At 44.9% G+C, this 72,089-nt stretch overlaps 2 protein-coding genes across 2 annotated transcripts; one reads left to right on the top strand and one right to left on the bottom strand.

Annotated features, from left to right (window-relative positions):
- Nucleotides 1-35,159: 35,159 nt before the first annotated feature.
- LOC148781301 (uncharacterized) lies at nt 35,160-35,510 on the bottom strand. The gene has a single exon (XM_088871039.1). The coding sequence runs from the start codon at nt 35,508-35,510 to the stop codon at nt 35,160-35,162; it is 351 nt and encodes a 116-aa protein (XP_088727165.1).
- Nucleotides 35,511-51,717: 16,207 nt separating this feature from the next.
- On the top strand, nt 51,718-52,422 carry LOC148781300 (uncharacterized). The gene has a single exon (XM_088871038.1). It carries the CDS (start codon nt 51,718-51,720, stop codon nt 52,420-52,422), a length of 705 nt encoding a protein of 234 aa, XP_088727164.1.
- Nucleotides 52,423-72,089: the final 19,667 nt, after the last annotated feature.

The following is a 72,089-nucleotide window of genomic DNA, read 5'->3' as shown; positions in this document are numbered from 1 at the left end:
GCCACTATGGAATGGGTCCTCCATTGGTAGTGGATACTGTGATTCTAGTATACGAAACTGATATATGTGATATCTGGCCACTATGCAATGGGTCCTCCATTGGTAGTGGATACAGTGTATCTGTTATATGGAACTGATACATGCGAATTCTGACCGCTACGCAAAGGGTCCTCCATTGGTAGTGGATACTGTACTGCCGACATGTTTTGACTTTGCCCCCACTCTAATGGCAGGAGTGGAGTCGGGAGGTAACTCTAAATAACAAGGTGGGTAGGGCCCAACAATTTGTTATAGGCACTACGCATTGGGTCCTCCTATGGTGCTGTAACGTCTTCTCGCCTAAAGGCACTAGGAGAGGGTCGTGTCTTGTAAGGGCTCAACTTATCCAAAAACCCCAAAGCACACTGGGGATTGTGTGTGTGAGTAAGGACATTACAAAATGGGACCTCCATTTGTCATTGTCCTCTCTCCTGAATGAGGGTAGAAGCCTCAAGTTACAAGACTGGCTTAACCTGATCGATGGGTTTCTACTTCAGGAGTAGGCACCGCTAGCTTCTGTCTGTATGAACTGTATGACTTAGCTGAGTTTCAGACTGTGTGATTTTTAGAAATGTTAGTGTAATTATTAACTCGTGTAAATGTGCGAAGTTTAAATACTTGAACTTTACTCTGTTTATTCTGCCAGTATATTCTGATGCATGACCTTGTTCTTTGACACCGCGTGAACTGTAATAATCTGTGGGCCTATTATCCCTTATGTGTGCATTTAGGCAGGAATGTAAGGGTAATAACTTACTTACTGGGCTTTTAGGTCATATCTCTTTGTATCCCTTCTATGTGGAGTGAGCACTGGTAACTCGGGTATGGACAGCTGGATGGTGGTAACAGTCTTTTGAAGCTTGAGTTTTGTCTAGGAATATTTTGATTGTACATGTCTAGTGGTGGTGCCATAATGTCTTTCTGATGAATATTGTAATTTTGTGGACAAGCCAGTAGCACCTTGAACATTATTCTAATTGAATTTTTGGAGACTGGATATATATATTAAATGGTTTTAGTTTTCTCAGTATGTGGCCTTTTTTTTTATGAGTTTATTTATTTATACGCGTTGAGCCACACCCACCTGAGTGTCAGGCGCGACCTACGGTCATGATCTCGCACCCTGTCGCCATCTGGCTAGATATGGTACGGGCTAGGAGGAGGGGCCGTGATAGTCATAGATGCTTAGGAGTGCGGGGAGCTTCCTCAAGTGTCTGATGACATCATATTTAACTTCATCAAGATCAAGCAAGGCAGTTTTAGGGTGTCCCATCGACTTAGGGGGAGGAGGTGCCACCAGGACGTTTCCTGGTTGAGGGGTTCTTGTCCTAAACATCAAAGGGGCAACGAATCTCTTAGCGGCCTCGGGTGGGGGAATTCGACTGCTCTGCATGATTGAATAAGGTGTAGTGGAAGTAGGGGGACACTGAGGCCCTACTGGTTAAGTGCCTCGATCTCCCCCTCCGGATCGAGATGATTTTGCGGCACGTATCTCGGGTTTCTGTTGAACCCAAGATTAAATCACTCTCTCGGAGCCTTGCTTAGGAGTAAGAGCAGGTATACCATCCGATGAGAATGGAATTTAGGTTGGGTTTGGGACTTAGTCGGACTACTTTAGCTGGTTTGAAATCGCCTCCCTTGACCCACAATCCTCTTGTTTTTGCACAACACTTCTATGGTTAATTTGTAAGACAAGTGGGTCGAAAGGACCCACCCTTGTCTTAGGAAATTGTACGTTCATGTGAGAGAATGATGAACTCGAAAGTCCAAACAAGGATAGAGAAGGGAACATGATGAGGAGCGAGACTAGCATGACAGTTGGAAATTGACCTACTCGAAGTAATAGCAAGACGGGCATGGTTGTCAAGACTACCACGATAGCAATACTACTTGAAATTGAGGCCAATATGGTGGTGCTAGGCTAAGTCTACCCTCAGTCAAGTGAGAGGAGAAAAGAATGAAGAGACGGCAGAGGGGGAAGAACCCAGAAGACAATGGGCATCACCGTTGGCATCATGAGAAGACACTGCCTCCATTACGGGCGGCGATGGCTTCTGGTTAGGCTCACGTCGATAGCCCCCCATGAGACACACGGTGCTAGATAGAGAATACGAGAGAAGCCCGGGGACAACAATAAGCATAGCCATTGGCAACGCGAGGAGGCAACACGTCACTTGTGGACGGTGAAAACTCCTGACAAGGCGCACGACGTTGGGCACAGAGAGGCGCGGAAGGAGCCTGTACATGACAATGGGTATTGTCGTGACCTTTTATGTACGGCGATGGACATCACTACGTGCAACAGTCACGCGATAGGGTGAAGCCCCTGTGGACGGTAATAGGTTTCACTACCCGTGTTCCTCGTCAAGGATACGTCTGTGGACGACGATGAGCAGCATCGTCTGCAAGCCTCACCGGGATCTGGAGAATGAAACAGAGGGAGAAGGAAGCTCACGCATGGCACTGTCATCGCCATGCGCAACCTGTGAGGCTAGGGGAGAGGCATGCATGGCACTGCCACTATCGTGCATGGCCTCTGAGAGGAGCTCAGACGGAGAAGAAGAAGAAGAAAGAGTGGAAGACAGAGATAAAAAGAAAAAGAAAAGAGAGAAGATTTACCATGATCCTAAGGATATTGGTCCAAAATTTTCTCTCACCTTTTTCTCCAAACGTGACACAACAATAAGAAGAAAGAAAAACTTTATTAATTAATAACTCTCTCCTTGTGTATTCTGTGTGTGTCTATTGCCTCCTACATACAATGATGGTACGTGGTATATAAAGAATTTGCCCCAAACATGGGTGGATGATCAAAAGTAACCCTAATTACGTAAAATTAAGATTAAATTGAATTAAAAGAAATTATAAAACAGGGTGCAAAATGACAGATTTACCGCTTCCTAACAATTTATGGAATTTCAGAATAGTGCCTATGTTGCTCTAGAACGTGCATGATTTTTCATGGATGATCTGGGGTCATTCTGATGACTGGTTGATCGAAAGATGATTGTTTTCTTATAAGGATGGGCATGACGATCGTTTTGATACCAACTTCAAGCCATGGATCGGGTTTTTAGCGCACGATCATGTGACTTGAAATGTGAATGGATCTTGAAATTTCGGATCGATAGTGTGCTCATTCCTTGATGTTTTTTGGTGATTTCTTCACTAGATCACACTGTGCATGCTGTTTCGATCATAGGGCAATAAACCCAGCTCGATTTCATGCCCAAATGAAGATTTTTGCAACTTTGGAATTTTGGTCGAAATCTGGAATTCTGGCGACGAAATTTGCAGTGACTTCATCGTCTTCTTGTGCAGAATCCGACCGTTCATCATAAATGGGGTTCAAGTTAAAGATAACCCGAGACTTTACGCATTTGATAGAATTAGTTTCACATCGATCGGGCTCACGAGCTGCATGATTTGGTTGCTTGAACGAGGCACGATGCTGTCGAATTTCCTGCACTTTCCTACACTCTCTTTAGCTTTTCTTCTCGCTCAGGTGTCGTCGCGGGGCGTGCCACATATCGAAACGCTCGTCTTGACAAGAAGAACACGCTCACAAGTATGATCCAACTTGAGATGGGTGAGATATGAGTGTCTAAAGTCACTATTCGTGACTATCCCTTCAATGGTGTGGAGTTGCAGGGTGGCCGCATGGGAATAGCATGTGGCTCCTCTTATTTCACTCTTTTGCCTATAACGTCTTCTTGGAGTGTCTGTTTAAGCTAAAACATGGACCTTAGAGGGTTTCAACTATGTTGGATCCAATGGAAGTGGTCCCACATCAAATTGAGACACCAAAACTGTAGCTCTAGTTATAGGGTCCTTTTTAGGGTTCTAGAGGAGGCCGATTTTGTCGAAACTGTTTCTCAGTATGCACTGCCTTAGACACATCAAAATATAACAAAACTTGGCAGGAGACTCTTGAGAGTCTGCATGAAGATCTTGACCAGTTCTAGGGTTATTCTGAGGCTATCGAAATTTGCACTGCTTGTTAGGCGTTTATTGAGCAGGAGCCTCATGATGAGGAAAAATATCTTCCAACTCCATGCCCCATTGAATATTGTGCTTTGATAGAATCGAGAAATGCAATCATTCAGGAAATGTTCTCCTGGGCTAGCCAAGGACTACGAGAACGCTGAGGAGGTCCACGCAATGTCGTGACCAAGATGCTCGGACGATTGGACGCAATGTACGGGTCCATCCGTTGGAGACTTATAGGAGGAGAAAAAATTTTGAGGGATCCTTCGAAGTCCTTACCCTCAAGGGACTATTTGTGATTCTGATGTGTGAAGCTTTTGTCGGGACCTCCTCGAACAGAATCAGGCCTATCTGGAGGCCAAATGCTATGAACGTTTGGTCGGCATTATTGACTGCTACACCAGGTTTGCTTTTTATGTTTAGGGTATCTTTGTAGGTCCCATATAGCGGGGTCTAGTCGGGAGGTTCTGACCTGCCCAAAAGTCCTCTCGATTAGGGGGATTTTGACGAGGCGACCTCGTGGGCCCAATCCTGCCGAGTCTAGAAGGTCTGGGCCTGTCGGCCAAGGATGGTTTTGGGTGAGGTGATCTCATGGCAAGGAATACCCTAAAGTCTCTGACCGGTTAGACCCTATCTTTGTCAGTTTCTTACCTTCGTGTTGGTTTTTAGCATTCCATAGGGATCTTTTGGTCATCGTCCTCACCCTCAAGGACTCTTGTTGTTGTTGATGTTGAAATGTGGGAGATCTTATGCGAATCTCACTCCCTGATGACCAATTTGTGTTCTTGATGTTTGGGAGATCTTCTGTGGCTCTCACTCCCTGAAGAGCCAATTTGTGTTGTGATGAGATGCTGAAATTTTAGGATTTTAGGTAGACCTCATTAGTCAGGCTTCTGATTGTTTGGAAATTGAGTGTCGGCTGAGGCGGCGGTAGTGCATCAATCTGTTTTGTCGGTCCAAGCGCCCTTTCATGGGTTTTCACTTGAACAAGGGAAGTGGCACCATAAAGACGGTTTTCACTAACTTCTGTTATTTCTGGGCTCTTTTACCTATGACCTCGCTGTCATGTCCACCCTTTTCATCCATTTTTGCTCACGGTGCCCTTTTGGGGTTTTCACCGTGCCTGGGTTTTTATTTTCGCGGAACTCTTTTCTCATGGTTTTGTGACCATGCCCGTCCATCATTTTTTCTCACGTTCCCTTGTACAGGTGTATATCATGCTTGTTTTTCGTGTGGAGGTGTGTTTAGGGTCATGCTTTCAAGACTTGTGCAAAGCCTTTCAACGTCATGCGGCCAGGACATGCACTATAGTTTAGGGTCAAACAACTGGATCGTGATGGTGATGAATGGTAATCTTTAGAGGCCAGTGAGTGAGTATGGTAGTAGCTACGACTCACTTTGGGAAGATTGCATGAGGGTACCTATGAAGGGAGAACGGTGGGTGAAGAATGGTGACCCACTAGTTGATGGGAAATATGGATTGTGAAATGGTTCGGCGTTTCGTGAGCATGGGTAAGACTCACTAGGGAATGATGGATGGTGTGCGCACACGAACGGGTTGGTTAGGAAAGGAGTGCGTGAAGATGCACGTAAAGGGCGTCTGTGCGTATGTGGACTCACTGGGAAGGTAATCAAGGTGGTGTGCTTACGCGAATGGTTTAGTTAAGGAAAACATGTGTGAAGATGCACGTAAAGGGGGTGTGCACGTATGTGGACGCATTGGGGAGGTAATGAAGGTAGCTTGTGCACACGAGCGAGTCAGTTAGGGAAGGCGTGCGTGAAGATGCACATAAAGGGGGGGTGTGCGTAAGTGAGGGAACATTCAAGGTCATGCCTCCTGGACCTGGGCAAAGCAGTAACGTCATGAGATCAGGACGTGCACTATGATTTATGGTCATATAGCTCGGACCGTAGTCATGCAGTTTAAAGTCATGCAACCAAGACAGTGCAATTTAAGGTTGTGCGATTAGACCTCTGTTATAGTTTAAGGTCAGATAGTTTGGACCATGGATTGTATAGTGTAAAGGTCATGCAACACAGACCAGAACTGTGCAGTTTGAGGTCATGCGCACGGACCAGTAAGTGGTTGCCATGAAGGTAAAGCTGCATGGGGGATAGGACTGTGGATAACTATCTGACTCCCTGGGGATAGAGATAGTTAAGGATATAAACATGCATATAGATTTAGATGAAGATGGTGGCCCTACGAGGACTGGCAGGCAGAAGAAACTTCATTGGAGATTAAGAGGGCTAGTGTGACTCCACGGGGACAATGATTAATGGTACGCATGTAACTCTACTGAGAATGACAGCGCATCGATGAACCTCACTTAGGGTTGAAGGGATAAGATTAACCTTGACTCCTTGGGGATAGTGGGTCGCAGTAAAATGTGACTCTCACTGGCATTTCCTTATGATAAGGTGTGCTGAAGCGCACGATGTTTCCTTCTGATAAGGTGTGCGGCACTGGCTTCTTGGTGAGGTGTGCAGCGATAACCCCTTAGGTGAAGCCCGTGGCGATAACCTTTGGGTGGAGCCTGCGGTGATGGCTCCTTGACGAATCGCATGATGATAGCCATCGAGTCTCAGGCTTGACTTGACCCGGCCTGGTCTTATTGTGGTCTGTAATTGAGGACTGGAGCGTCATTTTATCTTTATCGAGGGTAGTTTGCAACACTGCTGAGTATAAAAGGGGGAAAACCCCAATATATTATTTTACCGAAGGGTAAAACAGTTGAAGAGTTTTTGAGAGAGAGAGAGAGCTAGAGCTTCTGCCAACATATTTTCAGCAAGAACTTCCCAGCCAAAATTTGCAGAGGTCTTCAGGAGATTTTCTTATGAGCTTCAGGAGGTTGCAAAGCTTCGTACTGTGATTGCAGATATTTTTGGGGAGTGTTGAGGCTCTCTGTGGGGGACATAGGGCTTCTCAGAGCCTTAGTGGGTTTTGCAGAGGTGCTTTGCCGGAGCTTGAGTGTTTCTCCGATAGTTTCACGACTGTTGGCGAGGTTGCAAAAGGTTCTGAGGGCTCTGTCGGTCCTCTGGTTATTGGAGGAGAAGAAGGAGAAGCAGCAGTGAGCTCACCGTGAACTCGGTGGAATTCCGGTGGGTTTGTGGTGAACGGCTAAAGTGGGAAAACCAGGGAGAAGGGAAAAACCCTCAAAGGTCTGGGAAGCTTTCTGGGGATTTATGATGGTTTTTCTCCATATTCTCGACTATCAGTAAAGGGAAAGAATAAGGTCAGGCAAGGATTCCCCGCAAGCCAAAAAGTGTTTCTGACGGAGAGTGGTTCCGACGGCAAGGGAAATAGTAGGGCTAGGAGAGGATTCCCGGCTGTTGGAGGAGTGTTTTCGGTGAAACCCAAAGGATTGTGAGGGAGGCAAAGGGCCATGAGGAGGTGGACCATCTGCGAAGGACGATGGTTGGGGGAACCGAAGAGCATGGGAGTCAATGCCCTCTGGAATTTGGGAATAGTGCGAGCAGGGATACTTTAAGGACATGCATGTCATTAAGTCGTCCCTAGGCTATGCACGATGATAGCCATGCTAGGGAACATGCTGCTAGGGGCAATGGTCTCGCGTGGCGTTGGCCTGCCTGTGGTGATGGTTGCATGTGCCATTGTGTTTCACACGACGATGACCATAGACGACGATGTCTTGCAGAGGTTAAGAGTGATGGAAAATGAAGAGGCCTTGCTGCTGCGGTCTGTTGGAAGCGAAGTCCTCTAGCACAACAATGAAGTCCATGTTGTTCTGTGGAAGGGCATCCACTGTGAACAGGGTATGCTCTCCATCATAGGCCAGTTCCTTAAAAGAGAAGTCTGCCTCGTATGTTTGATATACACGCCAGATGATTTGGAGCTGACTTGGAAATGGTTGGCCTCTCCTTTTGGCTTGTAACCATCCTCTTTGATGGAACTTTTCAGATGAACTGAAGCTAACATCTCCAAGTGGTTTTGCTTCTTCTTCATGAGGAGAGCATTTCTTTAGCCTGTAACCGTCTTCTTATCCTCAGATGCAAGAGCAACACTTTTGGTGTCAACTGTTTTTCTTTCCCTCAGATATAAGAGAATTGTAATCTCCCTAATAATGGGCTTCTTGGCTTGTATCTTGTAACTCATTTTTACTGCAATAAAAGGAGTTAGAATTTTTTCGGACTGCCTTGCTTGCTTTGTGTTGAGTCTCTTTTCTTGAGTATGCATCGCAGGTAGTACTTCTTTAGGTATCGCCCATTGATAGGGGGCATTGCCTACTCTCCATCTGAGTTCGCTAGTATATAGGCCCCACATGGTGTGACCTTCTTGACTATGAATGGGCCTTCCCACTTAGGTCCAAATTTCCCTTGTGGCGCCCGTGCATGACAATCGATCTCTTGACTACTACGACTAGTTCCCCACAAGCGAATAAGCGAACCCTGACAGATTTTTCAAAGGCTCTTTTCAATCTTCCTTGATTGAGCTCGAGGTTCTGCTGAGCTTCGGTCTCTCTTCGTCAAGGTCCTGGTAATGAAGCTTAACCCCCTCGTCCTCGGTTAGTCCCTAATGTATAGCAACACAAAGTCAGGGTATTTTAACCTCGAGGGGTAAGACTACCTCACCTCCATAGACCAGGGAATAAGGAGTACAGTTTGTAGCATTGCGAGTGGTGGTACGATAATCCCACAGAGCCTCAGGCAGCTTCTGATGCCAGTTTCTCTTTGACTTTGAAATTGACTTCCGAAGCACCCCGCATAGAGTTTTGTTGAATGACTCAGCTAACCGTTGGCTCGAGGGTAGTACATGGTCGAGTACTTCCACTCGAAACCGAACTAGTTGGCTAGGCGATCAACGTGATGGCTTCTGAATTGAGGGCCATTATCAGAGATTATTTGATCCGGAACCTCGAACCGGTATATGATGTGGTGATGTACGAAGTTATCCACAGTGGTCCCTAGAACCTGTTTGAGAAGGACTACCTCAGCCCACATGGAGAAGTAATCTGTCGCTGCCAGAATGAAGGCATGATCCAAGGCGAAAGGTGGGTCGATGGGTCCTACAATGTCCATACCCCACTAAGAAAAGGGCCATGACATCATTGTAGGATGGAGAGGCTTCGGGGGCTGATGATTGAGGCTTGAATGAATTTGGCACACTTGACATCTCTTGGCGTAGTTTTGGGCGCCAACCATCATTTGAAGGACAATAATAGCCGAGCCTGCGTATGTGCTCGTAGAGCTTAAGGCCAGACTGATGTAGCCCACAGATACCAGAATGCACTTCTTCAAGTACTTTCCTTGCCTCTTGTGCATCGATGCATCTGAGGAGAATTTTATCAAATAACCGACGAAAGAGAACTTCCCCAGCGAGAAGGGTGTACTTAGTAGACATTCGCTGTTGCCGTTGCATTCGCCTAATCCTGAGGTAGCCTTTCACGCTTTATGAAGTCCATGATAGGCTCCCTCTAGTCTTCCCCTTGTTCGACCACCGCTCACATCAGGTCAAAGAATTTAGGCTCTTGCTTCTCGACCTTGGATTCTTTACCTCAAGATATTTCCTGTTCTGCCTTAATGACATTCATGGCCATGAGGAGAGCTTCGAATGAAAAAGGCGAGCATTCAAGGAAGACATCCCTCTCATCATCTGCGTCAACTTCGGTTCTCCAATCGACATGTCTCCATTCGGTTACCCAAACTGAGGTGGGTCGAGATGAAAATAGCTTAATGGTGGCCCCGAGCATCGAAAGCACATCGGCCTGCGAGTTCATCCTTCTAGGGATATGACTCCAGGAGAAATCATCAAACTGGGCCATAGAGGATTTGGCCATGTTATGATGAGGTTTGAGAGTACCCTTCCTTACATCATAAACCCCCTTAAGCTGCCGGATGACCAGCTCAGAGTCGCCGAAGATGTTTAGCCGCCCTAGATCTAGCTCTTGGCCATCTCCAAGCCAATTATGAGGGCTTGATATTTAGCTTCATTATGAGAAAATGCCTTTGCCAGTGAGAAGGATAGAGGAATCATTCTACCGTTGGGAGTCAAGAACACAACTCCGGTGCTCCCTCTATCAGACTGGAATGCATCATCGAAGTACATCTCCCATGACCTAGTTAGCGACGTACATAAAACTTCTTCATCCTGGAGATTGCTTGATACGGGAGAATGTGACAGGACTGGATGAGCCGCGAGGAGGTCTGCTAGGGCTTGACCTTTGACTTCCTTCTGTGGTACACACATAATGTCAAACTCCATCAACAATAATGCCCACTTGGCCAAACATCCTGACAAGCATGCTCGAGTCATGAGGACCTTTATCGGGTCCGCCTTGGAGATTTACTTAACCTCCTGACCGAGCAAGTAATGACGGAGCTTCTGTACCGTAAAGATCAAGGTTAGGCACATCTTTTTGATGGGAGGGTAATTCTTCTCGGTCCCTTGCATTCTGCAGCTACAATAATAGAGTGTTGTCTCTTTCCCATCATCATTGCGCTGTGCTAGGAGTGCCCCAAGTGACTCATCAAGGGTGGTCACGTATAGGACGAGAGGCCTTCCTAACAATGGTGTAGAGAGTACTAGTGGATTCAAGAAGTAGTGCTTGATGTCATCGAGCGCAGCTTGGCTCACTTCGTCCCATATGAACGGGGTGTCCTTCTTCAGGAGGTGTGAAAAGGGTCTACATTGTCCTGAACTGTTTGAGATGAACCTTTGAATGTACGCTAGCTGTCCTTGGAGAGACAACAGTTCATGCGGGTTGTTGCGGTGGCAAGTCTTGAATTGCCTTGATCTTGATCGGCTCGATCTCCAGTCCTCGCTACCTCACGATGAACCCTAAGAATTTTTCTGAGCATATACTAAAGGCTCATTTCAAGGGGTTCGTCTTGAATTGGAGATGTAGCCGTTCAAATACCTTTTTAAGGTCTTGTATGTGAGCATCTTTTGTTTCAGATTTTACCACCAGGTCGTCCACATAGCACTCGACCTCCATGTCAATCATGTCCTTGAAAATGGGAGTCATGGCTTGCTGGTATGTGGCATCAGCGTTCTTTACTTAGAAAGGCAACATAGTGTAGTCAAAGACACATTTTGGGGTCAAGAATGCGGTCGCCTCCTCATTTTCTAGCACCATCCTGATTTGATTATAACCAGAATACCCATCAATAAAGGAGAAGATGTGGCAATGAGACAAGCATCTCGCTGAACGACAGGGGAAAGTCATCCTTGGGGAAGGCGATTTTCAAGTCACGAAAATCAATACAAACCATGATTTGGCCCTTGTTCTACTTGATTGGGACAAAAGTTGCCAGCCATTTTTGGTATTTGACTTCACGTATGAATCCAGCTTGCTTGAGCTTATTCACCTCAGCATCAATCTGCATCTCGAGGTCAGGTCTAAACCTTCTTGATTTTTGCTTCATGGGTTTGATGGTTGGATCAATACCTAGGTGATGAACATCAATCTGGGGCTCTAAACTGGGCATCTCATGATAATGCCAGTCGAAGATGACTTGATTTCCTTGGAGGAGGGAAATATAACTTTCTTTCTCCTCTAGGGACATTTTTGCTGAGATGAAAGTTGGCCTCAGGTCGGCCTCATCCCCCAGGTTGATCTCCTCAAGCTCATCAGCAATGGCCAGACCGCCTTCTTCCCACTATTCTAGAGCTTCCTAGAGTTCCTCGCCAGGGGACTCACAAGGATTCTCATTGACCTTGAATGCAGAAACCCATAATCCCAACATCTCGGCATCTAGTAGGGGCACAGTGTGGGAGAGGACCGGTCTCTGACTGGTCCAGGCGATGGAAGGGTCTGAGTCAATGATCTCGTGATTGAGATCACTTGGTGCTTGCCCCGAGATAGGTGATTCATGCACTTGGATCATGTGGCAGGCCTCGTGGGAGCAAGAGCCTGAAGATGATTTGGTTTTGGCTCCTACTGCCGGGGCATCAGTAACTATCGAAAATCCAGCCGCTTAGGCCAGCATTTCTCTGAGACGCTTTTGCTGCGACTCATTGAGGCTGGTACCTCCAAGCTCTTTGTTTAGAGTGTTGAAGTCTAAGCATTATCGAGCTGCACCTGTGGAAGCAATAGAAGAGGAGGGAGGAGAAGAAGAGTTCGAACGTTCCAGGCAGTTTTTTACGTCGTCGCTGAAGTTGGACATTTGCAGGGGGTAATTAAGGTCTTGCCCCCCTTTGACAGTTGTGGGTTGCTTTTAGTGTCGTCACCCATATTGGAGGAATCCCGAGCTGCTGGTGAATCAGGGATGTCCGCCTGATCGAACGAAAGGACAAGGCGAGTTACGCCTAGGAAGAAGTCCTGCAAGGTCGACAGTGGGAGGAGAGGCCTGAGAAATTCTTCTTCGATTGGTGGCTGAGGAAGAAAATTTCTTCAGCAAGCTAACATAAGTGCTCGTCATATTCTTCTAGGTCCTTAAGGAGGTGTCTGGACTGCCGTAATAGGCTGGTGAGTAGTCCTAGCTTGGGGGACTTGAGCCTGCCTCATGTTTCAAGGACTTGAGCCTGCTTCATCCCTGGTAAACTTCTCAAGGTTGAGAAGTCGAGGGCTGAAGGGTCCGGTGTATTCTCATGAGGGGCTTGTAGTGTGGCTTCCCCTTAAACGAGAGCGACAACCTAAAAGCGTTCTTGGGGGACAGCACAAACAATGTGGCCTTCTCAGACTTTCTCTGTGACTATAGCTTCGAACCCAGAACATTCCTTTAGTTTGTGGCCCCATACTTAGTGATATGGGCATCAGAGGTTTTCCGTACCCTGGGCAAGGCGCTTAGGCTACCTGACATGGCCCTGCTGGAGCATTGCCTAGAAGAGAGCCTGCAGAGTCTTGCTCTGTGTTTCCCTGGGCATATGTCGGGGGGGTCTTGTTGCACTTGCACAAGAGGGACTTGAGGGTGTCCTCCTGGGTTACCATGAGCTTCTTAGCATTGCTGCATCTTCTATGTGAAGATCTTATGGAAACAGATGCATTCATTGATGTCATGGCCTCGTATCTGGTGATACACGCACTAGAGGTTTTCAGTTCCAGGAGGTAGGAATTTGGGTCGCCTTGTCGGCTTGGGTGTGATAAGTCCTTCTTCGACCATTATGGAGAAAAATGCACAGAGGATAGCAAGTGTGTTGTCACCCTCTTGGATTGTCACTATATGAGAAGCCTAGGTTGCCCCGAACGCCTTCTTTAACTCTTTGAGCTTTATTTGACCCTTGTTAGTAAGGGTTTCCATAGTGTTGTTGCGCTTATAATAGTCATGAATAGGGTGGCCTACTCTTCTGTTAGGAGCAGTACCTCTCATTCGTCTCCTGCCTAGCTGGCTCTGGGGTATTGACCTCTAGCAGCTGGATGATATTCTGTTCTAGTAGCAGTCGGAGAAATGCAGGAGTGCACTCCTCATCGAAGGGGTAAACTTTATTCATGTCTTAGATCCATAAGTCATTTTGCTCAGAAAGTTTTCGAGGGGGGACCTCATTGTAGGACTACTGCTTGCCCCGAGCCTGAAGCGTCTGTGCCTTAGAAAGGTCCAAGTTTTCAGGAGCCACACTCTTAGTGCCAGTCACGGTGACGGCCGCGCTGATCACTACCTTTTGGTTCCCCCGACTGTTGGAGCGAGAATTTGAGTCATAGGGTTGGTGTCGAGAGATGTCATGGTGCTTGAACAATCCCTTAATACGAACTGCCTTAAAGATGAGCTCTAACATATAGGGTGGATTGGATGCCTCGGCTTGCAAACAGATCTCGAGTAGCATGTTCTGTATGCTGGTCTTAACCGCTTCCTTCTTAGTCATGGGAGTGGCATGAAAGGTTGCCAACTCTCTTCATCGGGCGATGAACGTGTCCACTGGCTCACCAGGGTCTTGCATCAGCGTGAGGAGCTTGATGGTTTCCACATTCCTTTGGACTTTGTAGAAGCATTGGTAAAACAACAACCATTTCATGCCACGTGTACACCGAGTGTGGAGACAGGCGGGCATACCACTGGAAGACTGGCCCTTCGAGAGTCTCGACGAACTGATGAAGGAGGAGTCGTCCATCAGTCTTCGTCTCCCGACATGTTGCTCGGAAGTGGGCGTTATGCTTGTGACGGGACATAGTACCGTTGAATAGGGGGAGTTTCCCTTTTTTGTAGTTTGGGGGAAACGACACCTAGTCATTGTATGAAGGGTAGAGCTTCTAGTAGAGCGACGTCTCTTGCATGAGACAATGGGTGATCATGCCATCTATATCAGTCTGGGAGACTCCTCGAGAGCTAGAGCTGTCTTGAGAGACTGGTGGGGGAGTTTGCTTAGGAACCGTGTCCTCACTTGGGGAATTGGTTGAAGAAGGAGCCCAAGAGGCTTCTAGGCGTTCCATATTTTCAAGGATGGATTGCATCATTACCTCAAACTTGTTCATCTGCTCTTCTAGAGAGTCATTCGGATCTTCTGTCACCATGAAATTGACCGTCTCTTTTGGAGGATCAGAGCCTACTAACACAGTGGACTGCCGTGGTTGACGAGTCGTGGGTGGCAAGTTAGTCTTGAGGGGCTCAGCTGGCCCTGACTGCACTCGAGCCTTGTATGCTGATCTTGTGAGGACCGGTTCTTGACGGTCTTAAGACAGTAGTTTCTAGGCAGTGACGACCGAGCAATACTCTTGGACTTGCTCAGGCTTTGGAGTTTGGAGAGGGAAGAAAGGATTATGAGGCAGGAGGTTACCGTGGGTGGTGACCTCAACTGCCTTGGAGATTCCTTTGGTGAGGGTCAATAGGCCCTTCTTCTGCTTAATCCTGAGGCAGTTGTGGAGCGATCTAGAATCGATCTGAGACCTGGACTGCCCCGGTGTCCTTGAGCATGCGAGGGTCGTGTCCATGAGTTGGAGTAGGGAGTGGGTCCATGAACAGAAGGAAGCCTGGGTTTCTACCTTGGAGGTTGAAGGCATTTGTCTGAGATCAGGTTGTTGCCCTGAATTCCTTTGTAAGTCCCTGGTGCACGAGGTGCTTGCCTGGTGTCAGCAGACCTTGGAGTCCCAACGCTCAAGGTGCTTGCCTGGTGTCAGGAGAGCGACAGAGAAAGTAGCTGGTTCATGACTCTGCTTAAGTCTAGACCGAGGAGGAACCTGTAGAGTTGATGCGTGTGCACCTTTTGGGTTAGCCGTCCGAGTGACTTGGGAGTTAGCCCAGGCTCGGTCGACAGGTTCGACTTAAGGAGGCCGAGACCTACGAGCTTGTGTCTGTGAGGGACTGGGCAGGATCCCATCTCCAACAGAATGAAGCTCTGTGTGTTGGGAGGGAGGACGGAGTGATCAACCCACATGTGCACATGGTGGCGTAGAGCTAACGCTACCCCGAGCTATGGAAAGCGAATGCATGACAGATGCAGAGTTCAAACCTAGAAAGCTTAGCCCTGGATGCGAGTTTAAGGCAACATGAACGTTGCCCCGAGGTGCTGCTGGAGTGAATGGACCATGAGCTAGTAGGTTTGTGCGAGAGGTAGAGGCCATAGAGTCTCCTCCTTAGTGTATCGATCGTCTAAATGTAGGGGTACGAAGTAGTGAAGGAGTATGGGGGGTTGCCTTGCGGCGAACCTCAAGAACGACGACAACCCGCTTGCTTTTCGCGAAAGTGGTGGGGGCAGCCTTTTCACATGCCTTAGCAATATGACAAACATGAGACTTGCCAGTAGCAGGGTGCATGCTGTGTGCGGTAGATGTGCTATTAATGCGAGGGGCCTTGGTGGAGGGTTCACCATGGAAAGAAAGCGGGGAGTTAGGGACCTTTATGTCCCCTCTCGCACCAACCCAAGAAAGAACCTGGAGCTAGACAGTGACTCACGACTCAGCAAGAGAGTAAGGAAGGAAGCTTGAGCAGTTCGCTTCCTTGAGACAGTCATGAGTGCGGGGATAAGGAAGTCCCCGACTCGGATGAATGGGTTGAACAACCTAGATGCCACATAAATAAATGCAAAAAGTAAAAGAGGATACTGGTCAAACAAGAGGGAACCGAGTGGAGTCGCCAAGCTAGTTAGACGCCTCTATCTCACCCTTCGGATCTAGATGATCTGACGGCATGTATCTGGGGTTTCTGGTGAACTCGGGATTTGAGATTGCACTCTCTGAACCTTGCTCAGGAGCAAGGGTAGGTATACCAAACGATGAGAGAGGAATTTAAGGTGGGTTCGAGACTTACTTGGGCTGGCTTGCATGGGCGCTCTCGAAGAAAGCCCTTAGCCACTTTAGCTGGTTCAGAATCCCCTCCCTTGACTTACAATCCTCTTATTTTCTGCACCACACTTATATGTTTAATTTACAAGACAAGTGGGTCGAAATGACCTACCCTTATCTTAAAGAGTTGTACGGTCATGTGAGAGAATGATGAACCGGAAAGTTCAAATAAGGATAGAAAACAGAAGGGAACTTGATAAGGGGCAAGACTAGCATGACAGGTAGAAAGTGACCGACTCGGAGTGGTAGCAAGATGGGCATAGTTCTCAAGACCAGCACAATAACAATACTACTCGAATGCGAGGCCGATATGGAGGTGCTAGGCTAAGTCTACCCTCAGTCAAGTGAGAAGAGAAAAGCATGTAGAGACGGCAGAGGGGGAAGAACCCAGATGGTAATAGGCATCGCCATCGGCATCAAGAGAAGACACCTCTTCCATTACGGGCGGCGATGCCTTTGGGTGAGGCACACAACGATAGCGCCCCCACGAGACATACGATACTAGATGGAGAATACGAGAGAAGCTCGTAAATGGCAATAAGCATCACCATTGGAAATGTGAGGCAACAGGTTCCTTGCAGATTGTGATAACTCCTGACGAGGCACACGTCGATAGGCACAGAGAGGCACGGAAGGAGCCTGCTAGCGGCGACGGTTATTGCCATGACCCTTTGCGAACGACGATTGACATCGCCGCCTGCAACAATCACGTAACAGGGTGAAGCCCCTGCAAACCACAATAGGCTTCGCTACTCACGTTCCTCGTTGAGATGTCGAGGATACGTCTGCGGATGACGATGAGCAGCGCCTTCTGCAACCCTCGCTGAGAGATGGAGAATGAAACAGAGGGAGAAGGAAGCTCACGCATAGCGCTGCCATCTCCATGCGTGACCTATGAGGCTATAGGAGAGGCATGCATGACACTACCACTGCCACTGCTATGCATTGCCTCTGAGATGAGCTCAGATGGAGAAGAAAAGAAAAAGAAGAGAGAGAAGATTTACCTCGAGCCTAAGGGTTTCTCACACCTTACTCTCTCTGTTTCCAATTGTGACACAACAATGATAAGAAATAGAAACTTTATTAAGTAAAAACTCTCTTTCTGTATTTTGTGTGTCAGTTGCCTCCTGCGTACAATGATGGAACGTGGTATAAATAAAATTTGCCCCAAACATGGGTGGATGATCAAAAGTAACCCTAATTGCTAGAAATTAATATTAAATTGAATTAAAAGAAATTAGAAAATAGGGTGTAAAATGACAGATTTGCCCCTTCTTAACAATTTGTGAAATTCCAAAACAGTCCCTGTGTTGCCTTGGAACGTGCATGATGTTTCATGGATGATCCGAGGTTTTTCAGATACCTGGTTGATTGAAAAATGATTATTTTCTTATAGGGCTAGGCATGGCGATCGTTTTGATACCAACTTCGAGCCATGGATCGTGCTTTTAGCATACGATCATGTGACTTGAAATTTGAATGGATCTTGAAACTTCCGATCGATAGTGTGCTTGTTCCTTGATGTTTTTCGGTGATTTCTTCACTGGATCACACTGAGCATACCGTTACAATCGTGGGGCAACAAACGCAGCTCGATTTTGAGCTTGAAAGATGATTTTGCAACTTTGGAATTTTGGTAGGGAATATGGAATTCTGGCGATGGAATTTACAGTCACTTCAACGGCTTCATGTGTAGAATCCGACCATTCATCATGTACGAGGATCAGATCAGAGATAGGCTGAGACCTTATGCACGCGATGGAATTGGTCTCACTTCGATCGGGCTCTCAAGCGGCATGATTTTGTCGCTCGAGGGAGGCATGACGTTGCTGAGTTTCTTGCACTTTCTTCACGGATCAACAACTTCTCTCTAACTTATCTTTAAGCTTGGATGTCATCACGCAGCGTGCCACATATTGAAACGCTCGTCTTGATGAGACAAACATGCTAACCAAATTTGAACGTGATCTAACTTGGAACGGATGAGTTATGAGCATCGAAAGTCATTGTTCGTGATTGTCCCTTCAATGGTGTGGAGTTGTAGGTTGGCAACATGAGAACAACATGTGGCTGCTCTTGTTTAACTCTTTTGCCTATAACGTCTTCCTAAAGTGTCTATTTAAGCGAAAATTTGACCACTAGGGGTTTTTAATCGTGCCAGACCCAATGACGGTGGTCCCACGTAAATTGAGACACCGAAAATGTAGCTTTAGTTATAAGATTTGTTTAAGGGTGCTAGAGGCTAATTTTTCTAGAACTGTTTCTCAATCTGTACTGCCTTAAACATGTTGGAATATAAAAAAACTTGGCAGGAGAATCTTGAGAGTCTGCATGAAGATCTTGACTAGTTCTAAGGCTATTTTGAGGCTGTCAAAATTTCCACTGTTTTTTGGGCCTTTATTGAGCGGGGGCCCCATGATGATGAAAAATATCTTCCAACATCTATATGCATGGTTGTCGGAAAGGGGATGGTCTGCGTGGCAGGTTGAGGAGTTAAGGACTCTTGAAACTGCTTTAGAGATGAAGCAGGCTCCACATGGGTGTGGGATGACTTGCAGGAAGGGGTTGACTGTGGTGCGGGGAACCTTAAACTCCATGACGGAGGGGGTCTTCGGTCAAACATCAGTCTCCTCCCCGATCGTAGATGCATCCTGTTGGTTAGTTTCCTTGATCTTGCCCTCCTAGTCGGGTTGACCTGGTGGCACATGTCTGGGGTTTCGAAGAAAACTCGAGACTTGAGATCGCTCTCTCGGGAACCTTGTTAGGAAACAAGGGAAGAAATACCAACTGATGAGAGAGGAATTTAAGGTGGGTGAGGGACTTACTCGGACTGGCTTGCGTGGGCGCCCTCTTAGATCACAAAGAAAGCCCCCCAGTCCTTCAACTAGTTCGAAATAACCTCCCTTGGCCTATACTCTCCTGTTTCTGCAATCACACACACCTGGTTAATTTTACAAGACAAGTGGGCCAAAGGGACCCCACATTGTCTTTGAGGGAATGTACACGGGCGTGCACATTTAAAAGAAGAAAGGGTAAATGGATAGATGAAAGAAGAAGAAAACGATGGAATAGAGGAATGAGGAAGATACGAATTTGACGAGGTGACTAGAGTAACACAGTAGTTAAACCAAGAACTGATTGACCTGACGTGGTAGTAAGACGAGCACAATAACTAGACTGACACAACGATAATACTACTAGACGACAGAACGAACACTAACCAGCCTGACACGATGGCTAGCATATCGTGGCAATAAGGCGGGCACGATAACTAAGATTGACACAACGACAATAGTGCTAGACGACGAGACTATCATGGCAGTGTTTGACTTAGCCCTTGGTCAAACGAGAGGGATAGAAGAAAGAAGAAAGAAGAAAGAAAAAGAGGCATGCACAGTACTACCGACGTCGTACATGTGAAAGGAAGAAAGGAAAGAGAGAGAGGAAAAGGAGAGAGGAGTAATGAGAGAAGAGAAAAGGGGGAAGAAGAAAGAAGGGAGAAAAGGAAGAAAGAGAAAGAGATAGAGAGGAAAAGGGGAACATGAACGACGATGAGGTTCCATCGTCCATGATAGAGGAGAGAGAAAACATGGACGACGATGACTTTCTATCATTCATAATAGAGGATAGAGAAAACATGAGCTACGATGAGCTTCTGATGTCCATGACAGAGGAGAGAGAAAACATGAATGGCGATGAGCTTCTACCGTCCATGACAGAGGTGAGAGAAAACATGGACGACAATGAGCTTCGTCATCCATGATAAAAGAGAGAGAAAACATAGATAGTGATGAGTTTCTACCATCCATGTTAGAGGAGAGAGAAAACATAGACGGCGATGAGCTTTTACCGTCCATCACATAGTAGTAACAAGAGAGAGAAAATATGGAAGACGATGAGCTTCTGCCGTCCATGACAGAGGAATAAGAAGAAAGTTAAAACATGAATGGTGATGAGCTTCCGCCATCCATGACAGAAGAGTGAGAAAAGAGAGAAAACATGGAGGGCAATGGGCTTTACCATCCATGACATGGGAGTAAAAAGAGAGAGAAAACATGGATGGCGATGAGCTTCCGCCGTTCATGAAATGAGGAATGAGAAGAGAGAGTAAACATGAAGGGGGATGAGCTTTCGTCACCCATGACAGAGGTGGGAGACAGGGGACCTTTGACATAAGCCCAACCCGTCACTCGAGTTAAAGCCTAACTCACTGTTTATTTCCCAAGAGTAGGAAGACATCACACCCGGTGATAGGCTCCGCCATGCATGAACAGAGAAGAGAGAGAGAATAAGGCGAGAGAAGGAAAGAGAGGAAAAAGAAGGAAAGACATAAGAGAGAGAATGAAAGTGAATAAAGACGATAAGGAAAAAGTAGAAAGAAAGAAAGACATAGACAAGAGGAGAGAGAAAGAGAGATGAGAGGAGGAGAGATAAAGAGATAAACGAGAGGATAGAGAAAGAGAGAGAAGGGAGGAGGAGAGAGAAAGAGATAGATGAGAGGAGAGAAAGAGAGATAAGAGGAGAGAGAAAATTACCTTCATTGAAGGGTAAGGGTACCAAACCTTTTCTTCTCTCTCCTCTCTCTCTCTCCAAGACGTGCCCAAAATTTCAATGGGAAAAATCCCAAATTTTATTCATAAGATTGAAAAATTAGGGGTGTCTTTGACAATTATGTTTAACTTGTACTTATAGAATTGGGCCCAAACATGGGTGTTCGCCCAAAAACTATCTAAATTGATAATAATTACAATTTAATTGAATAAAAAGAAATTCTAAAAATTGGTGCAAAAGGATTGTTTTGCCCCTGCCCAACAATGTGTGAAATTCTAAAATAGTCTCTACTACTGCCCTAGAACTTGCGTGATCTTCCATGAATGATTAGGGGTTGCTCCGACATTTGTTTGGCCGAAAGATGATTGCTTTCTTGTCGGGCTCGGCATGACGATCGATTTAATACCAACTTCGAGCCATGAATCACGTTTTTTGCGATGATCATGCTACTCGAAATTAGTATAGATCTTGAAAATTCTGATTGATAATGTGCTCGTTCCTTGATATTTTCCTTTAGTTTCTTCATTGAATTACAATGAGCATGCTGTCACAATCACGTTGAGACAAACGCTACTCGATTTCATGTATGAACGAAGATTTCATCGTCGTAGGTTTTTTGCCAGAATCTGAAAATTCGCCAGTCAGAATTTGTAGCATATTTGATGCCTTCGTGTGCCGATTCAACCGTTCATCATACGCGGGGTTCGGAATAGACATAGCCTCAGACCTTACACACATAATGCAATTGGTTTTGCATCGATCGATACGCGAGCGCCATGATATGCCACTCGAGCGAGGTGTATCGCAGCTGAATTTTTTGCAATTATCTTCACAAATTGTCAACTTCTCTCTAGTTTTTTTCCCTGCTCGGGCATCGTCACAGGACATGCCACATATCAAAACGCTCATCTTGACGAGACGAATAAGCTTACCAAATTTGAGCATGATCCAACTCAAGACGAGTGAGATACTAGTCGTCAAAATTTGCTACTCGTGACCGTAAAAACAGTCACCATTCATGGTGATTTGGTGCAAGGAGGGCACACGGGAATAGTGTACGGCCTACCCCTTTTGGTCTTTTACCCATAACTTTGTCCTGGAGTAACTGATTAAGTCGAAACTTGAGCCGTAGGGGTGTTCAACCGTGTCAGATCGAATGGTGGTGGTCCCATAGCGATTTGACAGGAGTTCAAGTTATGGGGTCCGTTTCAGAGTGCTAGAGGTAAATTTTTTCGAGATTGTTTCTTTGTCTATACTGCCTTAGCTATGTTGGATTACAACAAAACTTAGCATGTGGACTTTTGGAGTTCTTAGGAAGATTTTGACCCGTTCCAGGGTAATTTTGAGACTCTCAAGAATTCCACTTTTTGGAGAAGCTTTATTGACTAGCTTCTCTTTTTATTTCGCATCGGGGACCCAAGGTGCTGAAAAATGTGTTCAAACAGCTTGCCCCGTCAAATGTTGTGCTTCGAGAGTAGTGAGAAGGACAACATTAAAAAAATTTCATTCAGCTTTATTACTTTTATCTTAGCCACAGGACCACATGATCGTCGAGGAGATTCACACAACGTTGTAACTAGGATGCTCAGACGTTTGGATGCAATGTACAGGTCCATCCATGGAGACTTTAGGGGGAGAAGAGACGTTTGTTAAAGATCTTATCAAAGTCTGCACCCTCACATGGACTATTATGATAGCTGAGGATTTTGTAGGGACCTCGTTGGTTAGAATCAGGCCCGTCTGGCTGTCGAGTGCCATGTTGAAGGGCATTTTTCCCATTTAGTTTGGGTTTGTTTGTTTTGTTATTTGGTTCTAGATGGTTTGTTGGAGGGCCATTGGTTGGTGTCTATCTGCGTGGTGCAGCAGAATGTTTTGACGGCCAGGGTACCTCAGTTTATCGAGGTGACCGGCTTTCGGTAAAACCCATACCCACTGCTAGCAGTTTGAACAAGCAGTATACCTCTCTTTTTTTTATCCAAGGCGTCCCCTGAGTGCTTAATCCTATTTCTTTATAGCAAGTCCAAGGTCTGTCTGACTTGACCTTCTTGGGGTGTCTTCAGCAACTTTGAAGTGTGTTTGCGACCTTGTGGGAATGGTGCTCTTCTTCATGAGACTTGTGTTGTCTTCTTGGCGAATCTTCTATCCTTCGAGTCCTTTATACGAATGGACTCATGTTGCTGGAATCTTGCTGTAAGCTTGTATTTTTGGGTCCTAGTATTGTGACACCAAGGATTTTTCACTTTGAGTATGGGTTGAAGCCCCCTATAGAGGCGAACACTGCATCAACCTGTTTATTAGTCCAAGCACCCTTTGCGGGTTTTCACTTGGACATGGAAGCGGCACCGTAGAGACGGTTTTTATCAACTTGCTTTTATTCGAGGCTCTTTTACCCAAGGCCATTCGGCCGTGTCCACCCTTATTCCTCGATTTCTACTCACAGTGCCCTTGTCGGGTTTTCACCATGCCTGGGTTCTTATTTTTACGGACCTCTTTTACTCATGGTTTCATGATCATGCCCGTCCATCATTTTTACCCATGGTGTTCCCTTGTCCAGGTATACACCATGCCCGTTATTCTTTTTTTTTTGTGAAGGCATGTTTAAGGTCATGCCTTCGGGACATGTGAGAAGCCTTTTAACGTCATGGGCCAAGACGTGCACAACAGTTTAAGGCCATACAGTTGGACTGTGGAGGTGATGAATGACAATCTGTGGAGGCCCTGGAGTGAGTATGGTGGTGGTTTGACTCACTTTGGAGAGATGCCACGAGTGCTGCTTGTGAAAAATGGATGATGTATGAATGGTGGGTGAAAAATGGTGACCCACTAGCTGATGGCGAGTATGGATGGCAGCATGGCTCACCATTTTGTGAGCATAAGTGAGACTCACTGGGGAATAATGAATGGTAATGAAGTGATTCACTGGGGAGTTATGAAGGTGGTGTGCACATAGACGGTCGGTTTAGGAAAAGCGTGCGTGACGACGCATGTACAGGGCGTGTGCATGTGTGTGGGGGCGTGTTTAAGGTCATTCCTCCTTGACCTGTGCAATGCAGTTTAATGTCATGCGGCCGGGATGTGCACTATGGTTTAAGGTCATATAGCTTGGACCGTGGCTATGTAGTTTTAGAGTCATGCAACTACGACCATGCAGTTTAAGGTCGTGCAACAAGACCTCCGCTACAGTTTAAGGTCATATAGTTTGGACCATGGTGTTAAGCCTTTTAATATCATGCGGCCAGGATGTGCACTATGGTTTAAGGTCGTTAGCTCGAACTATGGCTGTGTAGTTTAGAGTCATGCTGTTAAGACTACGCAGTTTAAGGTCGTGCAACTAAACCTCCGCTACAGTTTAAGGTCATATAGTTTGGTTCTTAGCTGTGCAGTTTAGGGTCATGCAGCACGAACCATAGCTGTGAAGTTTAAAGTCATATAGCATGGACCAAGGCTGTGCAGTTTAAGGTCATACAACACAGACCATTGTGTGGGTTGTCATGTAAGTGATGCTTCATGGGGAATAGGTCTATGTATTGTAATCTAGCTCCCTGGGGATAAAGTAGGGAAGGCCATACAAGCAGAGGGCTTATATGGAGATGGTGACCCTATGGGGAGTTGCTAATGGAAGCGAACTTCGCTGGGGATTAAGGTGTGAATGTGTTCCCAAGGGTTAAAAAGTGAGACTCAATCTTTGGGGGTAAGATAGCTTGGAGCGAAACAAACCCAATAAGGGTTGCAGAGGTAAGAATGTTCCTAACTCCACTGGGGATAATGAGCTGCAGTACAGGTATGATTCTTATTGGAGATGCGGGACAGTGGTCCTCTCCTGACTCCATTAAGGATTACAGGTCACGGCTCGGGTGCAACTCCATTACGGAACAAGAGTCACGGCCTGAGTGAAACTCAATTAGCAATGACAGGTCACGGCTTGGGTGCAACTCCATTGTAGATCGTGGTAAGACACACACGGCGGTGACCAGGTTTTAATACGCGTGGTGCTAGCACATACGCGGCTAGCATGGGGGGGGTAACACACATGACGGTGGACTTGAGAAGTAGTAGCATTGACCCGAACGACATTTAGCACCAGCAAAGGTAACACAAGCGATGCTAGCGTAGTAGTGGCAACACATGTGGCAGTAAACACAACTGGTGCTAGGGTATTGAGAATAGAGCCGGCACTAGGCTGTTGAGAACCCAGCCCGTGCTGGGGCATTAAGGCACAACCGACACTGTGTCTTTAAGAGCACAGGCGGCGCTAGGCTTTTCAGAACATAACCAATGTTGTACCTTGAGAACACAGGCGGCGCTGGGTCATTAAGAACACAACCGGCATTGAGCATTTGAGAACACAACCGGCTCTAAGCTATTGAGAACACAGCCAACGCTAAGCCATTGAGAACACAGTTAGCGTTAGGTCATTGAGAACACAGGCGGCGCTGGGTACGAGTTAGTGTTTGGGCCTTAGGCCCGAGCCCGAAGGGGTCCTGGTCTCTGTTGTTTAAAATTTCATGAGCAACGGTAAACAATCATTTGGGCCTGGGGTCCGAGCCCAACCCGGTCCGGCCCATCGTCGTTTGGCCTTCATGGACCTGACTGGCATTCCTGGTTTGAGGTGGGCACTTCAGGGAAGCTTCACCTATATAAGGGGGTGAACCCCATTCTTACACCGGGCAGCTTCAGAGATTTCGGTAGTGCTTTTGGGGGTAGAAGTTGCAGCTGGGAGCTACCTGGGAACTTCCGTCGGTTCTGGTAGTTTTTTGGCAGTGTACAAGAAGGGGAAAAGTCTCGTAGTGGGTTTTTCGCGAGAGAGGGGAGTTTCCCGATGAGAAATCGAGAGGTCACGGAGGAGTGAACAGTTGCAGGGAGACAATGGGTTGCTGAGAATTCGATCCGTTGCAGGAATATGAGGGGTCCTGGGATGGTGCACAGTCACCAGGGAGATGAGACTTAAGCAACCGAAGGGTCACAGGAGTTGAAGAGGTGCAGGGAGACGAAAGGTTTTGAGGAAGCTGGAGGATCACCATCACAAGAGAACACGCGCGACGATAGGGGACACAGTCAGCGTTAGCTCCTTGCCCAATACAGCCGGTGTTATCCCTTAAAAATACAACTGGCGCTGGGCGTTAAAAACATAGCCGATGCTAGGCCTTAGAAACATAGCCGGAGCTGGGCCTTAGAAACACAACCGATGTTAGTCTTTGAAAGACACAGTCGTGCTGGGTCTCAGAAACACAGTCGGTGTTAGACTATAGGAAACGCATTCGGCACTGGGCTTTTAGATAGACAATGGATGCTACTTTTGTGCGGTGATAGTCAGTGCCTTGTCGCACATGGCTAGCAACATGACATGCCCAGTGTTGGTCATGCACGATGATTACTATTCGCTTGATCCTTTGATGAATGACGGTGATGAATGTTCTACTATTGTCGTGCACAACAACAACTTGGGTTAGCAGAGGGTGGTTACCAATGGTGAGGCCTGGCTTATGAAGCCTGTTGGAAGCCAAGTCCTCCAACACAATTGTGAACTTTATGTTCTCCTGTGGAAGGGCCTTTACTGTGAGCAAGGTATGCTCTCCATCATAGGTCAGTTCCTTGCCATATAAGTTTGCTTTGTATGTCTGGTATACTCCATCAAAGCGCTTCCACGTTCTCCTATTGTGAAGGCCACTTTTGGCTATTTGAAGCCATTTTTCAGCACCATGGTCCCCGATGCGGAATAAAAGAGAAGCCGGTTTATAAAGCCAAAAAAACAGTGGAAATTTTGATAGTCTCATAATGGCCCCAGAACAAGTCAAGATATTCATAAAGATTCCTAAAAGTCTTCTGCCAAGTTTTTTTGCTTTCTAACATGTCTATGGTATGCCAGACTGAGAAACAGTTTTGGCATAATTCGCCTCCAACACCCTAAAATGGACGCCTATAACTAGAGCTATATTTTTGGTGTGTCGAAATGCTGTGGGACCACTGCCATTAGATGTGGTACGATTGAAAACTACCAGGGGTAAAATTTCAGCTTAAATGGACACTTCAGGAAAACTTTATAGGTGAAAGATCGAAATAAAAGGAGCTGTGCACTATTCCAATGCAGCCACCCTGCAACTAAACTCCATTAAAGGGATAGTCACAAATAATGACTTGTGATGCTTATATCGCTCTTGTACTAGATCGGATCATGGTGAAACTTATTGGAGCTTGTTCGTCTCATTGAGACGAGTATTTCGATATGTGGCATGCCCCGTAACGACACTCGAGCGCGATGAAAAGCTAGAAAGAAGTTGTCGATTCAAGAAAATCAGTAGTGACACTCCTCGCCCGAGCGGCCGAATCACGACACTCGAAAACTCGATCGGCATGAAACCAGTTGCACCGTGTGCGTAAGGCACATGGCTATCACCAGTCTGAACCTCGTGCATGATGAACTGTCTAATTTTGCACACAAATCCGATAAAGTCACTGTAAATTTTGGTGCCGAAATTCTAGATTCAAGCCAAACTCCAATGTTGCAAAATTCTAATTCGAACACGAAATCAAGCTACGTTTGTTGCCACGCGATCATGACGACATTCTCAGTGTGATCCAGTAAAGAAAACATGGAAAAACATCAAGGAATGAGCATACTATCGATTCGAAGTTTGCAAGATTCATCCAAAATTCAAGTAACATGATTGTGGCGTAAAAACAAGATCCATGGCTTGAAGTTGGCATCAAATCGATCGCCATGCTGAGCCCTACAAGAAAACAATCATTTTTCAATTAAACGAGCACCCGATTAACCCCAGATCATCCATGAAAGATCACACTAGTTCTAGGGCAGCAGCAAGGACTGTTTTGGGATTCCACGAATTGTTGGGAAGGGGTAAATCTGTAATTTTCAACACTATTTTCCTATTTTATTTAATTCAGTGAAATCTCAATTTTCAGAAATTAGGTTTAACTTTGATCAATCCACTCATATTTGGTGATGGGCACCGAGCACAAGAAGAAAGGTCGCAGACCACGATAGGCACCGAGCTCACGAAGAAATCTTACAGATGATGATAGGTATCACCAGGACCCTTGACGGGCGGCGATAGACATAACCGTCTATGATAGATAGAGGGTGTAAGAGAGGAGCTTGCACACGGCGATAGGTATTGCCGCGACCCTTCGTGGGCAGCGATAGGGATTGCCGTCTACGATATGTGCACAACAGGAGGAGATCTCTGAGGGCAGCAATGGGCTTTGCCATCTGTGCTCCTCACTGAGGCGTCGAGAACACATTTGCAAATGGCAATGAGTAGTGTTGTCTACAAACCACGCTAAGAGATAGAGACGAATGAAAAGGAGGAAGAAAGGAGCTCGCGCATGGCACTGCCATCGCTATGCACAACCTATGAAACCACACGATGGGAAGAAGGAAAGAGGCATGCACGACACTGCCACTGTCGTGCATGGCCTTTGAGTGAAGCTCAAATAAAGAAGAAGAAGAAAGAAAAGAAGAGAGAAGATTTACTATGAGCCTAGGGGTACCGATCCAAATGTTTCTTTCTCTTTTCTCTCTCTCTCCAATGTGACCAAACAATGAGAAGAAAGAGAAATTTTATTAAGAAAAGTTCTCCTTCGCGAATGAATGAAAGGCCTTGTGTACAATGGTAGTACATGGTATATATAAAATTGTGCCCAAACATAAGTGAATTGATCAAAATTAAACAAAATTTATGGAAATTAAGATTTAACTGAATTAAAATAATTAAAGTAAATTAGAAAAGAGGGTGCAAAATGATATATTTGCCCCTTCCTAACAATTTGTGGAATTACAAAACAATCCCTGTGCTGCCATAAAACGTGCGTGATTTTTTATGGATGATCCGAGGTTGTTTTGATGCCCGTTGATCGAAAGATGATTATTTTCTTATAATTCTTGGAATGGCGATCGATTTGATGCCAACATCGAGCCATGGATCGTGTTTTTAGGGCTCGATCGTGAGTCTTGAAATTTGGATGAATCTTGAAACTTCATATCGATAGTGTGCTCATTCCTTGATATTTTTCAATGATTTCTTCACTGGATCACACTGTGCATGCCGTCATGATCACGTGGCAATAAATGTAGCTTGATTCCATGCTCAGACGAAGATTTTACAACTTTAGAGTTTTGGTCGAAATTTGGAATTCCGGTGCCAAAATAAGCAGTCACTTCATTGGCCTCATGTGCGACATTCAACCGCTCATCATGTATGGGGTTCAAACTAGAGGTAGCCCTTGACCTTACGCACGCGATAAAACTAGTTTCACGTCGATCGGGCTCACGAGTGAGCTAGGTGTGACGCAGCTGATTTTCCTACAACTTCTTCACTGATCAATAAATTCTCTATAGCTTTTCTTCATGCTCAGGTGCCGTCGCGGTGCGTGCCACATATTAAAAGGCGCGTATCGACGAGATAAACACGCTCACAAATTTTGGGCATGATCTGACCTTGGACAAGTGAGATATGAGCGTCGCAAGTCACTGTTCATGACTACCTCTTTAATGTAGTTGAGTTGCAGGGTGACCACTTGGGAATAGCGTGCGGCTGCTCTTGTTTTTCTCTTTCGCCTATAGCTTCTTCCTAAAATGCCCGTTTAAGATGAAATTTGACCTCTAAAGGTTTTCAATGCTGTTGGATCCAATGGCGATGGTCACACAAGAATTTAATGCATTGACAATATAGTTCTAGTTATAGGGTCCATTTTTAAGGTGTTAAAGGATAATTCTCTCGAAACTGTTTCTCAGTCTGCACTACTTTTGATATGTCAGAATGCGACAAAAATTGGCTGGATTTTAGGAGTCCTCATGGTTCTGGGGCCATTCTGAGACTATCAAAATTTCCACTTTTTGTTGGGCTTTACTGACTGGCTTGTCCTTTTATTCCGCATCGGGGACTAAGGTGTTGAAAAATTTCTTCAAATAGCTGGCCCTACCGAACGTTGTTCTTCAAGAGAAATGAGAGGGACAACATACGAAAAGGATGCTCAGACGTTTGGATGCAATGTGTGGGTCCATCCATGAAGACTTTAGGGGGAGAAGAGACTTTTTGAGGGATCTGTAGAAGTCCTCACCCTCAAAGGGTGTGATTCTGATAGCTTGAGGATTTTGTAGGGACCTCATCGATCAGAATCGTTCCTATTTGGCGGCCAAGTGCTACGAACCTTTGGTCGACATTATTTGATACTACACCAGGTTTGCTTTTGATGATCAAGGTATCTCTTTAAGTCCCATCTAGCGAGGTCCTATCGGGGCTTTTGACCTGTCCCAAATATCTAGGCCTGTCGGCTAGGGGGAATTTTGGCGACGCAGCCTCGTTGGCCCCATCTTGTAGGGTTCAATCGGGGGCTTCTGACCTGTCTCGAAGATCAGGGCCTGTCAGCTAAGGAAGGTTTTCAGCCAAGCGATCTCATGACGAGGCATAACCCTAAAGTCTCTGGCAGGTTAGGCCCTGGCTTTGTTAATTTCTTGCTTCGTGATGGTTTTTAGCATTTTGGAGGGATATTTTAAACATCGTCCTCACCATCAAGGACTCGTGCTGTTTTTAGTGGTGAAGTGTGGGAGATCTTATGAAGCTCTCACTCCTGGGTGAGCCATTTTGTGTTGTGATTGGATGCTGGCAGTTGAGGATTTTGCGTAGACCTCATTTGCCAGAATTTTGCTTGTTTTGACAATTTGGTGCCGGCTGAGGCTGTGATGCTGTGTTAACCTACTTTTTGTTGGTCCCAGTTCCCTTTGCGGATTTTCACTTGGACTGGGAAAGTGGCACCGTAGAGATGGTTTTTGCCAACTTCCTTTATTTTCAGGCTCTTTTACTCATGACCTTGTGACCATGTCCACCCTTTTCATTCATTTTTGCTAACGGTGCCCTTTGGAGTTTTCACCGTGCCTTTGTTTCCTTGAAACTCTTTTACTCATGGTTTCGTGAGCATGCCCGCCCATCATTTTGACTCATGGTTTTCCCTTGTCCAGGTGTACACTATGCCCCTTTTTTTTGTGAAGGCGTGTTTAGGGTCATGCCTTGAGACATGTGCAAAGCCTTTTAACGTCATGCAGCCAGGACGTGCACTATATTTTTGGGTCATACAGCTGGACCATAGTGGTGATGAATGGCAAATGTGGAGGCTATAGCGTGAGTATGATGATGGGTTTGACTCACTTTGGGGAGATGTTATGAGGCTGCTTATGAAAGATGGACAATGATGAATGGTAGGTTATAAGAGGTGACCCACTAGCTGATGGCGAGTATGGATGGTGGAATGGTTCGCCATTTTGTGAGTGTGGGTGAAACTCACTGAGGAATGATGGATGATGGTGGTGAAGTGAATGAACTCACTAAGGTAGCAATGAAGGTGTTGCGCGCACATGAATGGGTTAGTTAGAGAAAGCGTGCATGAAAATGCACGTAAAGGAGGCGAGTTTAAGGTCATGCCTCTGGGAGCTGGGTGAAGCAGTTGAACATCAAGCGGTCAGGACGTGAACTATGGTTTAAGGTCAGATAACGTGGACTGTGGTTATGCAGTTCAAAGTCATGCAACTAGAACCATGCAGTTTAAGGTCATGCAACTAGACTTCTATTATAGTTTAAGGTCATATAGTTTGAACCCTGCAGTTTTAGAGTCGTTCACCTAGATCATGACAGTGATGTTGAAGGTCATGCAACACGTACCATTGTGTGCGTCGCCATGTAGGTGAAGTTGCATGGGGGATAGGTCTTTGGATAGTGATATGACTCCCTGGGGATAAAAATAGTTAAGGTTATATGCTAGCAGAGAGATTTAGATGAAGATCTTGGCCCTAGGAGAAGTGGCAAGTGAAAGTGGACTTCACTGGGGACTAGGAGGGTAAGTGTGACTCCCCGGTGATAATGAGTAATGGTATGAATATAACTCTGATGAGAAAGACAGGCCGGAGTGCAGATGCAACCCCACTGGGGGTTGAAAGGATAAGAATGTCCCTAATTCCCTAGGGATAGTGGGTAGCCATAGGATGTGACTCCTACTAGGGATGTTGGTGTAAAACAGACCCTTTAGGGATTGAAGGGGTAAGAGCGACCCCTTTTTTGTTTTTTCCATACACCAAACTCCACTAGAGATGTTGATGAACTACACTTAACGAAGAAGTAGTCAATCTAGTTAAAGTTATGTGTATGAACTATTTGTCATGCTGTGCATTACAATTTTAAGGTCTTGTAGATTGGACCATGGCTATGCAGTTTAAAGTCATGCAATTAGGACCATGCAGTTTAAGGTCATGCAACTAGACCTTCGCTACAGTTTAAGGTCAAGTAGTTTGGACCATGGCGCTAAGCCTTTTAATGTTATGCAGGTAGAACGTGCACTATGGTTTAAGGTTATACAGCTAGACCATGGTCATGCAGTTTGGAGTCGTGCAACGAGAACCATGCACTTCGGCTTAAGGTCATATAGTTTATACCATGCAGTTTTAGAGTCGTGCATCTGGACCATGCCTGTAAAGTTTAAGGTCATGTAGCACGGACTAAGGCTATACATTTTAGTGTCATGCAGCACTGACCAAGGTGATGCAGTTTAAGGTGATGTAGCATGGACCAAGGCGATGCGGTTTAAGGTCATACACCACAAACCAAGGCTATGCAGTTTAAGGTTATACATTACGCACCAAGGCGATGCAGTTTAAGGTCATGCAACATGGACCAAGGCTACGCAGTTTAAGGTCATGTAGCAAGGACAAAGGCTATGCAGTTTAAGGTCATGCAGTATCGACCAGGGCTATGCAGTTTAAGGTCATGCAGCACGGACCAAGGCGATGCAGTTTAAGGTCATGCAGCACATGCCAAGGCTTGTAGTTCAAGGTCATGCAGCATGGACCAAGCCTATATAGTTTAAGGTCATGCAACACGGACCAAGGCTATGCAATTTAAGGTCATGTAGCACCGACCAAGACTATGTATTTTAAGGTCATGCAGCACGGACCAAGGTTATGCAGTTTAAAGTCATGCATCATAGACCAAGGCTATGCAGTTTAAGGTCATGCAATACGGACCAAGGCTATGCATTTTATGCTCATGCAACATGGATCAAGGCTATGCAGTTCAAGGTCATGCAGCACAGACCAAGGCAATGCAGTTTAAGGTCATGCAGCATGGACCAAGGCTATGCAGTTTAAGGTCATGCAGAACGGACCAACGTGTGGGGAGAATGTAACTCTATGGGGAACAGAGTCATAATTGGGGACTTGACTCTCTGAAGAGTGATGTTGTGGTGCGGGGAATGAATTTCCTGAGGAGGCCGGACGATGGTCCAGATGGGAGTGCCATGGAACGCGCACGACAATAACTCTTGGATGGCGCACGCGTCATTAGACCTTGAGTGAAGCACACGACGTTAACCACTTGGTGAGGCACGCGACGTTAGCTCCTTGATGAAGCACTAGGCGATAGCTCCTTACGCAACACACGACAATAGCCCCTTGGCAAGGCGTGCGGTGATAGCTCCTTGACAAAGCGTGCGTTGATAGCGTTTGACCAGGCATGCGAAGATAGTCCTTGAAGAAGCGTGTAGCAATAGCAGTTGTGTGAAGTGCATGGCATTTTTGGGTATCGAGATTGACCCACCCCGGCCTGGTCTTATTGTCATCAGAAGCTGGGGATTGGAGTGTGGCACTGCTGAGTATAAAAGGGGGAAAAGCCAATTTCACTATTTTACCCAGGGGTAAATTAGTTGAAGAGATTTTTAGAGAGAGAGAGTCGGGCTTCCATCAAGAGTTTCCCGACTAGAGTTTTCTGGCAAAAATCTAAAGTACTCAAGCCTTCAAGAGCTTTCTGGGGAGCTTGAGTAGATTCTGGCCTTCGTAACGTGCTTGCCAATGCTTTTAGAGAGTGTCAAAGCTTTCTGAGCAGGGAAGCGGAAGTTTCATAGTTATTCAACAGGACTTTTTTAGTGAGGAACAACAACCTTTGAAGCTATTTCTAGTGTGCGTAGGAACTTCTTAGTGGACTTCTGACTAAATCGCAAGGGTCACAGTGGTATCCTGCTGAATTTCTAGTTCTCTTTCGATAGCTCCACAGTTGGTGGTAGGTTGCAGAGAGGTTAGAGGGCTCTGATGGTCCTCTAGTTATCAAAAAATAAGAAGGAGCAGTGGTTCTACCAGAAACTCCATGGTTTTTTTGGTGGGTAGAGTTGTGGAGAAAAGATAACCCACAGGGTGGAAGGGAAACTTCCACAGGAACTTCAGTGGTTCTTTTGATATTCCCAACTGGCGATAAGGGGAAAGAACAGGGTCAAAGGGGATTTCCTGGAAGATGGAGGGAGTTTAGAGTGAAACCCAAGGGGTTGCAGGGAGGCGAAAGGGCATGAGAAGGCCGACCGTTGGCATGGAGCGACGATTGGGGAAATTGAAGATGAGTTGGAGTTAATGCCTCCCTGGAATTGGAAACAGTGGGAACTGGGGCACGGCGAGGGCGTGCACGACATTAACTCGCATGCAGTGCTGCCTTCACGCATCTCCAAGCTAAGTACAGTGATAGCCAATCTCGAGAGCATGCCGCTTGCAGTGATGGTCTCATGCGGCATTAGCCTGCCCATGATGATGGTAGCATGCGATGTTGAGCTACGCACGATAGTGGTCACCTGTGACGTTAAGTCACACACAGTGCTGGTAACGTGCAACATTGAGTTACAGGGGATGAAGACCATCGACGACAATGCCTTGCGGGGGCCAAGAGTGATGGCAGATGAGAAGGCCCGGTTATTGTGGTCTGTTGGAAGCCAAGTCCTCCAGAACAAAAGTGAAGTTCATGTTGTTTTGAAGGAAGGGAATCCATCATGAGTCAGCTCCTTGCTAAAGAAGTCTGCTTTGCATGTCACATGGATTGAAGCTGACTTGGAAATGGTTGGCTTCCTCTTTTGGCCTGTAACCATCCTCTTTGAGAACACCCGACAGATGAATTGAAGTTGACTTCCAAGTGGTTTTGCTCCTTCTTCATGATGAGGGCATTTCTTTTTGACTTGTAACCATCCTCTTATCCTCAGATGCAAGAGCTTTGTAACCTCCCTAATAATGGGCTTTTGATTGTAGCCTGTAAACTTTTCTAATGCAATGAAATAAATGAACTTCTTTTGAGCTAGCTTAATGTTCTTCTTTTCCATTTCCTTCTTTTTATTGCATGCGTCGCATTTTAGGGATATTTCAGGGATAATACTTCTTTAAGTATCGCTGCTTGATAAGGGGCATCGCCTCTCCATCCTAGTTTGCTAGTATATAGGCCCCATTTGGTGTGACCTTTTTTACTATTAATGAACCTTCCTACTTAGGTTCAAACTTTCCTTTGCGGCACCCATGCATGACAATCGGTCTCTTGACTGCTGAGATTAGATCTCCACAAGAGAATGAGAGAACCTTGACAGATTTTTTAAAGGCTCTCTTCATTGTTCATGGTTGAGCTCAAGGTTCTGTTGCGCCTCTAATCTCTTTTTGTCAAGGGCATCTAACTCCTGATAACGGAGCTTCACCCACTCATCTTTGGTTAGTTTCTGATGTATAACGACATAGAGTGAAGGTATTTGAACTTCGAGGGGTAAAACCGCCTCACCTCCATAGACCAGGGAATAAGGGGTAAATTTTGTAGCATTGCGAGTGGTGGTGCCACAGCTCCACAGAGCTTCAGGCAGCTTCCCATGCCAATTCTTCCTTGACTTTGAAACTGACTTTCGGAGCACCCCGCATAGGGTTTTGTTGAATGCCTTAGCTAAACCATTGGCTCGAGGGTAGTACATGGTCGAGTATTTACACTCGAAACCTAACTGGTTGACTAGGTGATCAACTTGATGGCTTCTGAACTAAGGGCCATTGTCAGAGATTATTTGGTTCGAAATCCCGAACTTGTATATGATGTGGTGACACAAGAAGTTGGCCACAGTGGTCCCTGGAACTTGCTTGAGGGTGATCGCTTCAGCCCACTAGGAAAAGTAATCTGTCGCTGCTAGAATGAAGGCATGACCCAAATCAGAAGGAGGGTCAATGGGTGTGACGACCCAACCCTTCCAAGTTGGCTAGAGTGCATGGCGGGATAAGGAGGAAGGAAAAATAGAAGAGAGCCCAGCACCGATTGTGTAGAGAGCCCAGAGCTGGCTATGTAGAGGAGAAAGTGTCAATGCCGGCGGGGCTGAAGCACCGGCTAGGTTGTGTGCAGCGCCTGCTGGGTTGTGTGAAGAGGAGAAACTGCCAGCGCTTGTTGGGTTATATGCAATGCTGGCTAGGTTGTGTGTAGGGCCGATTGTAAAGAGGAGAAAATATCAGCGCTGGCAGGGTTGTGTGCAGCACCGGCTGAGTAGCGACCAGCACCGATTGAGTAGAAAGCCCAACTCCGGCTATGTAGATAAGCAGCGCTGATTGTGTCTCTAACATGCATGAGTTGAGTATGTAACTTGTTGAATGCATGCTGTTTGAGTGCCACTTGTCCAGATTTTGGAGTCGTTTGGCACCACTTAGGCAGCCGCCCCACCCACAAAATACTTAAGCCTCCTCTATCTCCAACGCCACTCACTCTCCCCTCATCTCTTCTCTCTCTCTCTAAAGCAAGGATTCGAAGGAGTGGCTATTGGGGGGCAGCCTTTGTTGAGTGGGTGAGAGCTGTGAAAGGAAGATTTGAGAAGGCACCATTGTTGTTTAGGTAAGTGGATCCATCACCATTGTATGGTAGTCGTAAGGATGCATGGGAATTTATGCATGTGAAATAAGCAAGGAAAGTGTATGTGATGTAGAAAATTTGGGGGTTTTGTTCTATAATGAAAGTGGATGCTAACACTGAATGTATGATTCTTAGATTATCTGAGAAATGCCTATTATATATGTAAATTGTGAGTGAATGGTTGTTTTCATGTTCCTCACCATGAATGAAGGCCATGGAATGTGTTCTTGAAATATGTTATATGCCACTGTGAAATTCGAGGAACATATGTGTTCTTGAAAAAGACTTTTGAATCCCCAAATGCAGTTCGATTAACCTCAAATCACCGCCATTGAGAAGATATTCGAGTCTAGTAAAATGTATTTTTTTCCCCTTTGCTGAAATTCTTTACAAAAAGGAAGTTTTATTTCAAAATGAGAAGGTATATCATTATTGACTCTTTTCTTAGATTTTCACTAATGCCATTGTGGTCACGGATTTTAAATAACCAAATGAAGTTTACTTTTGGAGAAGCCATAGCCATTTGAAATATCTATCAATGGGCTAAAACTTGCATGTAGAAACTACTTTAAAATTCTTTTCAGATTGAAAGTTATACTTCATTTTATGAAGGTATGTCACTGTGGGCAGTATTGATAAAATTCAAAACTCTCACCTTGTTTGGCATGAGTCTTTGAACTAATGATGGAATCGAAATTCTTTAAAATTTTCTTTGTTTGAAAGATATATGTTTTGTCTTAAATTTTTATTTTGGAACCATCACAAGTTACCCCATGATTTCAAAGTTATTGTGATATAAAGTAGGATACGTCATTGTCCACTATACACAGCAGGGTGCAGCTAGTTAACCCTCACTTCTTTGAACCTTTAAGAGGACAAATGGGGCCCTTTTGTCCTCAAACCAATCCCATTTGAAGGATATGTGTGTTTAGTAAAAAATTGGTTTTGGAATCATCTTCAAACTCTAAACAATCTAAACGTTACGACCCTTATGGTGAGAGCATGTCCTTTCCCTTGATGGCAGGAAATTGAGTTGTAAGGCTTAACTAGAATAATGTCAACATTATTATGGTACCGTCATTATGATATTGCTTAAATGTGATATTCCACTATCTAATGTGATATTGCTGCTATCATGAGGAACTATTGATATCGTCATATTGTGATATCATGCTACTTATGTGATATATGAATGGATACCTACTGTGTGAATGATGGTATCATGTTGCTTATGTGAGATGTGAATGGATACCTACTGTTTGAATGATGGTATCCTGCTGCTTATGTGATATGTGAATGGATACCTCCTGTGTGAATGATGGTATCATGCTGCTTATATGATATGTGAATGGATACTTACTGTGTGAATGATGATATCATATTGCTTATGTGATATGTTAATGGATACCTACTGTGTGAATGATGGTATCATGCTGCTTGTGTGATATGTTAATGGATACCTACTATGTGAATGATGGTAAGATGCTACTTACGTGATATATAAATGGATACCTATTGTGTGAATGATGGTATCATGCATCTTATGTGATATGTGAATGGATACCTACTGTGTGAATGATGGTATCATGATGCTTATGTGATATGTGAATGGATACCTACTGTGTGAATGATGGTATCATGATACTTATGTGATATGTGAATGGACACCTACTGTGTGAATGATGGTGCTAGCAGCTGCCTATTGGAAAGGGTACCTACTATGCGAATGATGGTGCCGGCAGCTGTGATGCTTATGTGTTATGTGAATGGCCACCTATTGTGAATGATGGTGCTGACCGCTGCTTGTTGGAAAGGGACCTATTGTGTGAATGATGTTGCCGGTAGCTGCGATGTTCCACTGAATCCCAATGGTAGGACATGACTCAAGATGTGAGTAGTTGGGAGGGTCGCACCCCCCAGATCTATGTGGGCCCTACGCATTGGGTCACCTTATTGTAGTGTAACGATCTCTCTCCAGAAGGGCATAAGGAGAGGGTCGTGTCTTGCAAGGCCACTGCCTATCGAAACCCTAAAGCGCAATGGGGATTGTGTGCATGAGTGAGGACATTACGAAGTGGATTTACCTACTTGTCATTGTCCTCCCCTCCTGAGTGAGGGTAGAAGTCCCAAGTTCAGGATTGGCTTAGCTTGACCGATGTAACTTCTACTTCAGGAGTAAATAGATCTGTTTGCGTATCTTATTTAAGCTTTCTGCATGAACTTTTAACTGTACCTGTGATCTGTTTTCCTTACTACTCTAGTTTAAGTAAGGTGATTTTGACTTATGCATTGTATATTGAACTTCTTTTACCATATTTCTATTATAATGATGAGAAGCATATTCGATGTTTTCACTTGATACCTTGTGAATATATATATATATATATATATATGTGTGTGTGTGTGTGTGTGTGTGTGTGTGCATTGCATATTGTCTCACTATTATGCTGGTTGGAAGCAATGGTGTAGATCTGCTTATTGGGTTTTTAAGTCATTCCATCTTAATCCCCTAACTGTGGAGTGAAGGGTGGTGGCATCTGTGCTTAAGGTGGTGGCCGTTTTGGGGTTTTGATGCTCGAAGTTTAGAAGCTTGGAAAGTCGTCTTCCGATTCACAGTATGTTTTGGTGATTTCAGCAACATGAAGTATACTTCATTTTGTGTATTTTAGGCCATTAGTGCCTTGAAGTAATTCTAAAGACTTTTGATATTGAATGAATGAAATGGTTGAACCTTTTGGATTGATATTTGTTTGAGGAAAGGATTTATTCTAGTTTTCTTTCATGGTTTGCTTTCGATTAAGTGTTTTGATGCCTTGAGCCACTCTCACCTGGGTGACATTCGTGACCTCCGGTCGTGATCCCACACTCTATCGCCCTCCTGTAGGGGTTAGAGAGCGGGGTCATGACATTGGGTCTTACAATATCCATACCCACGAGGAAAAGAGATCATGATGTTACTGTAAGATGGAGAGGCTCCGGGGGATGATGAGTGAGGCTTGAGTGAATTTGGCACACCTGGTATCTTTTAGCATAGTTTTGGGCGTCAGCCACCATTGAAGGCTAGTAGTAGCCGAGTTTGGGTATGCGCTCGTAGAGCTTAGGGCCGGACTGATGCAGCCCGCAGACCCCCAAATGCACTTTTTCTATTACTTTGCTTTCGTCTTGTGTATCGACGCATCTGAGGAGAATTTCGTCAAATGATCGACGAAAGAGAACATCCCCATCGAGGAGGGTATACTTGGTAGACATCCATCGTACACCATTACGTTTCACCTGATCTTTAGGTAACCTTCCATGTTTTACGAAATTCATGATGGGCTCCCTTGAGTCTTCTACTTATTCTACCTCTACACACGTCGGGTCAAAGAATTCAGGCTTCCGCTTCTCAGCTTTGGATTCTTTACCTCAGGACATTTCCTGCTCTCCCTTAATGACATCCTTGATAGCGAGGAGTGCTCGGAACGGATAAGGCGGGCATTCGGGGAAGATATCTCTCTCTTCATTTGCATCATTTTCGGTTCTCAAGTCGGCATGTGTCCATTCTGTTACCCAGACAGTCATGGTACCTGATGAAGACAGTTGAATGGTGGCCCCGAGCTTTGATAGAGCATCGGCCTATGAGTTTAGCCTTTTAGGGATATGACTCAGGGAGAAATCATCGAACCGGGCCATGTAAGCTTTGGCTGTGTCATGATACTGCTTGAGTGTATCCTTCCTCATGTCATAAATCCCTTTAAGCTGCCAGATGACTAGCTCAAAGTCACCGAAGATTATAGGTCCAGTTACAAGGCGATCTCCAGTCCGATTATTAGGGCTTGATATTCAACTTCATTATGAGAAAATGCCTCTACAAGTGAGAAGGATAGAGGAATTATTCCACTGTCGGGAGTCAGGAACACGACTTCGACACCCCCTCTATCAGACTTGAATGCTCCGTCGAAATACATCTCCCATAGCCGAGCTAGTACTGCATAGAAAACTTCTTCATTCGGGAGATCAGTTGACAGGGGAGATTCCGAAGGGAGTGGGTGGGCCGTGAGAGAGTCAGATAGGTCTTGACCTTTGACACCCTTCTGTTGTGCATACATGATGTCAAAATCCATCAGCAATAATGCCCAGTTGGTCAGGTGTCCTGATAGGCATGGTCAGGTCATAAGGAGCTTGACCGGGTCTGCCTTTGAGATTAGCTTCACCTCGTGACCAAGCAAGTAATGGCGGAGCTTCTGTACCGCAAAGATCAAGGCTAGGCACATCTTTTCAATGGGAGGATAATTCTTCTCCACTCCATGCATCTTGCGACTGAGATAATAGAGTGTTGTTTCCTTCCCCCCATCATTGTTCTGTGCTAGGAGTGCCCCAAGTGACTCATCAAGGGCGGTCACGTATAGGATGAGAGGCCTTCCTAACACTTGCGTAGAGAGCACTGGAGGATTCAACAAATACTGCTTGATGTCATCGAGTGTTGCTTGGCACGCCTTATCCCATATGAAGGGAGTGTCCTTCTTCAGTAGGTGTTAAAAGAGCTTGCATCGCCCTGAAAGGTTTGAGATGAACCTTCGAATATAGGCCAGCTGTCCTTGGGAGACCGCAGTTCATGCAGGGTTGTAGGAGGTGGCATATCTTGAATTGCCTTGATTTTGATTGATTGGATCTCCATCCATGGTACCTCATGATGAACCCTAAGAATTTTCCTTAGCGTACGTCAAAGGCCCATTTCAAGGGGTTCAGCTCGAGTTGGTGATGCCTCAGCCGTTCAAATACCTTTTTGAGGTCTTGTATGTGAGCATCCTTTGTTTCAGATTACACCACTAAGTCATCCACATAGCACTCGACCTCCTTGTGGAACATATCCTTGAAGATGGTCGTCATGGCTCGTTGGTACGTGGCACCGGTGTTCATAAACCCAAAAGGCATCACGATGTAGCAAAAGACACCTTTCGGGGTCAAGAATGCAGTAGCTTCTTCATCCTCTGGTTCCTTGATTATAACCAGAATACCCATCCATAAAGGAGAAGATCTGACAATGAGCTGTGGAGTCGATAAGCATCTCAATAAACGATAGGGGGAAGTCGTCCTTAGGGCAGGAGGTATTCAAGTCGCAAAACTCAATACAAACCCTAATTTGGCCATGTTTCTTCTTGACTAGGACAACATTTGTCAGCCAACTCGGGTATTTGACTTCACATAGGAATCCAGCTTGTCTAAGCTTGTTCACCTTAACATCAATCTGTATCGCGAGGTCGGGTCTAAACCTTCTTGATTTCTACTTTATGGGTTTGATGGATAGATCGATGCCAAGATGATGGAGAGTGATTCGAGGCTCTAGATCGGGCATCTCATGATAATGCCAGGTGAAGACGACATGGTTTGCTCGGAGGAGGGAGATATAACTTTCTTTCTCTTCTGGGGACATTTTTGCTGCAATGAAAGTTGGCCATAAGTCTGCCTTATCCCCTAAGTATATCTCTTCAAGCTCATCAGCCGTGGCCTAACAACCTTCTTCCCACTCTTTCGGAGCTTATTGCAACTCTTCGTCGGGGGATTCAGGATGCTTCTCATCAATCTCAAGTGCAGAGACACATGATCCTGACATCCTTGCTTTTAGAAGGGGCCCAGTACGATAGACGATTTCTGATCCTTGGCCGGACCAAGCAATGAAAGGGTCGGCATCGAACGGGGAGTCCATGACCTCATGACTAGAGTCACTCAGTACTTTCCCCAATCTTGGTTACTCTTCATGAACCTGAATCATGTGACAGGCCACGTGGGAATTGGAGCTTGAAGATGGCTCGGTCTTGGCTTGGGTTGAAAGGGCATCAGCGACTGTCAAGAATCCAACTGTCTGGGCCAGCATATTTCTTAGACGCTTCTGCTGCAACTTGCTGAGGCTGGTGCCTCCGAGCTCTCTATTTAGAATGTCGAAGTCAGGGCACTGTTGAACTGCACCTGTGGAAGAAATAGAAGATGAGGGAGGAGAAGAGTTAAAATGTTTTGGGCAACTTTTAACGTCATTGTTGGAATTGGACGTGTGCAGGGGATATTGTAGGTCTTGCACCGACTTTGACAGTTGTGGGGTGCTTTTAGCATCATCACTCCCATTGGATGGATCCTGAGCTATTGGTGACTCAGGGACGTTCGCCTGATTGGACAACAGGATAAGGCGAGTTGCGCTTGTGATGAAGTCATGTAAGGTTGGCAATGGAGGAAGGGACCTAAGAAATTCTTCCTCAACTGGTGGCTGAGGGAGATGATTCCTTCAGCGAGCAGACCTGGGTGCCCGTCTCCTTTTGGATCCCTGAGGAGGGGTTTGGTTGATCCCATCTGGCTGACGAGTAACCCTGGCTCGGTGGATTTCCTCATGCTTCAGGACTTCCGTATACTTCGTCCATGGCAGACTTCTTAAGGCTGAGAAGTCGAGGGCAATGAAAGGCCCAATGTATGCTCATAGGAGACCCGTAGGGGGGTTTCCTCTTGAACGGGAGTGATGGCTTGGAAGCATTCTAGGAGGATGGCACAAGCAATGTGGCCTTTCTGTACCTTCCCACTAACTACAGCTTCGAACCTGGAGCATTCCTTCAGCTCATGGCGCCATACTTGGTGATATGGGAACCAGAGGTTTTCCATACCCTGGGCGAGATGCCTCGGTTGCCTGGTGGGCTTGGGAGTGACAAGACCCTATTGGAGGATCGTCTCAAAGAAGGCCTACAGAGAGTCTTACTCAGAGCTTCTCGAGGCTTATGTCCAGAGTTCTTCTTGCACTGGTGGAAGAGGGACTTGCGGGTGTCTTTCTGGGTTACCATGAACATCCTGGCATTGCTGCATCTTCTTTGCCTAGAGCTCATGAAAGACAGTGCATTCACTTAGGTCATGGCCTCGTACCAGATGATAAGAGCACAAAAGTTTTTCAGTTCTTGAAGGTCAAAACTTGGGCTGCCTTGCTGGCTTAGGCATGGCAAGTCCTTCTTCAAGCATTATGAAAAATAAGTGCATGGAGGATAGCGGGTGCCCCATCATCTTCTTGGATTGTAACTATGTGAGAAGACACAGTTGCCCCAAACGCTTTCTTTAACTCTTCGAGCTTTATCTGACCCTTGTTAATAAGGGCTTTGATAGTGTCTTTGAGATTATAGTAGTCCTGAGTGGGATGACCTACTTTGTTATGATAAGCACAGTATCTCTCATGCGTCTCCTGTCCAGCTAGTCCTTCAGTGTTGACCTCCAACAACTGGATCATGGTTTGCTCTAGTAGTAGTCGAAGTAGTGCAGGAATCCACACCTTGTCAAAAGGATACACCTTTGTTTTGGTGTTGGATCCAGTAATCACTTCGATTAATATTTTTAAGAGGTGGGACCCTATTATAGGACCATTGCTTGCCCCCGGCCTGAGACATTTGTGTTGGAGACGTCCATGGTTTGAGGGGCGACATTCTTAGTGTCAGTCACGGTGATAGCTGCACTGATCACCACTTTTTGTTGGTTGCCCCGGCTGTTGAAGCGGGAGTTTGAGACAAAGGGTTGCTAGCAAGATCCACCATGGTGTTTGGAAAGACCCTCTATACGAACTGCTTTAGAGATGAGCTTTAACATGAAGGGTGGATTGGAGGCCTTGACATGCACCGCGATCTCGTGAAGCATATTTCGTATGCAGATTCGGACAGCTTCTTTTTCAGTCATGAGAGTGGCATGAAAAGTTGCCAGCTCTCTCTATCAGGTGATGAACTTGTCAACTGGCTCACAAGGGTCTTGAGTCAAAGCGAGGAGCTCGATGGTTTCCTTGTTCCTTTGGCTTCGTAGAAGTGTTGGTAAAATAAGTGCTCCATTTCCTACCAGGTGTGCACTGAGTTTGGAGGCAGCCATGCATACCATTGGAAGACTGGCCCTTCAAGAGTCTTGACGAACTGATGGAGGAGGAGTCGCCCATCAGTTGTCGGCTCTCGACAAGCCGCTTGAAAGTGAGCAGTATGCTGGTGAGGGGACATAGTACCGTTGAACAGGGGGAGCTTCCCTTTTTTGGGATTTTGGGGGAAATGACACCCGATCGATATATGAAGGGTATGGATTCTGGTAGAGCGGTGCCTCTTGCATGCCTAGAACCTTGTTCTTGAGACTATGGGTCACCATGACATCTATATCATCTTGCGAAACCATGCAAAAAGTAGAGCTGTCTTGGGAGACTGGTGGGGGAGTTTGTCTACGAACTGTGTCTTCACCAGACAAGGAATCGGTCTCATGGTGAGAGGAAGGGGATCTGGAGGCTTCTAGGCGTTCCATATTTTTGAGGATGGACTGCATCATTACCTCAAACCTGTTCATCTACTCTTTTTGGGCATCGTCCAGCTCGTTGATTACCATGACACTGACCATTTCTTTTGGAGGGTCAAAGCCAAGTGGAGTAGTGGCCTGTTGGGGTTAGCGAGTCACTCATGGAAAGTCGGTCTCCACGGGCTCAGCATGCCCCGATTGGACTTGAGCCTTGTACACCGATCGTGTTAGGATCGGTTCTTGACTATCTTAAGACCGTAGCTTCTTAGCAGTGATCATCGAGCAATATTCTTAGACTTTCTCAGGCTCTTGGATTTGCAGAGGGAAGAAGGGATTACAAGGCAAGAGATCACCAATGGTGGTAACCTCCACTACCTTAGGGGCTTCTTTAATCAGAATCATCAGACCTTTCTTCTGCATAATCTTGAGGCTGCCTCACTCTAGAATCAAACCTGAGGCTTGGACTGCCTTGTATTTCTTGAGCAGACGAGGGCAGTGTCGATTAGCTGGAGCAAAGAATGGGGCCCAAGGATAGGGGGCAACCTGAGTTGTTGCCTAGGAGGCTACAGGGTCCTATCTGACATCAAACCATCGCTCCGGATTCCGTTGTGAGGCCTGGGTGCATGCCTGACCTGGGGCAACTGACTCAAGATGGAACTCCTAGGGAAAACCTTTGAGTACCAGGTCTCAAGGTGCTTGCCATGTGAAGGAAGAGTGACAGAAGAAAGAGATGGTTCAGGACTCCGCCTGAGTCGGGATCGGGAAGGAACCTGCAAAGTCGGTGCGTGTGCAGATTTTGGGTTAACCGACCGGGTGACTTGGGGTCCGCCCAGGTTCACTCAACTAGTACGACCTTAGGAGGTCGAGACCCACAAGCATATGTCTGTGAGGAACCGAGTAGGAACCTATCTCTCACACGATGAAGTTGGGTGTGGTGAGAGGGAGGACAGAGCGGTCAACCCTAGTGTGCTTGAGCTGGCACAGGACTGGTGCTACCCCGAGCTGTGGGATGCATGGCACACACAGGGTTGGCTCGAGAAGTCTTAGCCTTTAACGCAAGTTTGAGACCTCATGAAAGTTGCCCCGAGGTGTGGCCTGACTGGTTGGAACACGAGCCTTTAGGAGTGTGCGAGAGGTGGAGGCCGTAGTTTCTCTACCTCTGTGGGCCAAGCCCCCAGGTGTAGAGGTTTGAGGTAGTGAAGGAGTTTGGGGGGTGGCCTTGCGATGACCCTCAAAAGCGATGACAACTTGATTGCCTTTCGCGAGAGTGGACAAGGCAGCCTTCTGACGTACCTCAGCAATATCACTAGCAAGGGACTTGCCAGTAGCAGGGTGCATGTTGTGTGCAGCAGCGGATGCACGAGGGTCCATCTGGGTCCACCAAGGAGAGGACGGTCCACCAGGGCGAGGAGGCAGGGAGTCAGGGACCTCTAAGTCCCTTCTCGCACGAACCTAAGAAAGCACCTGGGAGCCGGACTGTGTGTCCTGACTCAGAAGGAGTGTTGGTAAGGAGGCTTGAACAGTTCACTTCCCTAGAATGATCTTGAGTGCGAGGATGAGAAAATCCCCAACTCGGATGAATGGGTTGAATAACCCAGATGCCACAGAAAATAGTGCTGAAAGTAAAAGGTGATACTGATCAAACAAGAGCGAATCGACGAAGGGGTAATAAGTCTCCAGTGGAGTTGCCAAGCTGGTTTAGTGCCTCGATCTTGCCTCCTCGGATCAAGGTTATCAGGTGACATGTGTCTCAGGTTCGAAAGACTCGAGACCTGAGATCGCTCTCTCGGGAACCACGTTCACAGAATAAGGGCACGTGTCCAACTAGTGAGAGAAGAATTTTGTATGTGAGGTGGGGGCCAACCTCACCTCTTACTCAGGTTGACTCGCACGGACGCCCTCTTAGATCACAATGGAAATCCCCTCAGCTGCTTCAGCTGGTTTGGAATTGCCTCCCTTGACCTATAACCTCCTTGTTTTCTGCAGAACACTAGTATGGTTAATTTACAAGACAAGTGGGCCGAAGGACCCACCCTTGTCTTAGGGTAATGCACCTTCATATGGATAAGAATGTGGGAAGTTAGGGTGATGAAAAGAAGAGCGTTTGAATGAGATGAGAAACGAAGAAGGGGCTCAACAAGTTGATGGGACTAGCATGATAGCTGGACCAGTGCGATGACCAACTCAGAGTGGTAGCAAGATGGGCACCGTAATTCAGACCGGTGCGACAGCAGTACTACTCAAAACCAAGGTCGATATGACTGTCCTAATTTGGTGTGGCAGCAAGATGGGAATGGTACTCAGAACCAACACAACGACAACTGCTCGACATCCAAATCATTAAGGCAACGTTAGACCGAGTCTACCCCCAGCTAAGTGAGAAGGAAAGAGAATGAGGAGAAGGCACGAGACGAACAAAGGGAGGACGTCCCGACAGTGTTGGACATTGCTGCTAATGGTAAAAGGGGGCAATCAGTGAACTATAGGCAGCGTTAGGCATCGTCGTGGGCAACCCGAGAAGGCAGCATGTCCTTTTTTGGGAGGCAATAACTTCTTGTGAAGCACACGATGATAGACACCGAGCACATGACGAAAGCTCGTGGATGGCGATAGGCATCCAGCACACAAAGAAAGCTCGTAAACGGCGATAGGCACTGAGCACGTGAAGGAAGCTTGCAGAATGCGATAGGTATTGTCAGGACCCTTTACGGGCGAAGATAGACATCGCTGTTTACAATAAGTAGAAGGCGTAAGAGAGGACCTCGCACATGGCGATAGGTATTACCCTTCGCAGGCGGTGATAGGCACGCAACATGAGGAGATCCTCGTGGGCAGCAATGGGCTTCATTGTTTGTGCTCCTCACAGAGGCGTCGAGAACACATTTGTGGATGGTAATGAGTAGCGTTGTCTACAAACCACTCTAAGAGATAGAGATGAACGAAAAGGAGGAAGAAAGGAGCTTGCTCATGGCACTGCCATCACCATGCACAACCTATGATACCACAGGAAGGGAAGATGGTAAGAGCATGCTTGGCACTACCACTGTTGTGCATAGCCTTTGAGAGAAGCTTAGACGAAGAAGAAGAAAAAGAAAGAAAAGAAGAGTGAAGATTTACATTGAGCCTAGGGTTACTGATCCAAAAGTTTCTCTCTCCTTTCTCTCTCTCTCTCCAAACGTGACCAAACAATGAGAAGAAAGAGAAATTTTATTAAGAAAATTTCTCCTTCGCGAATGAATGAAAGGCCTTGCGTACAATGGTAGTACGTGGTATATATAGAATTGTGTCCAAACATGGGTGGATTGATCAAAATTAAACCAAATTGCTAAAAATTAAGATTTTACTAAATTAAAAGAAATTAGAAAATAGGGTGCACAATGACAGATTTGCCCCTTCCTTACAATTTGTGGAATTACAAAAACGTCCCTGTGCTGCCCTATAATGTGTGTGATTTTTCATAGATGATCCGGGGTTGTTTTGATGCCTGTTTGAATGAAAGATGATTATTTTTCTGTTGGGCTTAGCATGGTGATCGATTTGATACCAACTTCGAGCCATGGATCATGTTTTCAGGGCAAGATTATGCGTCTTAAAATTTGGATGAATCTTGAAACTTCAGATCGATAGTGTGCTCATTTCTTGATGTTTTTCAGTGATTTCTTCGCTAGACCGCACTGAGCATGTCGTCACAATCATGTGGCAACAAACGCAGCTCTATTTTGTGTCCGGTAAAGATTTTATAACTTTGACATTTGGACCGGAATCTAAATTCCGACATAGAAATTTGTAGTCACTTCATCGGCCTTATATGCAAAATCCAACCGTTCATCATGTACGGGGCTCAGACTAGAGGTATCCCTTGACCATACGCATGTGATGGAACTGGTTACAAGTCGATCAGGCTCCCGAGCAGCATGATATGACCACTCGAGCAAGGTGTGATGCTGTTGATTTTCCTGCAACTTCTTCATAGATCAACAACTTCTCTCTAGCATTTCTTCGTTCTCGGATGTTGCCACGGGATGTGCCACATATCGAAACGCTCGTCTCAACAAGACAAACACGCTCACAAAATTTGGGTGTGATCCGACCTCGAACGAGTGAGATATGAGCATCGCAAGTCACTATTCGTGATTACCTCTTTAATGGAGTTGAGTTGTAGGGTGGCCACACCGAAATAGCGTGCAGCTCCTCCTGTTTCGCTCTTTCACCTACAACGTCTTCTTGAAATGTTCATTTAAGCTGAAATTTGACCCCTAAGGGTTTTCAACCTTATTGAAACTAATGGCAGTGGTCCCACAGCAATTTGACGCACCAAAAATAAAGTTCTAGTTATAACATCCATTTTTAGGGTTGTAAAGGCTCATTATGCCGAACCTATTTCTCAGTCTGCACTGCCTTTGACTTATAAGAATGCGACGAAACTTGGTAGGAGACTTTCAGGAGTCCTCATGAAGATCTTGAAAAGTTCTAGAGCCTTTATGAGACTGCCAAAATTTCCACTGTTCGTTAGGCTTTATTGACTAACTTCTCCCCTTATTCCACATCGGAGACCAAGGTGCTGAAAATGTCTTCAAACACTAACCACTACGCAATGGGTAACCCTTTAGTAGTGGGATCTATTATACTATGATTGTGATATACTGTGATACAGACAACTACACAATGGGTCACCCATTGGTAGTGGGATACTATTATACTAGAATTGTGATATACTGTGATACTAACCACTATGCAATGGGTCACCCATTGGTAGTGGGATACTGTTATACTGTGACTGTGACATACTGTGACACTGGCCACTATGCAATGGGTCACCCATTGGTAGTGGGATTCTATTATACTGTGACCTTAATAAACTGTAATACTGACCACTACTCAATGGATCACCCAACGGTAGTGGGATACTATTATACAATGACTATGATGTACTGTGATACTGACAACTACGTAGTGGGTCACCCATTGGTAGTAGGATACCATTATACATTGAGTGTGATATACTATGATACTGACCACTTCGTAATGGGTCACCCATTAGTAGTGGGATATTGTTATACTGTGACTGTGATATACTGTAATACTAAACACTACGTAATAGGTTGCCCATTGGTAGTGAGATATTGTGATGCCGGCAATCATTGATTGTGCCCCAACTTCAATGGTAGGAATGGGGTCAAGAGGTGAAACTTAATAACAGGGAGGGTCACGCCCCCCACTACGTATTGCATCACCCAATGGTAGTATAATGCCTTCTCGCCTGAAGGCATAAGGAGAGGGTCATGTTTTGCAAGGCCACTGCCTATCAAAAACCCCAAGCGCACTGGGGACACCCATTTGTCATTGTCCTCCTTCTTGAATGAGGGTAGAAGTTCCAAGTTAGAGGATTGGCTTGACATGATCGATGCGACTTCTACTTCGGGAGCGGACAACTCTAGACTTTGCCTGTGTTCTTTGTGTATTCTTTTTGGGTACTGAAATATTACTGTGATAAGAGGTGAAATAATTGTTACCTCATACAATATGTGCTGCCCTGATATCTGAATCATTCCCCATTTTACACTGCTAATGAATTATGATGCATGACTCCACTTTGTGATGCTTGTATAAATTATGGGCCATATCATTATATCATTACATATGTATAGGTCGAAAAGGCAATGGTACTGATCTACTTACTGAGCTTTTAGCTCATTCCTTCTATTTTCCATCTGTGTAGAGTCATAACCGACCATTCAATAGTGGACAACTGGACAATGGGGGAAATCATTTAAAGCTCGGGACTTAGCAAGGGAAACCTTTTGATAATATGTGTCTGGTGGTAGTGCCACAGAGTTGTTTCGATGTAATATTGAAATTTTGTTGTCGGGCCTTGAGCAGAATTGTAAAGAAATTTTTTGAAGAATGCACATGTATAAAATGATTTTTTTTTTGTTCAATTTTATGGAGCATGTTGTATGAGTTTTTATTTTCTTTTATGATTCGCTTTGATTCCACATTTCTAAACGTGTTGGGCCACTCCCACATGAGTGACATTCATGACCTCTGGTCGCGATCCTGCACTCTGTTGCCCTCTGGCAAGTTTGGTAAGGCTCAGGGGGTAGGGTCATGACAGTTACGGTATTAGAGCAGCCAAGATAGGATTCTTGGCTTCGAGAGTCTTAGAAATGTCTCTAAAATAGTGTTGAGTAGGCTGGTAGCTAGGTTCTCTTATTTTAAGGTCAAAGATGCAGAGGACTCGTGCAAATAATGCGAGCTTCAGCAATGAGAATACCGAGGCCCTCAATGAATTCTTTAAGACCTTGGGGGCCATGACTCAAATGATGAAAAATAGTATCCTGGCCCCAACTACCCCTGCCTCGAAACTGACTGACAGCGGGTTAATATCAAGATTTAGGAGGCTAGCACCTCCAACGGTTTTGGGGCATGGGGGAGTAGAGAAAGCAGAGCGATGGAGAAGACAAGTGGAAAAGATTTTCGATGTGTTGCATTGTACTAATGAGCAGACAGTTAGGCTGGGAACCTTCATGTTGAAGGAGATTTTGAGCACTTGTGGGGCTCAGTAAAGCAATCTTTGGGAAAGGATGGGGACAAAAGTAATTTGGGAGAACTTTCTGGAAGCATTTTGTGAGAAGTATTTCCCTGACTCAGTGCGAGAGAGGAAGGAAGTAGAGTTTATTGAGTTTCAACAAGGGAAGCTATCAGTGGAGCTATATGCAGCCAAATTCGCTGAGCTATCAAGGTATGCACGACACATCATTAACACGGAGGTGCGAATGGCTAATAAGTTTGAGAGGGGCCTCAGGCCAGAAATAAGGGGGAGGGTGATATCGACAAACCTCTAGAACTTCTCCCCTTTAGTGGACCTTGCCATGACAATTTAGCAGGACTGTGAAGAGTCCCAATTAAGAAAGGAGGGAAAAATGGGGCCAGCCCAATTTGGGAGCCTTGGAAGGAAGACTTGACCACCTTCAAGGAAACGTTTAGGGGGAAGGAATAATCAAGGAAATAAGAAGATTCAAAAGACCTTCATGGGTGACATAAGCGATAATCTATGCCCAGCTTGCCCTCATTGTGGGTTGAATAACCATTCGGTGGCTGAGTGCTACAAGAAGACAAAGTCAAGTTTCAAATGTGGCAAGCCTGGCCACCTAGTTAAAGATTGCCCGGTTATGGGACCAGAGAACGGACCGAAGACTCAAGATCAAGTATTTGCTCTTATGAATAAAGAAGTCAATGCACCTACCTCTGTTATCCGAGGTACGCTCTCTGTTTGTGGCATGGAAGCTAAAATTCTGATTGACCCAGGATCTTCGCACTCTTTTGCTGCACCTCACTTTGCATGCCACATAAATGCTAGACCTGCACTTCTCCACTGGACATTGGTAGTATGCACACCTATGGGGGAATCTATAGAAATTGATAGTATTTACAAACATTATGAGGTGTTGCTTGAAGGGTGTGCTCTACCTATAGACTTTACACTGTTAGACATTCAAGATTTTGATGTTATTTTGGGCATGGACTGGTTGTCCTCATATCATGCTACAATAAATTGCTATGATCAAACTATAAGCTTTAGACTCCCAAATCAGTCTAAGTTGAACTTTGTTGGCATTAAGGATGTTTCCCCTCTGCACCTTATCTTTGCCCTTCAAGCTTCTAGCCTTCTTGCCAAAACGTGTGTTGGGTGCTTGGCCTATGTAGTAGAGAATTGGGATATCCCGTTCAAGTGAGAGGCTATACCAGTGGTAAGTGAATACTTAGAAGTTTTTTGTGAGGATTTGACCTCTTTGCCTCCTATTAGGGAGATAGAGTTTGAGATAGAGGTGGTCCCAGGTACTGCTCCCTTCTCCAAAGCCCCTTATAGGATGGCCCCGACTGAAATAAAAGAGTTGAAAGAATAACTGCAGGAAATATTGGAAAGGGGTTCATTCAACCCAGTGTGCACCATGGGGTGCACCGGTCCTATTTACAAAAAGATAGACGGTTCCTTAAGGATTTGTGTAGACTATAGACAGCTGAATGAGGTCACTGTAAAGAACAAGTACCCCTTGCCTAGAGTTGATGACCTTTTTTACCAGCTTCAAGGGGCCCAAGTATTTTCTAAAATTGATATTTGTTCAAGCTATCATCAACAGTGGTTCAAGGAAGGAGATGTCCTTACGACTACATTCAGGACCCGTTTTGGCCACTATGAGTTCTTGGTGATGCCGTTTGGGTTGACCAATGCCCCGGCTGTCTTTATGGACCTGATGAATAGTGTTTTTAGATCCTTTCTGGATGATTTTGTGGTGGTCTTTATAAATGATATTCTAGTATATTCAAAAACCCTAGAAGAGCAAGAGCAACACCTAAGAATGGTCCTCCAGACTCTAAAGTTGGAAAAGTTATATGCTAAGTTAGGTAAGAGTAATTTTTGGCTTCCTAACGTGGCTTTCCTTGGGCACGTTGTATCTAAGGATGGAGTCGCTGTTAACCCTTGTAAAATTGAATCCATACGTAAGTGGGGAAGACCGACAAATATCACAGAGATCCGCAGTTTTTGGGACGGGAAGGTTATTATAGACGCTTTGTAGAAGGGTTTTCAAAGATAATGCTCCCCTTGACTCCCCTAACATAGAAGGAAGTGAAATTTGTGTGGTCAGATGAGTGTGAATAAAGTTTTGAAGAACTGAAAGAGAGACTGACTACGGCCTTGATACTAACCTTACCCGAGGGAAATGAGGATTTTGTTGTTTACACCGATGCCTCCCACAAAGGGCTTGGGTGCATGCTGATGTAGTGAGGGAAGGTGATAGCTTATGCCTTCAGACAGTTAACATTGTACGAACAAAATTACCCAACTCATTACTTAGAACTCGCGGCTGTAGTATTTGCCTTGAAAATCTAAAGACGTTACCTCTGTGGAGCCCAATTTAAGGTGTTCACATATCATAAGAGCCTCAAGTATCTATTGTCTAAGAAGGAGTTGAACATAAAGCAAAGAAGATGGATGGATCTATTAAATGATTATGACTGTACCGTCAATTACCACCCAGGCAAGACTAATGTGGTAGAAGATTCTTTAAGCAGGAAGCCTATGGTATCAGTGGCACACCTGTTGGTTCGAAAGATGAAAATGTTGGAGGATGCAATAGAGTGGCGCCTAACTCTGCCCCTTAGGGATGGGGTAGGAGTGACTGCTTGTATAAGTGTGGAGCCCCAACTCTTCCAACAGATCTGAATGGGGGAGGAAGGTCCTCAACTCATGAAAATTCTTGAAGAAATAAAACTTGGGAGAAAAGATAATTTATCTACTAGCAGTGATGATCTATTAAGTTTTAAAGATCGGGTATGTGTTCCAAATGATGAGAGTGTAAAGAGGGCTAGTTTAAAAGAGGCACACCACTCCCATTATATTGTACACTCAGGAAGCACTAGAATGTATCAGGACCTTAAGAAGACTTTCTGGTGGAATGACATGAAGAAGAAAGTGGCACAATGTGTCTCTAAGTGCTTGACGTGCTAACAAGTGAAAGCTGAGCATCAGAAACCTGCACTGTTGCAACTCTTGCTCATACCAGAGTGGAAATGGGAACACATCACCATGGACTTCATCTCTGGATTACCTAGAGCAGTTGCTTGGCATGATAGTATTTGGGTCATCGTTGATCGGCTGATTAAAGTTGCTCATTTCTTATCGGTTCGCACAACTTATACCCTGGATAAATTGGCCCAATTATACATTAAAGAGATAGTGAGGTTGCATGAACTCCAGTTAGCATCGTGTCCGATAGGGACACTAGATTTACCTCGAGATTTTGGAATAGTATGCAATTAGCCATGGGGACAAGATACACTTTTAGCACTGCTTTTCGCCCCCAGACTAATAAGTAGTCGGACAGGACCATTCAGACCCAGGAAGACATGTTGAGGGCTTATGTTACCTATTTTAAAGGAAGCTGGGATGACCATCTCCCTCTAATAGAATTTTCTTATAACAACTGCTTCCAAGCCGATATCTACATGGCACCTTTTTAGGCCTTGTATGGGAGGAAGTGCAGATCACCTATCTGTTGAGGTGAGGTTGGTGAAAGGAGGCTTTTAGGGTCAGAAATTGTTCAAGTAAGCTCAAAAAATATTCCCATGATTCGAAAGAGACTTAAGGCTGCTCAGAGTCGGTAAAAGAGTTACGTTGACAATCGGATGAGCGACCTCGATTTTGAGGTGGGTGATCGGGTCTTCTTAAAGGTATCGACAACTAAGGGCATTATGAGATTTAGCTAGAAAGGAAAATTAATCCCACAATTTATTGGACCTTTTGAAATTTTGGAAATGGTCGGAAGCATGACATATCGACTTGCCTTACCACCCGAGTTGGCAAACATTCATGATGTTTTTCATGTGTTACTATTAAGGAAGTACCAGCCTAACCCGTCCCATGTTCTGAGATATAAACCAATTTTGATTATAGAATATTTGACCTATATTGAACAACTGGTTGTAATACTGGACAAAAGGGTACAGGTGTTGCGCCATAAAGAAATTCCTCTTGTTCGTGTTTTATGGAAATATCACTCAAAGGATGAATTGACTTGGGAGTGAGAGGATGAGATCTGGGATAAGTACCCCCGTTTATTTGATTAACTGAGACATGACTTTGGGGACAAAATCATTTTTACGGGGGGGATAATGTAAGGACCCAGGTTTTTCTCGGCATAGAGACACGCGTGGTGGAGTGCACGTGAAGCAGTATGAAGAGAGAGAAGAAGAAAGAGACGTGCACAATAGAGTGCACACACGGAGGTAAGAAGAGAGAGAAGAAGAAAGAGATATGCACGACAGAGTGCACGCACAGCGGTAAGAGGAGAGAGAAGAAGAAAGAGATGCACGGTGGAGTGTGTAAGCGACGATAAGAAGAGAGAGAAGAAGAAAGAGACGCGTGTGGTGGAGTGCATGCATGGCGATAAGAAGAGAGAGAAGAAGAGACGTGCACCGTAGAGTGCACGCACGGTGGCTAGAAGAAGCAGAAAAAAGAATAGTGTCATGTGCGATGCCGCTGTGCACGACAACGTCGAGCCTTTGCATGGCCCATGGTTTCCACTTGCCGGCTGCATGCTGCCACCCTACCACTTGTCAAGCTGCATGACATTAAGACTGCGACATGGCAAATCCAAGATGCCACCTACCCACATGAGAGTACAAAAAAACAAACCCCTTCTCTCCCATTTTGCCTCACATGTGGATTCACTCTTCCCTCTTGAGTGCTAAACTCCAGCCCCTCTCTCTAACCTTGCGGGGGAACATTGGAGTGAAGATGAAGTGACTGTGTGAGGGGTTGTCAGAGGTCCATTACACACATAAGGTAAGTGGGTCACTACCTTATAGGTCCTTAGTCATGAAAGCATGAATTAAACATGAATCAAGCATGAAGTTGAGCATGAGCATCTGCATAAACAACGGCTGCATGTGTACCCCATTATTCCAGGTTTTCCAAAAATTTAGCCTACCATTGCATGTCAAAATGAGCATCAAAATCCTTCTTGATTGCCATGAGAATTTGTGGAAGGATGTTCTTATGCATCTAATGTATAATGTAAAAAACTTTTATACTAAAATCTAGCATGATTTTGGGGATTATTGACTGATCCTTGGGTCATGTTGTGACCACACTATGAAATTCTAGGGAGGTTTCATGTTTTTACAACATACGTTTGACTAAGAAAATGACATGCAAATGACTCCAAATCACCCTCATTTGAAAGATACATGTGTGTACTATGCGTTTTGTGTTTAAACGCAGTTCAAATTCCTTATAAATGGGGAACTATGCTCCAATATGTGAAAGAATGCGACCGTTAGCAGATTTCACTGAAATTTAGAACTGTTGCCTCTATTTCCATGAGCTTTTGACTAACAAATGGAGGCTAAACGCTTTCAAACCACTGTCATTTGAAATATATGTGTGTTTCTCAAAGTTTCATGGCTAAATCATCCCGAAATATCCTTTAGATTAAAAGTTATGCCTCTATTAAGAGGGACATGTCACTGTTAATAAAATGCAGTAGATTTCATAAGTTCATTTCTATTTCCATAAGCATTTGACTGACCAAATAGAGTCCAAACACTTTCAAAATGACTTTGATAGAAAGACACGTGTTTCCAATCACACTTTTGTATTGAAACTATCTTAAAATTTCCCATAATTTTAGGATTATACTCTTGTTGGTGTAGCATGTCGCTGTCATAAATTACTGCAATTTCTAGAAACTGTTGCTCTGGTCGTGTTGTCCTTTAACTGATCAAATGAAATCCAATTGATTTCAAAACACTTCCATTGGAAAGATATATGTGTCCAATTTCAAATTTGTTTTGAAACCATATCAAAATTTTGTATAAATCGGATGTCACTCCTCATTTTATGGGACATGCCACCGTTAGGAATGAAAAAAATTTCAGAACTGTGATCTATTTTGTACAGAACTCTTGACCGATCAAATGACGCTCAAATAGCTTCGAATTTTCTTTGATTGAAAGATATACATATACATTGTAACTGATGACCGAAATTGTGTTGAAATTCCTCACGAATTGGATGTTATGCCTCACTTCGTATATGCATAATACTGATAGAAATGACAGTAATTCCAAAAGGTTATATGGATCATGCAGACATTATACACTTATGCTTCTATATATAGATTAATCCCTTCATAAGGTGATTGAAATTATCTATCATGAGATACTTAAAATTGCATGCTGATTATACTATGAATGCTCTTAAATTCTTGAAATTGCAAAGCATGAGCAAATGAATGCTTGAGCATGCATGTACGCAGTGCAACTATATGTGATATATTGTGATACTGTCCAATACGCAATGGGTCACCCATTGGTAGTCGGAGACTATATACTGTGACTGTGATATACTGTGATACTGACCACTACACAACGGGTCACCCATTAGTAGTGGGATACTGTTATACTGTGACTGCGATATACTGTGATACTGACCACTACACAATGGGTCACCCATTGATAGTGGAATACTTTTATACTGTGACTGTGATATACTGTGATATTGACCACTACACAATGGGTCACCCATTGGTAGTGGGATACTGTTATACTATGACTGTGATATACTGTGATACTGACCACTATGTAATGGGTCACCAATTGGTAGTGGGATAATATTATATTGTGACTGTGATATACTAGGATAGTGATCACTACACAATGTGTCACCCATTGGTAATGGGATAGTGTGATGCCGACAATCATTAACTGTGCCTCTACTTCAATGATAAGAACGGGGTCGGGAGATGAAATTGAATAACAGGGAGGGTGGCGCCCCCCGAATTTAAACGGGGACTACACATTGGGTAACCCAATGGTAGTGTAACACCCGTTCGCTTGAAGGCATAAGGAGAGGGTCGTATCTTGCAAGGCCACTACCTATCGAAAACCCCAAACGCTGGGGATTCTATGCGCGCGTGAGGACACTACAAAATGGGACACCCATTTATCATTGTCCTCCCTCCTTATTGAGGGTAGAAGTTCCAAGTTATAGAATTGGCTTGGCCTGATCGATGTGACTTTTACTTCAGGTGTAGACAACTCTGGACTTTGCCTTTGTGCTTTCTGCGTTCTTTCTGGGTACTGACCTGTTACTGTGATAAGAGGTGAAATAACTATTAGCTCATACAATATGTACTTCCCCGATATCTTAATCATAATCGATTTTACACTGCTAATGTATTGTGATGCATGACTCCACTTTGTTATGCCTATGTAAATTGTAGACCATATCGTTATATCATTACATATGTATAGGCCGAAAAGGTAATGGTACTAATCTACTTACTGAGCTTTTAGCTCAGTCCTTCTATTTTTTCATCTTTGTAGAGTGATAACCGACCATTCAAGAGTAGTCAACTGGACAGTGGTGGCAAGCATTTAAAGTTTGGCACTTGGTAGGGGAACCCTTTGGTAGTAGGTGTCTAGTGGCAGTGCCACATACTTGTTTCGATGTAATACTGAAATTTTTTTTTCGAGCCTGTAGCGCCTTGAGAAGAATTGTAAAGAATTTTTATGGAAAGTGCATATGTATGAAATGGTTTTATTTTGTCCAGTTTTATGGAGCATTTTGTTGGATTTTTTATTTTCATTTATGGTTCACTTTGACTCCGCATTACTAAACGCGTTGGCCCACTCCCACTTGAGTGATGTTCGCGACCTCTGTTCGTTATCCCGCACTCTATCACCCTCCAGCAAGTATAGCAGGGGTCAGGGGACGGGTCATGAAAGTGAAGTTCATGAACTCAATGATGACAAAGTTAAGTACGATGTGTTTGGACACTTGAGACGACTCCCCGCTCTACTGAGTGTCTATGATGCTCTCATGCTATCAGGAGACTATCATATGGATCTCATACAAGATCTTTCCCATGCCGAAGTGTACAAGATCGAGGTTGATCAAATCGAAGTAGACTTGAGATTCCTTAACAACTGAATGACTGTCACTTTCTCTGACGATGACCTTCAGTCGGGTGGGAAATTGTACAATCGCTCCCTCTTCATGACTGGCGAGTTGCATGCCCATCCTATCAATCGAATAATGCTTGATGGAGGTTTGGCGATAAACCTCACCCTAAGAAGACTTCTCACTCGCATAAGGTTGGGACCTAAAGATCTCACGCTAACGACCCTAACAGTCCAATGGTTTAATCAGTTAGGGGAGAAGCCAGCTGACACCATCCGTCTCCGTCTTAAAATTGGTAACTTGAACGAGTATGCCCAATTCCATGTGATTGACTCCTATAATTTCTTGCTTGGTCGCCCCTAGATGCATGATCAAGGGGTGGTGCCATCTACGCTGAATCAATGTTTCAAGTACAGTTAGGGTGAGAGGAAATATACAGTCTATGCTGATAAAAGGCCTTTCCCCATAGCTAAAATCCACAATGTGGATGCTACATACTACTTTTCCAATCCAGAGTCACCTCAAGAGACTGTGATGGCTGTAGAAACCGATAATGCAAGAAAATTGGAAGGGCTTCTCATGATGAGACTGAGAGAATCAAGAGGGCAAAGTTTCTACTCTCAGGAAGCTTGCCACATGGTACAAGTTTATGAAGTACCATCCAGGGCAGGGCAAATGCTGCAGATACCCATGCGAAGTTCGTGTGATTCGTACGAGGACACTTATCACCCTATAATCGTTGAATCTCAAATGCCCTGTAAGCTCCAAGTCGAACTCCAGAGCCTAAGATGCAGTCCGTGTTCACAGAGGATCTTGTTGTTCCTCAATTTGGGAAAGGTGCAGAAACTATGTTCTACCCTGGAGCTCTATCGGAGGCGAAGATGTCAGGGTCATGGGTCTTTGCACTTGAGGTCGATCAAAAGACCTTTAAAAACAATGATGAAGAGTTGCAAGGGGCTCCAGAAGAATGGGAAGAAGGCGGTCAAGCTACTGTTGACAAACATGAGGAAATAAATCTAGGGGATGAAGTCGACTCTATGCCTTCTTTCATCTCGGCAAATATGTCTCTAGAAGAAAAAGAAAATTTCACTACTTTCTTGCCAGCAAACCGAGATGTCCTTGCTTGGCATTACCATGAGATGTCTGGTTTAGATTCTCAAGTCATCGTTCACAGCCTCGACATCGATCTGACGGTCAAACCGCTAAAGCAGAAATCAAGGAGGTTCAGACCCGACGGAAGTTACCAAACTCAGACATGCAGGCTTCATTCATGAAATCAAGTACCCAAAATGGCTAGCAAATGTTGTTCCAGTCAAGAAGAAGATTGGCCAAATCAGGGTTTGCATTGACTTCCGCAACCTCAATACCACCTATCCCAAAGAAGACTTCCCGCTCCCATTCATCGAGATGCTCATTGACTATACGGTCCACTGCCATATTTTCTCCTGCATGGATGGATACTCCGGTTATAATCGGATACGGATGGTGCCCGAAGATTAGGAAGCCAATGGGTTCATGACTCCAAAATGGGTCTTCTGTTGCACAATGATGCCTTTCAGAAAAAAGAATGCTGGTGCAACATATCAGAGAGCAATGACAACCAGCTTTAAGGACATGATGCACAAAGAGGTGGAGTGTTATGTAGATGACTTGGTAGTAAAATACGAGGAGAAAGACACTCACATGAGAGACCTTGAAAAGTTTTACGAGGGACTACATCTTCATCAACTTAAAATGAACCCACTGAAATGAGCTTTTGGTGTGCGTTTAGGAAAGTTCTTGGGGTTCATTTTCAAACATCGAGGGCTTGAAGTTGAGCTAGTCAAGATTAATGTAATCCAAGAAATGCAGTCATCAACTACACTGCGAGAACTGTGTTCTTTTCATGGACAACTAACATACATCCGCAGGTTCATCTCAAATCTGTCAGGTCGCTATAAGTCCTTTACACTCTTGTTGTAGAATGATATTCCATTCATTTGTGATGAAACATGTCTAGCAGCCCTTGATGACATCAAGTAGTATTTGCTCAATCCTCCGGTACTTCTACACCAGTGTTGGGAAAACCTCTCATCCTATATGTGACTACTCTAGAGGAGTCACTCGGAGCATTGTTAGCACAAAACAATGATGAGAGAAAAGAAATGGCACTTTATTATCTTAGTCGCATGATGCAAGGGGTCGAGAAGAATTATTCCCCAATAGAGAAGATGTGCTTGGCCCTAATCTTCGCAGTACAGAAACTTCGCCATTACTGGCTTGGTCATGAGGTGAAACTCATATCAAAACCAGATCTCGTACAGTTTCTCATGACATGCCCCTACTTGTCAGGGCGCCTTGCTAAATGGGCATTCTAGCTGATGGAATTCGACATCACGTATGTCCCCTAGAGGGTCATCAAGGGCTAGGCCTTGGCCGGTTTTCTTGCAGCACACCCCGTACTGGTAGAATCTCTGCTGTCGAGTGACCTCCTTAACGAATAAGTGTTCTGTGCTAAACTTGCTCATGCGTGGGAATTGTACTTTGACGGAGCCTTCCAATCAGACCGAGGAGGCGCCGGAATAGTATTCTTGACTCCGAAAGGTGGAGTATTACTACTTTCTTTCTCTCTCGATCAGGCTGGTTCTCATAATGAGGTAGAATATCAGGTCCTTATAATCGGGTTCGAGATTGCTTTCGACCTCGACTTAGAGCAGCTCAAAATCTATGGCGACTCTGAGTTGGTTATCCGACAGCTCAAAGGGATCTATGATGTGAGGAAAGGCACTCTCAAGCCTTATCACGATACTACAAAATCGTATATGGCCCAATTTGGGGACGTATCCTTGAATCACATCCCCAAGAGGCTAAATTCACAGGCTGATGCACTTGCAAAACTCGGGGCTACAATTCAATTATCCTCATCAGGACCCACAGTTGTCTGGGTGGTAGAGTGCAGACACGTTGAACTAAGAACCGAGCAAGATGCAGATGATGAGAAAAATATCTTCCCCAAGTGCCCTCGTTATCCATTCGGAGCACTTCTATTAGCTAAAGAAATAATCAGGACTGAACAAGAAATGGCACAGACTCAAGGAGCTAATGTTCAAAACCAGCAACCAGAGTTCTTTTACCCAATATGTGTAGAAATTGAACAGGTAGAAGATCAGAGAGAGCCCATCACCAGTTTACTAAAACATGGTAGACTCCTGGAAAATCCTGCCAAGCGCAACATTGTATGTCGAATGTCTACCAAGAATACCCTCCTTGAAGGAGATGCTCTCTTCAGATGGTCATTTGACGGCATTCTTCTTAGATGTGTGGATGTGCAAGAGGCAAATAAGGTGTTAGAAGAGGTACACTCAAGCATTTGTGGACTACACCAGTCCGATCCTAAGCTCTATTAACAGATACGTAGATTGGGGTATTATTGGCCTTCCATGATCGTTGATTCCTTAAACTATGCTAAAAAGTGGTAGGCGTGCCAAATGCATTCAAGCCTGGTTCATCAACATCAAGAGCCCTTACACCCTATAGTGGCATCATCGCCCTTCTCACTATGGGGTATGGACATTGTAAGACTTATTGACCCTCCTTCGGCAATGTGTCATGTCTTTATTCTAGCTGCAACCGATTATTTCTCTAAGTGGGCTGAAGCGATCCCCCTTAAGAAAGTTCCTAGTACCACAATGACTAACTTCATGCGACATCACATTATATACCACAATGACTAACTTCATGCGACATCACATTATATACCGGTTTGGGGTGCCTGACCTGATTATCTCTGACAATGGCACTAAATTTAGAAGTCATCATATTGATCGCTTGGTTAACCAGTCGTTTTCAAATGGAGGTACTCGACTATGTACCACCCTCGGGCCAATGGATTAGCTGAGGCCTTCAATAAGACTCTATGCAATATTTGAAGCAAGTCAGTATAAATTGGCACGAGAAACTTCCTGAAGCACTATGGGCCAATAGTACTACTACACGAAATGCTATTGAGTCCGCTCCTTATTCTCTTCTCTATGGGGGTGAAGCAGTTTTATCCTCGAAATTCAAATTCCTTCATTGCGTGTCACTTTACATCAAAGACTAACCGAAGATGAGAGAGTCAAACTTTGAAATCAAGAATTGGATGCACTCGATGAAAAGAGGTTAGATGCTCACCAAAACCTCAAGCTCAACCAAGGGAGAATGAAAAGGGCTTTCGACAAGTCAGTCAAGGTCCGCTCATTCACCCGTGGCGATCTAGTTCTACCCATTAAGAGGTTGATTATTATGCATGGTCTGCATAAAGGGAAGTTTGAACCCAAGTGGGAAGGTCCTTTTACAGTCAAAATAGTCTCGCCAAATGGAGCTTACATATTAGCACATCCTGATGGAGAGGAGGCAATGCTCCCTATCAATGGGCAATAACTAAAGAAATACTACCCATGATGGATATGCAAAGGAAAGAGACTCAATGCAAAGTATGCAAGACAGTCCAAACATATTCTAAGGATTGCAGAAAAAACGAATTACAAATTACAAGCCCAAAAGAAACCCATTAGTTGGTAGGTTACAAGTCTCTCGTATATGAGGATAAGTGAACGGTTACAAACCCAAACCTGCAGTGTTGCCCTTTCATCTGAGGATAAGAGGACGGTTACAGGCCAAAAGAAATGCTTTCCTCTGAAAGAAGAAGCAAACCCACGAAAGAATTGCTCTCTTAAAAGAAGCACACCCACTAAAGAAGCACCCTTATTAAGAAAAAGAAGCAAAACCCTTGGAGAGTCAGCTTCAATTCATCTGATAGGGGCCACCAAAGAGGATGGTTACAAGCAAAAAGAAGAAGCCGACCATTTTTGAGTCAGCTTTAATTCATCTGATGTGTATATCAAACATACAAAGTAGACTTCTCGAGCAAGGAATTGGCCTATGATGGAACCCTATTCATAGTGGATGCCCTTCCACAGAACAACATGGATTCACTGTTGTGCTGGAGGACTTGGCTTCCAACGTGCATCATAAGCCAAGCCTTACGACCAGTTACCACCCTTTGTTAACCTAAGTCAGCGCCATGCATGAACACCACCGCACAGGACTCATCTCCGCGTGCAACAATTCCCACACCAGGCGCATCATGACACCGACCATGCGCTGATGAGTGCCATTTGGAGCCAGCACCGGCTATGTCTTATAAAGGCTAGCACCGGCTGCGTTGATAACTTCCCACGCTAGTTTTCTTGATGATTAGCACCAGCTGTGCACCCAAAAAGGATAGCACTTGCTGTGTGTCTTAAACTCTACCGTCGGCTATGATACTGAGGCCCAGTGTCAGATCTGTACTCTAAGTCAGCACTGACGGTGTTCATCGCCGTGGCTGTTCACCTCCCAGTGACTTTTTGTTTCTGCACATCTCCTCGATTCCTAAGACCCCTCATTTTCAAGCCTAAGAGGATTCGCCTCCCGACGGTTGCACACCTTCAAAGCGCAACTGTCCACCTTTAGTGACGGTCTGTTTCCTTAACTCATTGGTTTCTCCTTGGGACTCCCCTTCTGCTGCTATAAAACCTTTGCACCTTCCCCCAAGTTACTGGGAAACCTGCCAGAAAGCCTCTCCCAAGCCATAGGGAAACCACGCGCAGCTGTAGCAAAACTGCTAAAACAAGTGAAAATGCTTGTGCAGCCTACGACAACAACTCACATCTCTTTCTTCCTCCGTCAGAGCCCCAAAAAGCATTGCTGGAGTCGCCCTGGAAAACCCCTGTGTCGATCGTGAAGCTCTTGTAACTTCAACTAAGCCTCCCTCCTTTCTCTATGGGCATCTCCTTGTTCGACCTGAACCTCCCCTGCATTTTGGCAAACCTCCTGCTAACCCTTACCGGAATGCCCACTGTTTGCCGGATCTTCCACCGAGAACCCTCTTCCTACCGTTAATTTTGTTTTTTTTGCTTTAAGTCTTTTTTACCTTAGGTGAGAAACGATGAAATGAGGGTTTACCACCATATATAGCCAAACCTTCCCTCAAATGTCCCTCACAAAATGGGAATCCCAATCGCATCCAAGGAAAGCCAAAAATGATAAACATCCCGGATCGAGTCGGGATCATACCCGAGGCCCGAGCAAATTTTACTACCACCATGTAAAAGCTCAATAGAAGCCAGGACCGGGTCAGGCTCGGGTCGGAGCCCAAATACTATCCCACACCCAACGCCGGCTATGTTATCTAAAACACTCGGGTCGGTAGTGTTGTTGGTGACTTCAGCACTGGCTGTGTTAGTAACTTCAGTGTCAGCTATGTGCTCAGCAAACCCAGCACCAGCTGTGTTAGTAACTTCAACATCGACTGTGTGCTCAATGATCCAACACCAGCTGTGTGCTCAGTGACTCAGCACCGGCTATGTTCAAGAAATAGCACGAGTTGTCCTCATCATCGGCTGTGTTTTTAATAACTCCAGCACCAACTGATTGGTCAAAGAAACAGTGTTGGCTGTTCTAAGCGTCGGTTGTGTTTTCAAAAAGGCTCAGCGCCTGTGGATTGTTTAAGAGGTGATGGCCACTGCGCATGCCGCCGTCTACATTTTAAAACAGTCTGTTTTTACACACCCCAGGCTGAAGTCATGTGTGTCTTGCTACTGTTATCCCTGATAAAGTTGCACCTTGACTGTGACTTATTATCCCCGACAAAGTGGTACCCAGGTCGTTCAAGCTTGGCCATGGCTTCTCATCAACAGTAGGAGAGTCATACTTGCACTGCAGACTTTTTATCCCCAGTGGAGTTAGGGTCATTTTTACTGTTGCAATCCTCAGTGGTCTGCCTCACACTTAGTTATTATGTCCTCAAGGATGTAAAGGACCGACATTTGTCCTCTTTTCCTTAATGAATTCGGCTTTCCCATTGAAACCTCTTGCTAGCTTTAATCATTTTATCCTCTAAGAGTCGCACTTGCCCTCTGAGCCACCAATGAAGTTTCCCACTCCTTGTAAGGCCACCATCTCCATCTAAAAAGCTCTCTACTGATGTATGGCATTAACCATTTTATGCTTAGGGAGTCAGATTGCTATCTATAGACCTATTTTGACTCGCACTACGGTCCAAACTATACGACCATAAACAGTAGAAGAGGTCTAGTTGCATGACCTTAAACTGCATTGCCATGATCCATGCTGCATGACCTTAAACTTCACAACCTCAGTCTAGTTGCACGACCTTAAACTGCATCGTACAAACTATATGACCTTAAACAATAGTGGAGGTCTAGTTGCGTGACTTTAAACTCCATAGTCCAAGCCGCAAGACTCTAAACTGCATAACCATGGTCTGTGCTACATGACTTTAGAACTGCAAAGCCTCGGTCTTGTTGCACGACCTCAAACTGTATGGTCCAAGCGATATGACCTTAAACTGTAGTGGAGGTCCTAGTTTCATGACTTTAAACTCCATAACCACAGTCCAAACTATATAACTTTAAACCATAGTACACATCCTGGTTGCATGTCATTAAAATGCTCAACACCACAATCCAAACTATACGACCATAAACGGTAGCGGAGGTATAGTTGCGTAACCTTAAACTACATGGTCCCAGTTGCATGACTTCAAATTACATAACCACGGTCCAAGCTATATGACCCTAAACCACAGTGCATGTTCTGACTGCATGGCGAAAAACTGCTTTTCATAGGTCCCAGAGGCATGACCATAAACTCGCCCCGACATATGCACACACACCTTTTACGTGCACCTTCATGCACGTCTTCCCTAACTGACCTATTCAGGCATGTGCACCATTTGCACTACCTCCCCAGTGAGTCCATTCATTTAACCATCCTCCACCTTTCCCCAGTGAGTCTCACTCACTCTCACAAAATGGTGAACCATCCCCCCACCTATACTCGTTGTAAGCTAGTGGGTCACCATTTGTCACCCACCTTTCCTACATCATCCATCTTTCATAGGTAGCCTCGTGCCATCTCCCCAAAAGTGAACTAAACTCACTACCATACTCACTTCATGGCCTCTACAGATTGCGATCCATCTCCACCACAGTTCAGTTGTATGACCTTAAACTATAGTGCACGTCGTGGCTGCATGACGTTAAAAGGCTTCGGAGAGGTCCTGAAGGCATGACCTTAAACACGCCTTCACACACAAAAAAAAAAAATAGTAACGGGCATGGTGTATAGCTATTAAAGGGAATGCCATGAGCAAAAATGATGGATGGGAATGGTCACGAAACCATGAGTAAAAGTGTTTTGAAAATAAAAATCGGGGGTGCGGTGATAACCCGAAAGGGCATGGTCGAATGTTCATGGGTAAAATAGCCCCAAATAAAAGGAAGTTGGTGAAAACCGTCTCGACGACGCTGCTTCCCTAGTTCAAGTGAAAATCCGCAAAGGATGCTTGGGCCAATAAATAGGTTGATACAGCTCTCGCCTCAATAGGCGGCCTCAGCCCACACTCAAAAAAAGAAAAATCCTTAGCGTCACCATACCAGAACCAAAAAAATATGAGCTTCAAGAAAAAGATTCCAACAGTCTGAGTCTATTCGCAAAAAGGACTCGAAAGATAGAATACTCACCTAGACGGAAAGACAAGTCTCATGAGGAACAACACTATTCCCATGAGGTCATGAGCACACTCTAAAAATGCTAAAGGCCACTACGAAGGCATGAAACTGACAAAGTCAAGGTGAACCTGCCAGAGACTTCAATCTGCCTTGCCACCATTCCCTCTAGCTGATAGGCCCAGACGTTTGGGACCGACTAACAAAAATTCCACCTACTGGACATGGAAAACAGGCCTTACAAAGGTATCTTAACTGTCGAAAGAAAACTTGGCGTAGAAGTAAACAACGCCAACCAACGAATCTTCAGCAAACCATCAAGGAAATCATTCCGACAAACCAAAAGACGCCCCAAGAAGGCCAAGTCAGCCATGACTTTGAACCTACTATGTAATGACCTGCTAACAGTGGATAGGGGTTATATCAAAGCTGGTCACCTCGATAAACTGAGGTACTCTACTTGCTAAGAAACCAACCATGACCTTGGATATGCTATGTAACGATCTGTTAGCAGTGGGTAGGGGTTAAACCCAAATCTCATCACCTTGATAAATTGAGGTACCCTACCATCAAAAAGTAACTGGTGCACGATGCAGATGAGTCCTAACTAAAGGAATTTTTATTGTCTATCTAAGACAAAGAAACCTAAAACAAATGGGAACAATGCCCTTTGACATGGCACTCAATTACCAGATGGGTCTGATTTTGAGTAACGAGGTCCGTACAAAATCCTCAACTTCAGAATAGCAAACAGTCCACATTAGGGTGAGGACTTCGATAAGATCCCTAAAAAAATATCACCTCTCCTCGACGTTCACGTGGTCCTGTGGCTAAGAAGAAAAAGAATACTAAAGCCATAGGAAATTTTCCCAATTTCATTCTTATCACTTTTTTTGAATCCCAAGATTCGGTGGGGCAATCTTTTTGAACACATTTTTCAGCACCTTGGTCCTTAATGCGGAATAAAGAAGAAGCAGGTCAATAAAGCCTCAACATACTGTGGAAATTTTGATAGTCACATAATGGCCCTAGAATTGGTCAACATCTTCATCAGCACTCCCAAAGGCCACCTGCCAAGTTTTATCGCAATCAGACATTTCTAAGGCAGTGATCACAAAGAAACAACTTCGGAAAAATTTGCCTCTAGCACCCTAAAATGGACCCTGTAATTAGAACTATAGTTTTGGCATGGTAAATTATTATGAGACCACCACCATTGGATTCATCACTGTCGAAAACCCTTATGGGTCAGGTTTTGGCTTACCGGGAACTTTAAGACAAAGTTATAGGTAAAATACTGGAAAGGGGTAGGCCGCACTCTATTCCCGTGTGGCCACCCTGCCCCAAAACACCATTAACGGTGGTTGTTTTCACAGTCATAGATAGTAACTTTTGGGGCCTACATCTCACTTATTCCAAGTCAGATCATGCTGAAATTTTTGAGCCTGTTCCTCTCTTCAAGACGAGTGTTTCGATAGGTGGTACGCCCCGTGACAATGCCCGAGCAGGGAGAAAAACTAGAAAGAAGTTGATGATCTGTGAAGAACATTGCAGAAATATCAGCAGCAACACGCCCTACTTGAGGGGCCAAATCATGGCGCTCGTGTACCCGATTGACATGAAACCAATTTCATTATGTGCGTAAGGTCTAAAGCTATCTCTGGTCCGAACCTCACGTACGATGAATGGTTGGATTTCACACACGGAGGCATCAAAAATTCTATAAATTCCAACTACCGGATTTCAAGATTTCGGTCAAAAACTCAAGATGAAAAAATCTTCATCCAGACACAAAATCAAGCTGCGCCTGTTGCAACGTGATCGTGACAACATGCTTGGTGTGGTTCAGAATGAGCACACTATCGATCCAAAGTTTTCACGATTCATCCAAAATTCAAGTCTCATGATCATGGTTATAAATCATGATTCAACGCTAGAAATTGGTAACCAATCGATTGTCATGTCGAGCCCTACAAGAAAACTTTAATCTTTTGATCAAACGGGCATCAGAACGGAATATCATACAAGTTCTCGGGTAGCAGCAGGGACTGTTTTCGAATTCCACACATTATTAGGCAGGGGGAAAGCAGTCCTTTTGCACCCATTTTTAGAATTTCTTTTAATTCAATTAAATTTTAATTATCTTCAATTTTAGGTAGTTTTTGAGCACCCACCCATGTTTGGGCCCAATTCTACATAAACAAGCAAAGCGTCATTGTAAAAAACTATTGGGTTCAACTTTCATTCATTCAATAAAATTTCGCATATTGCTTGAGTTCGTGGGTGCCTCCTGGAGAGAGAGAGAAGAGAGAAGAAAAGGGTCGGCACCCTTAGATAAGGTAATTTTCTCTCTCCTCCTCTTTTCTCTCCTCCTCTTTTCTCTCCTCCCCTCTTTCTCTTTCCTCTTTTTTCATCTCTATCTTTCTCTCTCTCCTCTTCTCTCATCGATATATTTCTTTTTCTCTCTTCTTTTCATCTTTGACTTTCTCTCTCTTCCTCCTCTCTAGTCAATCATGTCCCTCATTCCCAGCTTCTCTTTCTCTATTCAATGGTGGACCTATCGCCTGGTATGATGCCTTCCTGCTCCTGAGACATGAACAGTGGGCCATGCCTTAGCCCAACCAGCGCAAGCCTAGCGTCGATCGGGTTTCTATCTCTTTCTTGTCCTCTCTTCTGTTTTGTCACAACCGACACAAGCCTAACACCAGCTGGGTTCCTCTCTTTTTCTTCTCCTTCGTCACAACCAAAGCAAGCCTAGCACCGACTGGTTTTTCTCTCTCTTTCTTCTCTTCTGTCATAACTAGTGCAAGCCTAGTGCCGACCAAGTTTCTCTCTCTTTCTTCTCTTTTCTTCTGTTCTGTTACAACTGGCGTAAGCCTAGAGCCCGTTGGGTTTCTCTCTCATTCTTCTCTTCTGTTAATTTCTGTCACAACTAGCACAAGCCTAGCGCCGACTGGGTTCCTCTCTTTTTCTTCTCCTTTGTCACAGTCGGCACAAGCCTATCATTGGCTGAGTATTCTCCCTCTTTCTTTTCTTCTTTCACAGCTGGCGGAAGCCATCACCAACTGAGATTTCCCTCTCCTCTTTTTTATGACATAGCTGGCGCACGGCCTTTGCCGCCTGCATGCTTTCTCTCTCCTCTTTCTTTATTCCACAACTAACGGAAGCCATCATCGTCTGAGTTTTCCCCTTGTCTCATTCCCGTCTGTTTCCTCCTTCTCCTTTCCTTCCCTTCTCTCTTCTTCTTCTTCTCTCATGGTTTTATCCTACTCTGTTTCTTCTTCTCTTTGATCTTCTTCGCTTGTCTTTCCTCATCTCTCTCTTCTTTTTTTTCTATCTCTAATCCCTCTTCTTTCTTTGACTCTCTAGAATGGTTGAGACTGGTTGGCCTTCAATGATAGTCTTGTCGTTTAGCTGTAATGTTGTTGTGTCAGTCATAGTTACTGTGCCCACTTTATTATTACGATAGATAAGTCATTGTGTCTAGCTAATCGGTATTAGTACAGTCGTCTAGTAGTACCTCAATTGAGTCGATCTGAACTACCGAGCCCAGTTTACTACCACGACAGGTCAATTACCTACTACTCAGGTCATTGTGTCGATCTCACCACTCGATTGAATTCTTCTTACCCCAATCTTCATTTTCCCATTCTTCTCATCCTTTGAATGTGCATGCCTGTGTACATTCACCTGAGTGCAAGATGTAATCCCTTGACCCACTTGTCTTGGAACAATTGCCATATGTGTGTGATTGTAGAAATAGGAAAATACAAGCCAAGGGAGGTCATTCCGAGCTTGTTTTACTACTGGGGAGTTTTCTTCATGATTTACGAGGGCGTCCACGCGAACCAGCTTGAGTAAGTCCCGAACCCACCTTAAATTCCACTCTCATCGGTTGGTAATACCACTATTGTTCTCAAATAAGGTTCCCAAGAGAACGATCTCAAAGTCCTGGGTCTCCCTAGAACCTGAGATGCATGCTGCCCGATCATCCTGATCTGGAGGGCGAGATCGAGGCACTTAACTAAATGGACTTTGTTTGGTTCGTCAAAATTAGTGGCAACAGCAGTGACAATACAAATATTCAGGGAGAACAGCCAGCAATGGCATACTTATATATTTTGGAACATAACTTCACTTTTGTAAGGAATTTAAAAAATGGACAAACATCAACATTTAACTAGACTAACATATACTTTTAATGGTAGTGATTTGAGGTCAATTGGACCTCATATGACTGCTCAAAATCCTCTTAAAAAAACATGCACATTCTTGGAATTTCACAGTAACACGTTATATGCCTGAGGAACATGTTCCATAACCTTCAATTCTTAGTGATTAACATCATAATAATTGTTCCTTCACAATATACACACATAAACATACATCTTCTACAGAATTA

This window comes from Amborella trichopoda, chromosome 7 (genome assembly GCF_054954075.1).
Source record: "Amborella trichopoda isolate Santa Cruz 75 chromosome 7, AtrichopodaSantaCruz75HAP2 v2.0, whole genome shotgun sequence".
Taxonomy (NCBI): domain Eukaryota; kingdom Viridiplantae; phylum Streptophyta; class Magnoliopsida; order Amborellales; family Amborellaceae; genus Amborella; species Amborella trichopoda.
This window is presented reverse-complemented; position numbering and strand designations above follow the sequence as displayed.

What these genes read in the sequence shown, in the direction of transcription:
- LOC148781301 (XM_088871039.1), bottom strand. Translation starts at nt 35,510, where the DNA reads ATGTACTACCCTCGAGCCAATGGTTTAGCTAAGGCATTCAACAAAACC.
- LOC148781300 (XM_088871038.1), top strand. Translation starts at nt 51,718, where the DNA reads ATGGGTGACATAAGCGATAATCTATGCCCAGCTTGCCCTCATTGTGGG.